The 72,089-nt window shown below is 38.8% G+C and overlaps 2 protein-coding genes across 3 annotated transcripts in view; one reads left to right on the top strand and one right to left on the bottom strand.

Annotated features, from left to right (window-relative positions):
* Window positions 1-33,390: 33,390 nt before the first annotated feature.
* On the bottom strand, window positions 33,391-69,544 carry mrps11 (mitochondrial ribosomal protein S11). Of its 2 annotated transcripts, XM_028823517.2 has the most exons (6): window positions 69,355-69,541; window positions 48,850-48,948; window positions 46,896-46,994; window positions 43,429-43,558; window positions 42,308-42,373; window positions 33,391-33,614 (listed from the first exon to the last, which is right to left on the bottom strand). In XM_028823517.2, the coding sequence occupies exons 1-6, from the start codon at window positions 69,429-69,431 to the stop codon at window positions 33,507-33,509; spliced, it is 579 nt and encodes a 192-aa protein (XP_028679350.1). In that variant the 5' UTR covers window positions 69,432-69,541; the 3' UTR covers window positions 33,391-33,506. The 2 variants fall into 2 exon arrangements, with proteins under 2 accessions (XP_028679350.1, XP_051776806.1); XM_051920846.1 differs by lacking the exon at window positions 48,850-48,948 and having other exon boundaries at window positions 69,355-69,544.
* Window positions 69,545-70,115: 571 nt separating this feature from the next.
* The window catches only part of mrpl46 (mitochondrial ribosomal protein L46), a 6,323-nt gene continuing 4,349 nt past the window's right edge, over window positions 70,116-72,089 (top strand). The window contains exon 1 of the mRNA XM_028823474.2: window positions 70,116-70,410. Coding sequence (XP_028679307.2) covers window positions 70,165-70,410 — 246 coding nt within the window. The 5' untranslated portion in view covers window positions 70,116-70,164. The remainder of the gene's footprint in view (window positions 70,411-72,089) is intronic.

The raw sequence follows: 72,089 nt of genomic DNA, 5'->3' as shown, positions 1-72,089 counted from the left end.
TTGCTAATTTATTGAAAACCAACCACCATAAATCAGCTTTCACAACCACACAAAAAAAAATCTGTTTCCTTACTGTCTTTTAAGTTTCCAAGGTGTGAGGATCCCCCCCGAGACCCTTTGCAGCAACATGCAAATCACATTTTTTATGCCGATATTCTGCCAAGAAAAAAATGCAGAAACCGCTCTGGAAAACTGCCTGAAATATGGCAGCCCATCTAAGCCTATTTGTCTCAAGTGGACAGAACCGAGTAACGGTTAACCTGTGGTGAATGTCAGTTCATTTTAAGTTAAATCACTTAATACGGAGATGTACTGGGAAAACAGCCTTCCCGTTCTTGGAGTATTAAAAAGTGATCATTTGGGATAAAGATAATTAACTTAAGATAGGTGGATAATGGCAACAGTCCTCAAGACTAATTATGCCTCAGTCTGAAGGAATGAAATCTTTTGGTTTTGTGTCAAATTAAATCAAATGTTTTAATGAGAGATCCAAGAGATTTATATCAATATTTTTAGAAATGATCATATCTGCTGGCTTTACATAGCCATTTTGAGTTAAATTCATTTTAAGGTAGTTATTAACTCCATTAGCTGATTTTTTTGAGCCTATTGTATAAAGTATTATTCTTTATTTTGTTAATCATAGTGTTTTAGTTTGAAATCCCAGTATACCAATACAACAATTATCTATAAACTATTTTTGCACATTGACACTATTTCTTTAAATGTAAATATACTTTTCAGGCATTTCTCTGTTTAAAAATGCATTTTAACCTTTAATTATATTAGTTTTTTATACTGTCTAAAGTAAGTATATGAATAATTTTATGTATTTTTTTGAGATTTTATGAGATTTTCTTGGACACTGGTACAAAGCTGGCCTTTTCGGAAGTGTGCAGGAGTGGGCTCTGTGATGGACTGGGGCCTGTCCATGTGTTTTACCCGTATCGTGCGTTAATGTTGCTCTGGTAGGCTTCAACCCACAGCCTTGACTGGATTAAACAGGCCGTCTTTTCCGGAGATGGTTTATTATAAGAGTAAAAGCAGATTTAATGGCTTACAGTGTAAAAAGACACGAGACTTGAACAGACAACACTGGAGCTTAGGGTTCAACACCTCTCTTGATGAAAGAACACTGCATACCCCTGAAAAGGTGCTTCAGTGACATGGCCGTAGCTTGCCAACGAATAATAACTTGTAAAAATGAACTTGGAAATTTTGTAACAAAGTATCGTTTTTCTTTTGAAATTTCTTATGGTGAAGGCAACTTAGTCCACACATTGCTTTTGTGAATGAAATCACCATATCTGAAGAACTTTATATGATACTAGCTGTCTCCCGCGGCTCCGCCTGTGTAGTAGTGAAACAGGACAAACTTTAAAAATCAATAAACAAACGGGTATCACCAGCTAAGTAGAGGCAAGGTACACTCCAAAACGTGACCAGAGGAAGGCTGACTTGAACGAAGGCTGGCGTGTGAGTGAGGAGGACCCTGCCCAGCTCCCCACTCCTGATGTCACACTTCCCCCTCCCCTTGGCCCACAGCATCTGATTTGGATTCGTGCAAATAAATCGCTCCTGCAAGCGAACTATGATACTTAGCACGACGAGAGAAGTCACAAAATCCATTGGAATGTTCAAGCAAATCATAGAAAAGAAAAGAAAAAAAAAAAAATCCCTTAAGTAGTTCTCTCATGAAAAGCGGACATACAGACAGACAGACGTTGGATTTTATATATATATATAGATATAGATATATATAGATAAATATATATATATAATAGATACTTTATTAATCCCAAGGGGAAATTCACAATATATAATATATAGATAATATATACAGTATATATATTACAGTAATCCCTCGCTACTTCGCGGTTCACTTTTCGCGGATTCACGACTTCGTGGTTTTTATATGTAAGCATATCTAAATATATAACGCGGATTTTTCACTGCTTCGCGGGTTTCTGCGGACAATGGGTCTTTTTACTTCTGGTATTTGCTTTCAGTTGGTTTGCCCAGTTGATTTCATACAAGAGATGCTATTGGCGGATGGCTGAGAAGCTACCCAATCAGAGCACGCAGTTAAGTTCCTGTGTGCTGCTGATTGGCACAGCGACGGAGTGCTGCATTAACCAGGAAGTCTCATCTCACTCATTCAGCATTAACGTGCTCTTGCTACTGCATTCAGGGGATTATCACCTTCATCATCATTTTTACTACGCAGCATATTCATCACCATCATCACGTCATATATAGCTACGTGTACTTCGCTATACAGTAAGTGTAAACTTATCTACCGATTTCATATTGCTTAGCAGTTGTCCCTGTTAATAATAGAGTAAAGGGTGGGTTGTAAACGATACAGGGAGGGTTTAAAAACGTCCAAATACACGTTAAATAATTAAGTAAATATGGTGTCCCTACTTCGCGGAAATTCAGTTATCGCGGTCGGCCTTGGAACCTATCGCCCGCGATAAGTGAGGGATTATTGTACAGTAATCCCTCGCTATATCGCGCTTCGCGTTTCGCGGCTTCACTCCATCGCGGATTTTATATGTAAGCATATTTAAATATATATCGCGGATTTTTCGCTGCTTCGCGGGTTTCTGCGGACAATGGGTCTTTTAATTTCTGGTACATGCTTCCTCAGTTGGTTTGCCCAGTTGATTTCATACAAGGGACGCTATTGGCAGAAGCTACCCAGCTTACATTTCTCTTTCTCTTGTGCTGACTTTCTCTGATCCTGACATAGGGGGATTGAGCAGGGGGGCTGTTCGCACACCTAGACGATACGGACGCTCGTCTAAAAATGCTGAAAGATTATCTTCACGTTGCTATCTTTTGTGCAGCTGCTTGCTGAAACGACATGCTGCACAGTGCTTCACATACTTAAAAGCTCGAAGGGCACATATTGATTTTTGTTTGTCTCTCTCTCCCTCTCTCTCTCCCTGCTCCTGACGGAGGGGGTGTGAGCTGCCGCCTTCAACAGCTTTGTGCCGCGGTGCTTTGCATACTTAAAAGCCAAACAGCCCTATTGATTTGTTTGGTTTTTTCTCTATCTCTCTGACAGCCTGTGCTCCTGACACGCACTCCTTTGAAGAGGAAGATATGTTTGCATTCTTTTAATTGTGAGACGGAACTGTCATCTCTGTCTTGTCATGGAGCACAGTTTAAACTTTTGAAAAAGAGACAAATGTTTGTTTGCAGTGTTTGAATAACGTTCCTGTCTCTCTACAACCTCCTGTGTTTCTGCGCAAATCTGTGACCCAAGCATGACAATATAAAAATAACCATATAAACATATGGTTTCTACTTCGCGGATTTTCTTATTTCGCGGGTGGCTCTGGAACGCAACCCCCGCGATGGAGGAGGGATTACTGTATATATATATATATATATAATATAAAATATAGATAGATAGATATAGAGAGAGACTGAGAAACTAGCTTTTCTCCACAGCTCCGCCAGTGTAATAGTGAAACAGGACAAACTTTGAAAGTCAATAAACAAAAAAGTATCACTGGCTAAGCGGAGGCAAGGTACACTCCAAAACGCAGAGGTAGATCGACTCCCCACTCTTGACTGACGCCATGCTTCCCCTCCTCTCGGCCTGCAGCCTCTTTCTCGGATTAGCGCAAATATATCACTCCTGCAAGTGAATTATGATTCTTGGCTTGATCAACCAGAATGTTTAAGCAAATTCTAGAAAGAAAACCCAATCGAAATCCGTTAAATAGTTCTCTTGTTTGCTAGCTAAGCGGAGGTAAGGTACTCCCCGAGGCTGGCGTGTGAGTGAGGAAGGCCCCACCCCCCTCCCCAAGGCCTGCCTGCTGCGTCTTTCTCGGATTCGTGCAAATAACTCGGTACCGCAAGCGAACTATGATACTTAGCGCAATGTGAGAAGTCGCAAAATCAACCAGAATGTTCAAGCAAATTATACAAAAAAAAACCCAGATCTAAATCCATTGAGTAGTTCTCTCGTGAAAAGCAGACAGACAGACTATGAATGCAATGAATATAGATATATATAGATATAAAATCCAACATCTGTCTGAGTCCTGACCCAATTGTATGGGTGGTTACCTACCAGGTAACGCTTGTGGTTGGTCTGCCATTCAGCAAACATCCACCACGGGGCCCTCTTCAGTTGCAAGAAGCAGATCATGGAATGTTGCATAGTTTACTGTCAAATAAGGCAAAGAGTATGCGACACGTGTTTCGCCTTATTTGGGATCAATTAGGCGTACACACTCTACTGCTCCCCATGCGGGGATCCAACTACATGCGTTACCTGGTAGGTAACCACCCATACAATCAGGTCAGAGACTCAGATTACAAATGCAATGAATGTAAATACTCCGATCTACAGGCTGTCAAATAAACGAACTATACGCCGTGGCGCAGCGTAAAGGGACTTCGTCTCTGATGCTGACGTCCGAGATTCGATCCCCGCAAGGGGAGCAGTGGAGTGTGTACGTCTGATGAGCCCAAATAAGGGCGAAACATGTGTCGCGTACTCTATGCATTATTTGACAGTAAAACTATGCAACATATATCTATCTATAGATACAGTAGATATCTATCTCTCTCTATATATATTATATATGTGAGGTAAACACGTAAAAAGTCAAAAATACTTGGAAAAAATATCTTTCTTCTCAATAAACTTCTTTACTTGCACATGCATTGTCTAAAAAAGTCATTCATCCCCTGGGCGTATTTACATTTCATTATTGTACAAAATTAATTCACTGATTACCAGAAACAGACTCTTTAATGTCAACATGAAAACCGATCTCTGCAAAGTGGTCTAAATGTATTAAACATATAATACCCAAAATAATGGATTGCATATTCATGAGTCCGTATTTATCAGTAGTGTTTCTTGACACACATCTGCTCAATAATTTGTTGGCTGAAAGTCTCTCCATGTGTCAGAGAGAGGATGTGCAGCATTGTTCATAATGGCCCTCGGTTTTGCCTTCATTTTCTCCTCTGCTACTACCTCCAGTGGCTCAAGAGTGCATTCCATAGCTGTGCTGGCCCTTTTAATTATTCTTGTTGATTTGGTGGGCCTCTTTTGAAGTGATGTTACTGGACCAGTGCACTACAGGGTAGAAAATTGTAGTGACCAACACAGAGTTGTAAAGGGTAGTCAGTAGCCGCGTTGAAAGAATGCAGTCCTCTCTGCCCCTTCTTATAGATTGTAGTTTCCTTTTGTTATGAGCCCACTCCAGTCTGTTGTTGATGTGGATTCCCAAGTACTTGTAGCTGTGCACCACCTCCACATCGACTCCCTGATTAGCGATCGGAGAAAGAAGCTGTTTGATGCAGCCAAAGTCCAATAATCAGTTTCTTAGTTTTACGGATGTTAAGTTGCACACAACTCTCTTTGCAGCAAGAAAGCCAGTTTTGGTACTTTTTAACCTAAAACACAGATGTGTCAAGTTGATTAGTGATTCCAAATGGCTCACGCTTTGGACATTTGCATGAGTGTGCCCTCCAAAGGACTTCTGACCTGTCTATGGTTGTTTTCTGCGTTGTGTCTAATGCTGCTGTGACCCTGAATTGGATTACTCAGGGTTGAGAATGTTTCCTTTACGTATGCACCACATCTAATCTATCTCATGTTTTCCATAGGATATTTATTCCAATGTTCAATATACATTTTCTGTTTCCCCTGTCTGTTTTCAAATGCTTTGAACTCTGTTGTAGGGTTGCAGGGGGTCAGTGCCCATCCCAGGCAAAAAGTGAGAACCATCTGGGTGGTTCGCCGCTAATCGACTTTTAATGTAATATTTATGTGTTACTAAGGTGTTTTGAAATGGTGGTCACTGCACTTGATAGCTTTTAAATAAGATGGATTAAGGGGTTGTGAGATGTTTAAAGGGGTTTGTATCCAAGAACATCAAATGACAAAACCACCAAAACGTGAAACGTTCTTAGAGCAGTTCAGGGCCACGGGTAGGCCGGAACCTATTCCTGCAGAATTTGGCACAAGACAGGGACCAATCCTGGGTAGGACGCTAGTTCATTCTAAGGTCCATTCTCGAGCAGACTGACACTCATATAGGGTCAGTTTTAGAACTGAAAACTAACCTGACACAAACCGGTTTTACAGATGGTTGATGCCTTACATTAATAGAGTTGCTTCCACGACATTTCTACAGGATGAGCCAAAATGAAGTACCACATGTCTCAAGGTCATTGCGTGAGGTAGAGGCAGCTGAGTGGGTTGGGGTGAGGTGTCCTTTGATAGGCGAACCCTTGTAGTTTTCAGTCAGCAACATGCCTTGGCCCGGTGTGCACCGTGCTTTCGCTTTCGAATCATTCTTCAAAAACAACGAATCCATCATCGCTATGCAACACACGTTCCGAACACACTCCAGCATTCCTCCTAATGGTGACGTCCCAAATCGGAAAACAATTCTTCAGTGGGTGGCTAAATTTAGGCAGATGGGTGCAACACTGACCAGAAAATCTCCAGGCCATCCTCGGACTGTACGAACGCCTGAAAACATCCAAGCTGTAAGGGCATCAATTTTGCAGTCTCCTAGATGTTCAGCGCACAAACAAGCTTCTGCCTTAGGCATTTCCACCACATCTTTGAGGAGGACCTTTATTTCCATCCGTACAAAGCGATTGTAGTGCAGGAACTCACTGAAGGAGGCTGGGAGAGCTGTGTGGGAACATTCTGCAAACTGTTCGAGATGCCATCGTCGTGTAGCAACAAGGCACATTTCCATTTGAATGGTTGCATAAATAAGCAAAACTTTTGCTACTGGGCTGAAACCAACCCTCGTGAACTTCATCGGAGACCTCTGCACAGTGAGCGTGTTACAGTTTGGTGTGCCGTTGCAGAATTTGGCATTGTAGACCCAATTTTGAGGACGTGGGAGCAACAGTCACCATCACTTCAGAATGTTACATTGAAATGCTAGAGAACTTTTTGCTGCCCCAACTGGAAGAAATGGTTGTGGTGGATATCTGGTTTCAACAGGATGGAGCGACAGCTCATATGGCGCAGAGATCCATGCAAGTTTTGCAGGAGATGTTTCCGGGGAAGCTGATCTCCTTGCGCGGCGATGTCGGGTGGCCTTCACGTTTGCCTGATCTTGCTCGTGCGATTTCTTCTTGTGGGGCTATCTCAAGTCAAAGGTATACAAACACCTACCTCAAAACCTCAAAGCCCTCAAGGACACTATTCGCCACAAAATCGCCGCTGTTAGCCTTGAAATGGCCGAACGAGTCATACGAGCGTTCAGAAATCGTCTTGAAGAGTTCATCGCTAATGATGGCCAACACCTTGAAGACATCATTCTTAAAACACTGAAAAAAATCTATTTTGTATCCCCTTTCTTCTGTCGTTATGAAATTTATTTTATCTTGTAGCGTTTTTGTAGGGTAAACGTTTGAAATGTGGTACGTCTTTTCGGCTCACCCTGTATAATAAATGTAGCTAATTTCATGTCACTATTTGTCTGATGTCTTTTTTTTCAAGGCAGCTCACATCATTTGAAATGCAATCGTTGACATTTCTTTTGTTTTTCCAGTCGGGGTGCAGGCAGGTGAAGCGACTTGCTCGTCGTCACGCAGCGTCAGTTCAAGCCTGATGTAAAGCAAATTGTAAGTTGTTATCATTAAATAACGTGTGTACTAGATTTCTTCACATGATTGACAATAAGTCTTATCGTAAATCATATTTTAGAATTAAATCATCATCCCCTGTCCCTGAATTGAATTGAGAATCTTGTTCTAATCTTGTGGTCATTTTCTCCTTCTTAAAGCACCCTGGTCTCTACTCGTAATGTATTTTTCTTTTCTTTTCTTTTCACTACAGGCTTTTCCAGCAAATAATAATTAGCTACCCGTTGCCGCCTTATCTCCGGGTTAATGCCATGTAAAACATATGCTCGTGTTTAATCAGTGGATCTGGTGACCAAAGCCCTTCCCCCCCACACTTTGTAATAAGGGCCCCTATAAAAGGCAGGTGTACAGCATGGCCTGACCTTGGTTACCGTGGATACAAGATCCACAGCTTGCATGGAAACTGTTCCTGCTAATTGCTGTTGTCGTGGTAACAAATCACATGATGCATTCCCAGGGAAAAAAAACAGCAATTGTAAATGTGTCCATTCATTTAATGCTTTTAATTCTGTATTTACCTTGTCTTATCATGGTGGCTAACAGGATGTTTTTGTGAATCCACAACCATGAGGGCTGAACAAAGACAAGCTGGTTCATTTCAATTACACCCCCCCCCCCCCCCCCCCCCTTCACACTACCTTCTTCTCCTGAACCCCCCTACATCACAGGATCCAGATAGCCTTACAGCCATCTGCCTAATTTTTATAACCCATCATTACCTCAGTCTGAATATCAGAGCCATTTGCATTAACTCCACGGCACAACTTTTAAAAACCCATTTCAGGAACATTTACATGGTCAGCGATGAATGGCAGGGAAAAAAGCAACACTTGAGAATATGGCTATATAACTTCCATTAGAAGTATGCAGCTCCTAATTATTTTTTTTCCCTGTATGGGAAAATTGGTGCTTCTGTATGAATGAGGAGCACAGAGGCCATTAGCCATCGGAGGGAAAATGCGGCTCATGTCACCCTTCAAGAACATTTACTTGGTAATCAGGGAAATATATGAGAATAGCTTCTATGGCATTTCAAATCTATTAGAAAGTGGCACTTCTTTGCGACATATCACCAGAACTAAAAGCTTATGAAGATCACAGAAATTTAGCAAAAAAAAAAAAAAGAAATCTCGATACATAAGGCGTCAGTGTCTGCCAGCATTCCAGAGACCCGGGAACAAGGGAGTAGCCAGGAATTCATTTCAAGGAGGCAGGGACTGAGAAAGTACATGAATCATAATTCTATCTAAAATGAATCCGTTGGAACAGTCGTAAATATATTTCGGGGGGGATATAAACCCCAAATCCACCCCCAGGCTACTCCCATGCAGTGGATCATTTCTGTTAATCCAATATCTCCACAGACATATTAGTTGCCTAATCAAAGAGCTTTTAAACTGGCAGGCCTGTTCACTGCTCAGGTGATACAAGCATTGCGCTCCTTTAGTGCCATAAAGGACAGCTGCTGACCAGCTTTTCATAAACCGTCACCACTAAGCATGTAATTTAACCAACTAGCCAATAATAAAACTGAGTCTCCTTACAGTGCTTGGTGAAAAACACATTTTCTTATTGATCCAGTCTTTTGTTTGTTTATATCTTAAGGCGGAGGTATTGGTTGCAGAAAGATTATTTGATATAGTTGTTGCTCCGGAGTAACAGGTATGTGTAAATTTGTATGTGTGTTTATGATAATATACTATAGTAGGAAACCCTCGGATCTCTAATCCTTGAAGACAAGATGGTTCATGAGATTCTTATGAAACAAAGCACCCCCAGGTCACTCTGGTGAGGGTGCTGCCAACTCTTTCGTGCATGATGGTGTGTATGGACTGTCTTTAGGCCTGTGTCATGTGCTTCACTGTCAGCAGATGTCTCTGCGGTTCTTTTACTGTCAGTGATGACGCATGGCTGTGCCACCACTTGCCACCAGAAGGACCCAAAGTCCAATTACATAACGGAGGTTGGCCCACACCTCCAATTCTTTAGTCATGTGTCACTTTTCTTTTGTTGCTGCTGCTCTTTTTCTGTCAGTCATTGAGCATAATAACATTGCCGCTTGCTGTGAGGAGGACCCAGAACCAAGTAACATTCACCCAGTTTGCACATGTATAACTCTTTGGCGGTCTAAATGTATGACTTGCATTTACAATGAAAGCAATCAGTTGGATTGTGCAATGTACTTCACTGTCAGCAGATGTTGCCTCACTTCATTTCCTGTCAGCCATGCTGCGTGCATGTACCGCTGTTCTTTTTCTGTCAGCCATTTGCCATGAGATGGACCCAAAACCCAACTTTATGGCCAAGGTTGCTAGCATCTATAATTTGTGGGTCATGTTACAATTATCATATCATAAGCTCTCAATTTAGAGTAATGTCAAGGTTCAAGGCCTAGGGGTTTTCAAGTTTTTGCCTGACACACAGACAACCCTAATAAACATTGTGGTGGATGGCCGGGATGCCCCTGTGATGGAAGGACTGGGGGGGGGGGGGGGGCATAGCTCCCCCTGAACACAAGAGGGCAACCCACCCTGGCTCACAACGGGGCCACGGGTTTGAAGCTTAGAAGTTCAACCCTGCTAGAACGTATGACCACCACCTGAGGGCACCTGGACAGTTTCGGAGCCCTGGGTCTCTGAAGTGCTGCCGGAAGATGATCTGGGAACACCTGGAGGACTTCCGGGTGCCCTATAAAAGGAGCCACCTCACTCCAGTCTAGGAGCCAGAGTCGGGAGGTGGTGGTCGAAGCTTGCTAGGAGAGGAGTGGAGGCGGCAGAAAAAGAGAAAGGAAGAAAGGACTGTGTTGTGCTACTGGTGTACTGTACTGTACTGTGCTGTGTAGTGGGGAGCAAAGGGAAAGGGCTTCCCCACGGGAATAAACGTGTGTGCTGGACTTGAACTTGTGTCTGCCTGTCTGTGTCAGGTAGGGTGGCTGGTACGCCCCCTCGGTGGTCCACAACATGTTAGTATGAAACTAAGAGATTCCCTTTACTTTTTAATTTTTTTTTGTCAAGACTACAGATATTATCACTTCATCTCTTTGCCATGTAATGTTGCTTCAAATCTAGTCAAGTCACCTGCCTTGTATTATTGAGCTTTACTGGTTCATACATCAACATTCGCTTTAGTCACTAGTTTGTGAGGAGTAATTGTGCAAAAAAAATTCAATTAAAAAAACCTAGTGTGTTCCCAGCGGTTTGATTTTTTTTATTTTTATTTTATCAAGTTATGGATCTGATGATTCACATTTATCAAAAAATTGAAATTGTCAAGGAAACAGGTGGTGTATACATAGCATAAAAGCTTTGAGGTGCTGTAGGACCAGACTCCTGCCTTGTGAGAATAAGTGTGTTGGTCAATTGAATCGATTTTAAAGTTTCTTACCAGGCAGCATTATTATAAATGTCTACAAGTGTGTGTGTCTGTCTGTCCAGCCCAGAAGTGAGAGGGTAAGGGCTCCACCTTCGAGAAAACAGAAACTTGTTTAGTCACTAATACATGAACGAGGCCAGCACAACGGCAAAATGAAACCTCCAAAGAAAGACAAAGTCGGTTGGCTGCTAATGCACAAGCGATGCTAACATGTCGGCAAAATGAAACCTCTGAAGAAAGAGTCACTTGCTTAGCCGCTAATACAAAAATGAGACCTCTGAAGAAAGACAAAGTCGCTTAGCCGCTAATGCAGAAACAACGTGAGCATGTCGGCAAAATGAAACCTCCAAAGAAAGACAAAGTCGCTTAGCCGCTAATACAGAAACGAGGCAAGCACATCGGTAAAACGAAACCTCTGAAGAAAGACAAAGTTGCTTAGCCACTAATACAGAAACGAGGCGAGCATGTTGGCAAAATGAGACCTCCAAAGAAAGACAAAGTCATTTAGCTGCTAATGCACAAGCGATGCAGGCATGTCGGCAAAACTAAACCTCTGAAGAAAGAGTCACTCCCTTAGGCGCGAATACAAAAACGAGACCTCTGAAGAAAGACAAAGTCGCTTAGCTGCTAATACAGAAATGATGTGAGCACATCGACAAAACGAAACCTCCTAGGAGAGAGATGCCCAGAGTAGTTCCTTTCAATTACCTGACATCTCTACATTTCAATTTTTTTTCTGATGATTTCAATAGTTTCTAGGACCCCAGCCTTTTTACAGCACGGGCTTATACAGCAAGTATTTAATATGAATCTGTCTTGGTTTTACAGCCATAGATATAATAATCTTAAAGAGCAAATGGATAGTGCAGTATACAATATATGACATCATCACATTGTTATTCTATAAAAGAAAATGACTAAACAAATTTTTACAGCCAGCTTGATTTGCACAAACAGTTTGGTCGCAAATACTCAAGTGCTAGAGTGCACGGCCTTTAACAATTAAAGCTTAAAACAGATCTAAAGCTTAAAGGTGCAGTTATATCCCTTGATTTAAATTGGAAAAATAATGAAAGCTGGATGCCGATGTAGAAATAACACTGAAAAACTCCCATGATCCACTGGTCTTCTGTTAAGTAGATTGGTTTCACTAAGTTGACTGTGTGTGTCCAGAGCTGGATCATCTTTTATTGTAACTGGGATGGGCTACAACTCTCCTCATCACAGAAATGGAAAAAGAAGATAACAGGAAATAAACACATTTTTCTTTTGGATTTGTCTTGATTATAGAGGCCAAACTTTCTTCAGCAGGGAGCACAGTGTTCCAATGGTTAGTGAAGCTGCTGCCCCATGGATCCAGAGTCTCAGTGTGGGCTTTCCTTCAGATACTGAGGATTCCCTTCCACCACCTAAAGATGTTCATACAGTATTAACTCATTCAACCATTTTAAACTGGCCTGTATGAACGTGTGCATTGATGGACTGCCACCCATGGATGTCATGGAGTTGAGCATGTCACGCTTTTGTTACCTTTCTTCAGTTTGCAGTTTATGTGTTTTACTTCGCACCTTTCATGAGAAGCTTCATCCATCCATTTTCTTCAACTTTTTCATGACCAGTTGAGTCCAATCCAATTAGCATTGGTGTGTAAAGGCCGAGGACCATCCACACGTTCACTCTGTGCCAGTATTCACATCAATGGTGTTTGGGCCACTCTGGACTTCCATCTAAGTGAACTCACCAGACGAGTGTGGAGAATTCATAATGACAGTGAATCGGCAGGGAATCCATCTGAATTTCATATGTTATTTTATGAGCTTATCAGAGTCGGAAGGACACCTGACAAGATAGGGGCCTGAACATTTATTTTATTAAAGAATTATTTTCTTGAATGGTCCTGAAGATTTAAGTGCAGTCATTTGATAATAGCACATACTGTGTTTTTAGTTAGCTTTTAGTTATGTTTCTACCGTACAGTTCCATTCTTAAGGATTCAGATCCCTTTTCAGTGTGCATTCTGGACAAAAATCATTGAATGTCTATCAGATGGCCTTGGTGTCACAATCACTCCTAACTTATTTTTTTTTTTTTTTAATATTTTTATTTTATTAATTTTCATTGTAATCATTCCATACAAACAGATCAATTTATAACCCAACAAATTTGAAAACAAATCAAACCCCACCCCTGAGAAGGAGAGCTTAGCTAAAGGAAAATTTCTTTAAGCTTTTTAATAAGACAACATTAGACAAAAGAAGGGGAGAAGTAAATATCTATATAAATAAGAGATGGAGAAGGGAGTTAAATGCAATAATAGTTAATTCTCTTATTCTAAAATAATATTGATTAAATCCTGCCAAGTTTTGAAAAAATGTTGTACAGATCCTCTAACTGAAAATTTGATTTTTTCCAATTTCAAATAATATAAAACATCAGTTTCCCACTGACTTATAAGAGGAGAATTAGGATTCTTCCAATTTAACAAAATAAGTCTGCGTGCCAAGAGTGTAGTGAATGCAATCACCGTTTGTTTGTCCTTCTCCAATTCAAGTCCATCTGGAAGGACACCAAACACAGCTGTTAGTGGGTTAGGAGGGATTGTGATACTAAGGCTGTCTGAGAGGCACTTAAAAATTTTTGTCCAAAATGATGTTAGTTTGGTGCAGGCCCAAAACATGTGACCCAGTGAGGCAGGAGCTTGGTTGCAGCGCTCGCAGGTTGGATCCTGGCCTGGAAACATTTTGGACAGTTTTAAGCGAGACAGATGAGCTCGATATATAATTTTTAGTTGAATAATTCTATGCTTTGCGCATATAGAACTCGAGTGAATTCTCTGCTTTGCTACCTTCCACTCCTTTTCTGATATATTGATTAAGAGATCTTCTTCCCAATGTCCTCTTGGATCTTTGAAAGGTAGGGACTCTAATAAGATTTTATATATTGCGGAAATAGTGTTTGTTTCCTCGGAATTGAGCAGTATTTTTTCCAGCATTGTGGAGGGTGCAAGGTGGGGGAAATCGGGCAATTTCTGTTTAACAAAATTTCTAATTTGAAGATAGTAAAAGAAATGTGTAGCTGGGAGGTTAAATTTTGAACGTAATTGTTCAAAAGATGTAAATATGTTGTCTATATAAAGATCTCTGAGCATTTTAATCCCAAAACTTTTCCAGGTATTAAAAACTGGATATACTTGCGAAGGTTGAAAGAGGTGGTTCCCTTGCAGAGGTGCCACTGATAAAAGATTTTCCATCTTAAAATGCTTCCTAATTTGGTTCCATATTCTGAGTGAGTAAAGCACAATTGGGTTATTAGTATATTTGCGATAACTCATTTATTGGAGAGCAGAGCAGGGAATATAAAGAAGTACTACAGGATTTTACTTCTATTGCAGACCAAGCCTGTGTATGTGCATTTATTTGTGTCCAGGTTTTTATGGCTTGTATGTAACTCCTAACTTATTAATAGCTGTGTTTGGTGGACTCCCAGAGGGGCTTAAAGTGGAGAAGGACAAATTGATAGCAACTGCTTACACCTCACTACTAGCACTTAGGCTTACTGTATGTTGCTCAACTGGACGAATCCCAGCCCACCTTTTATAAGTCAGTGGGTAACTGATGTTCTGTACTACTTGAAATTGGAAAAAAAAATCAAATTCTCAATTACAGGATCTGTTCAAAACTGTTTTAAAATATGGCAAGATCTAATTAATAACATTTTAGAATAAGCATTAATATTGGAGAAAGTGTTTTTAAAGATTTGCTCTTGTTATTGGCTCTCCTCTCTGTCTCTCAGACGGGAGTTGAATTCTGAATTGTTAAGTTTGAGTTGATTGTTTGTAATGTTATCTTCTTTGATGTAGAAGTTAGGCTTGATTGTATGGAATGTTTTTTTTTTCTAAGTAAATACATAAATCTACTCTTTACATATAAAATCTTAAGCCTAAGGCCGGAGTTATACTTCACGCGACGCGACGTATGCTACAGGGGATGCTCCTGCTTCACAAGCGTTGAAGTGTTTATACTTGTGCGCATACTTTACAAAAATCTGGAGGAATCTGCCAGGTGGCAGTGCGAGATATTATCACGGTGAGAATATGTTCGGCTTCTCTGTGTTGTGAATGGCCTAGAACACCCATTAAATTCCGATGACACCTTACCGCAATATCTCTGAAAAGGATGTTTATTGATTAAATCCAGGGATGTGTCCATTCCAGCAAGCATTGGGCACGAGTGAGAAACAATCCCTGGACGATGCCTCGGCTCATCACAAGGTGAATACAAGCACACACATACACTAGCGTCATTTTAGCGGCACCAAATCCCCAAATCTGCATATCTTTGGAAGGAAACTGGAGCACACTGAGGAAACCCAGCAGGAAAACATATAAACTCCAGGCAGGGAATATCAGCGATGTGACTCCCTGCAAGACAGCAGCACTAACGCTCCGCCACTGTGTCACCCCATGTGTGTAATTATTAACAGTATTCATTATTTAAACGAAATTACCGATTTATCTGTAAAATGTAATATACATACTTTAATGCTTTTCATCATGAAAGTGATATCAAGTATAAATCTAAGGATTGTAAATGTGCAGAGAGTTGGAATATCATACATTTAATGTGCTCAGTGTGGCGATCTATTGTTGGCGATTCGCCCTAGAAATAAAGATAGCACAGAAGACAGTATGTGAGAATTTTAAAACGTATCGTGTCATTACGATCGGGAATATGCGACACTTGAATATAAAAGCACCATGAATACATCTGTATGTCGGCATTTTGCTTCTCCACATCGAACCATTTATCAAATATCGAAGTGCGCACACCGATGTCGTAGGATCCACAAAGCGGCTTTCTGTCACATGTAGATACTAAACAGAGACTCTGACGTCACATTCCAACTTATAGCACACTGCGCCCCCCGACTTTTTGCTGTTACTGCAACTCGCGCACGCGTCGCGTTAATTTCTGAGGACCTGCTCAGAGGACGCATCAAATGAACGCTCAGAACGCGTGGCGGCCATGATACAGGCGCGTACGCGTTCTGAGCGTGAAATATAAATGAGCCCTAAAACTGCAACGATTTTATGTGACTTTTTCAGTCACGTCTTTATGTCACACTTTAAATCGACTTATTATAAAACTTACATATATATGTTTGGTATCATTCTTTTCAGAATTTATCAGACTTTAAGATGATGTTGTTAGATTTTCAGATTCTGATTCTGATTTTAAATTCTAAACTAAAAAAAAATATCAAGAACTAACGTCCCCGAGACAAGACTTTGTGCCAAAAGATTTAATCACACCCGGGGCCGAAAGTAAAAGACGAAGAGTAGGACCGCTGCTGTACAGGCTTTTAAATGTTTCAAGTGCAGCAGCAGCAGCAGCTCGAGCAAAGAGGAGGTTAAAAAAAAAAAAAACTATATTTGTTTCCCATTGTATCACCATTTAAGAGGGGGTTTCGGATGGGCAACCGTGTCTTCTTGGGGTGCGTCCAGCCAGTGCCAGAGATGCGAAGGGGCTGGCACGTATCGCAGGCAAAGGGGGTTGGCGAGCAAAGCGAGCAGGGGGTAAGCCCCCTAGTAAATAAATAAAATGATCAAAATCCTTTCCAGCCACTGAGCCTCTACCTTCTGCCAAATGTTCAGTTGGTCTCATAAATGACATGTAGTTCAGGTGAAAGGACAGGATGCAGTAATGAACTAGCAGTACATCTAGGCCTGCACACTGCACAAAAAGCTTAGATTAAAAAATAAGAGATAAAAGCTGAATTTCTGGAGAAAATGACGTATTATTATTGGTGGCTCTGAGGCTAGGGATATGTACTGGCAATCGGAAGGTTGCCGGTTCGAATCCCGTAAATGCCAAAAGGGACTCTGCTCTGTTGGGCCCTTCAGCAAGGCCCTTAATCTACAACTGCTGAGCGCTTTGAGTAGTGAGAAAAGTCCTATATAAATGCAAAGAATTATTATTATTATTAAATTGTCTGTCCATGCAGCAAGATAATTTTACTTGCCAAGACATCTTAAAATAAGTAAGCTCAAGTCTAGAATTACGAAAGCTCTGATAGGTGTTCAAAGGTTTGAAATCAGTAGAAAATGCTGTTTTTTACAATAAATTACTTGAGGTTAGACTTTGGACAGTGGAAATACACTGAATATTAGAACATAATTTTCATTCTTAATTTTAGCACACTGAAAAATGAAGGCCAAAGAACAAGAGAATAAATCACTAGTACAAGTGGTCAGTATACCTGGGTGATACATATAGACGTGTGGAGTGTGAGGGCTACATGTCACATCTGGCCAGCCAGAGACCTTGAATTGCGGATGTACTGTCTCTTGCAAGCCTTCAGGACTTGTTGTTGTTTTTTAAGTGGTTAGCCCAGGTGAATGGGCTAAACTATAATTACCGCTGTCTCAAAGCTTAAAATAAGTCTTGTATGGTACAGTGATTTAGGTGTTTGTATCTAGTAAAGGCATAAGAAATGATGGCTAAGCTGGCAGGACCCCACTCAGTACAAAGAGCCTTGGGTTGGTGTCTGGTTGCCGTAACAACTGGAGGAGGAAGTGAGCCTTCTAGCAGGAAAGACCGCCACTAACAGAGGAGAAGAAGAATCAGGAGAGGCAAAAAGAAAAATAAAGGTTAATTTCAGCCAAGGGTGTCTGTCTTTCTGAGGAGACCTCCTTGAAGACAATAGAAAAAACAGGGGACTCCAATTGACACAGAAGGGTCTGGGGCAGAATTCCATGTAAGGCTGAGTTTGTTCTCAGGATGACCCTGTAGGTGAGTCAAACTTGATTTCTTTTTGGGGATAGTGTTGCTGCTGGCCACACTATGTGCTTCTAAAGACAAGAAGTTAGAACTATTACCTCATAATAAAAAAAAAAACAATAGACATTCTCCATTGCACCATTGAACTGCATTTAGCCATCCATTTATTTTTCTTAAACTAGGGGGCTTCGCCCTCTGCTCACTTTGCTCACCAACTCCTTCCCCCACCAGCTGAACGCACCACAAGGAGATGCAGTTGCTCTGAAACCCCCTCTTAAACAGTGATACAATGGGAAACAAATAACAGTTGTTTTTTTTACCTCCTCTTTGCTCGATCAGCTGTTGGTTTGCTGCTGCTGCTGTGCCGTGTGATCTGTACTTCGTGTGGCACTTCAAACGTTTAAAAGCATGCACAGCAGCTGTCTTTTTGTCTCACTGCATTGTCTCTCTTCTCCCCCAGACATCCTCAAACACTATTCGATCTCTTTTCGCTGTTCCATTATTTCACCGAGTAATATTTTCCATTTGTTTGCGCTAATGCGATCTTTACTCTCATTTTTTTGAGACGTTCGAATTTTCCTACTTCCATTGACTCTAACCTGCTCTGCATGTATATCACGGGACTTGCTTCCAAAGGTTGTAAGTATGATGTGACTTGACCATATCGCGGGACGTGAGGGTGTCTCTCTTCAAAAGATCACATCTCATCACAGGAAAAAAAGTCTCATCTCGTCGCAAGTTTTTTTTTATAATAGAGAGATATTTTTATAAATGTCTGTGTTTGTTCATGCATCGTACAGGAGGGTGAGTGACTGTTGGAATGGTTCACCATTTTCTCACACTATTGTTGTTTTTGTTGTTTTATAAGTATTTACTGCTGTTTGCGTTAATAGATCGGATGACATAAAATACACCTTTTTGGTTATTTGACTTTTCTCGCCATCAGTGATTTCAGGATTTCCGGGATCGAGGACTGAGGGGATTTGATGGTGTCGTACAAAATCCATCTCCCCGGTGATTGGTGAAGTGTGACCATCATACCTTGTACAGACCAACTGCTACACCTCCACTTACAATAAAACAAGAAAATCCAGTGTTGAAGAAGGGATTGTAGTGGTTGCCACATTGGTTTTGTCTTTAGTCTTGTTGTCTCCCTCTACTGTTAAGAAGGCAAGAACTACACTTTCTATGGGAGGAGATAATAATAATAATAATAATTCTTTGATGTACTGTGGACTGGCCAAGTTGTACAAAAAAAACAGAAAGTTCAAAGCAGAGGAGGGATTTCCACATTCCGAGGACATCAGCAAATGCAAGGAGAGAGAAACTTGTATGTCTGAAGAAATTCGACCTACCAGGACAGAGGCCTGTTCTGTACCTGCACAACTGGGTTGTTTACTGGTTGCAGTGACACAAGCTAGGAAGGGTTATACTGGAGAACTGGACTGCTTGCAGGTGGTGGGAGGAATTCACTTTTTTTGTTGGGGAGGTTTTCTCCATCTTCACACTGCCTTTAAATGAGCTCTATCTGATAATGGACTGAAGTTTCATATCATTGGGATTAACTCTTTTAGGGCTAATTATTTTTTCTTTTGTCCCCGGGCCAAAGATTCAAAAAAGTTTTCCTAAAAATCTCACATAGCAATGGTTTAACACACAAATCAACATGAAATACTTATTTATGACCAACGTCACTCTATTTTATGTTCCATGAGCCCCTATAGTATGGAAATTCACATACTTGTTACATACTAGTTTGTCTCATCACTCACAAGCTGAAAGGCATTTTCTGGACAAAAAAAAGAAAATCTTGAAGTAGTCAGGTTGGCTGGTAATCCGTAGTGTTCACTGGCACACAGTCTCATTTGAAGTCCAGTAGCCAGCTTGCCTCCCATGGATCTGTCTATGTAGTCCTCCCAGGGCGAATGTTGCTATAGATCTCCCGGTCACTTGCATCAAAATTGGAGTTTGATAAGTCAGAGTCCGATTCAGCAATAAAACACAAAAAATAAATAAATAACACGCACGGAGTATTTTGCTTTACGCATTGGCATTGCGCTCTCGCCCGATGTCGATACTGTTCTAGACATTGTTTACTCTGTGCTACTCACGCACACACAGAGATTCTACGTCAAGTCAACGAGTCTAACGGTCCTCCGAGCAAAAAGGTTCTACCTATATCATAACGGTGAGTTTTATCATCGTTTACAGCTTTTATCACCCCCTACCCCGGATGTCGACCTTATTTGACATCTGCCCTCTTGAGTCGACAAAAGTCGACATCTGCCCTAAAAACGTTGATATTGTTTTGGACTGGTAACTGTTGTTTTTGTTGTTTACATTGTGTTGTGCTTGTCTTGTGTTTGTGTGTTGAGCATGTATGTGTGTAATTCTTACTGCATATTTTGTATCTTGGTTTGGGTTCAATATCACGTTTTAACTGCAGATCTGATTTGACTGATTTTGCAGGATAATGGGGGATCGGTACAGGATGACCTCCTCAACAAGCCAATAAGGCAGAGTAGAGGAACTCTACATTGTACAAGTCCATTTGAGATGAGATAAACCTAGAAATGGCACTTACAAATCAAAATTTAAAAACAAATATCTGGATCATTCCAGTAGGCCACTGAAGTAGCCTGTATGGTTCTCTGTTATAGCTGTTAGTGTACAGATCAATAACCTCTAACTATTACTATGTATGCCTCCTAAGAACATATTCACCTTTAGCTTAAAGTTTGGGACCATAGTCATAGACTCCATGGATGTGATTTGACAATTTAACAGTTTGCAATTTCTACAACTGAGAATGAGGTGCCTTGAACCCTCACTGGAGGCCCAAGTATCACATCCACAGTGAGCTGAGCATCCATTTCAGATATATCAAGGGTTGTGATAAAGTCGCTTCCAACATTGTCTCAAAGCATAATCAGATGCAGCAAAGCGTTGATGATGGTGATGTTCAGGTCTTCTTATAGCTGTGCTACATGTCTAAGATGGGTTGAAATCTAAATAATCAATGTTAACACTTGCAATGCATCATTTATTGTGATGTCTTTTGTAACACACCAGCTGTCCCCTGTGGCTCCGCCCACGTAGTAGTGAAACAGGACAAACATTAAAAATCAATAAACAAACAGGTATCACTAGCTAAGCGGAGGCAAGGTATGCTCCAAAACGCAGAGGAAGACCGATTCGAACGGAGGCTGGCACATGAGTGAGGAGGGCCCTGCCCGGCTCCCCACTCCTGACGTCACGCTTCCCCCACCCCTTGGCGTGCAGCCTAGCTCTCGAATTAGTGTGAATACAAGTTGTAGCAGTAGGGGGCGCTATTGCTCCCTTGAATCCTCAGGTACCACGCCAAACACCAGGTAAAAGTGCAATACTTCTTTTTATTATAATAATGTGCACTAAGCACCCTCCACTCCACACTACTCATACAATACTTTTCAACAATACTCAATAACACAATTCTCAATCCTCCACTCCCAGACACTTAGCCACCCTTCCTCCCAGCTCAGCTCAGCGTCTGGGCTTTCCCAAGGTCCTTTTATATCTCCTGATCCGGAAGTGGTTCCAACCCTGCAGTCCATGATTCCTCATCACTTCCGGGTCAGATTAAAAGTCCTTTTCTTCAACCCAGAAGCACGTCGTTCCTTCCGGTCCGGGTTATAGGGCATGTAGCACTCCGCAAACCTCCCTTCAGCGGCTCCTGGTGGTCCCCATGGTATCCAGCAGGGCTGTTTATAAAAACTACATGGTCCATGAGGCCCTGCTGGAATTCAGGGAGCCTCCATACTGCTGGGAGGGCTCCACCTGGTGGTTTGGAGGTGTGGGCCGGAATATACAGCCGGCCATCCATCACAGTTCCCTCCCCTTAGCGAAGTCCAATGGGGCGGAGCGTCCAGCCCCGTGAGGGACGTCTTCCTCCAGGAGGACCCGTCAGTCGGGCCTTGGCTGTGCTGTCTAGCCTCCCCAGAGAACCTAGGGGGAACGGTGTATCGGATGTCCCTCCGATCCCCTGTCCTCCGAGGACAACTTCGCCATACGTGGCCTGGCCGATGACAGTCATAGCAAATCCGTCACTCTCCCGGTTGTCTTCCTCCACGAGACTGGAAACACCTCGGAAAGACTGTTAATTCTATCTCCGCCCTTTACTCTGCCAAGGGAGGTGTTATGGCCGCCTAGGTGCTCTCAGCCCTTTTTCCTAATTTGTCAGGAAACCCGCGTTTTATTTTTGGGGTCTCCTGCTTATTCTGGGGCTTGTGCACAGTTTGGGTCTCTCTATTAGAAGAAGAGAGCCCTTTTGCTGTCTGCACGTCCGTCGATCTTAGTCTACTCAGAGGCGGCATCTTCAGCATCACATCGTTCCGGGAGACAGCACTTTTCAGCTGCTCCGGTTCGATTGGCGCTTCCTCCGCCCCTTCTGTCATCACACCCGACTTACTTATACTACGGGTCGGGGTCTTCAGGTCCGAATCGCTCCGAGAAGCCGCACCCTCCAGCTGCCCCGGCTCGATCGGTCCTTCCCCCGACCACTCAGTTAACGTTCCGCACTCTATTGTTGGGCACGCAGTGCTTTGGCACCCGCTACTTATTAACCGCGGGCCCGGATCACACTGTGTCCCTGTATGCTGTACGGTACCGGTCACACTCACCTGTACCACCACATCAATCATAACGGGATCCTCTTGACCAAATCGCTGTAGGTATTCCTCTAGTCTTTTCAGCAGTGCTTCGGCCGTAACTCCTCCACTTGTTTCTTCAGCTCCACCAAGCCCTGGAAGAAACTGTGTACGGGCTTGAGTAACTTCTCGAGATCCCGCAGTCCCACAAAGTCATTTAATTCGGCCTGAGGCAGGCTACAATCATCAATTGCCTTACCTTCTGGCCAGGAGCCAATGGGCACGTCCGCTCCTGGCACGTGCTCGGTTGGGTTACGCAAAGGCTCTTGGGAATTGGAGTCTTTAGAGGGTCGGGTGGCCGCTACCGACCGACTGCGATCTGCCTTTTTTAATTTAACGGCGGATTGTTCAGTCACAACCCGCTCCTCATTACCTGTACGTATGAGTGGCACTGCTTCGCTCGCCTCCTCCTTCCCCTTCAGGGGGCTTGGTTCCGTTGGGGAAACAATGATCTCAGCGGTGGACTGATGTAGACCTTCTCCTTCCCGAGATCCTTCGGGCGAGATCATGGGTCCCGTTTCTGCGAATAGGCAGGTCTCTTCCTGGTCAGGTGACACCGTGTTTTGCTTACAGTTTACCCAGCCTGCCCCAGGATAGTCCACGCGACTGCTGTCGACGAATAGGCGTCTCCCCTGCAGACTCCTAGATAGGCTCGACTCCTCGCTATCGCGGCCATCTTGCCCAGGTACGAGGTAGGTGCCCGGCTCACAGTCCAATTTGCGCTGATAGGCCTCTTCAAAATAGGAAAAGAAAGGTCCCAGCGCAACGGGCGCTTTCCAGGCACATACCTCTGACTTCAGATGGCGTGTTCCAAGCTCCTGTGAGTCTGTCCTCTGACAGCCCTCCTGTTGCCATAACGAATGAGCTTTCTCGACAACTATCAGGGCTTTGTCTTCCTCACTGCCCGTCAGGTATGTCCACATTTTCGCCGCCTCATTCAGGGTCTGCTTCTTTTGGGTACTCCCATTCTTTTTGACCGATTTCTTTCCCATCGCGAACCAATATGAAACAAGGCTCATCACCGCCGCGCTGCCTGTAGAGTGTGGCGTTTCTACCTCCGTGCTCATGACTGGTACCATCTTAGGGTTTTCTGCCCACAAAATTTTTATAACACAGGTCCTCTGCCAAATCGACAACCACAGAATCCTGCCGACTACACCAGTGTAGCAGTAGGGGGCGCTATTGCTCCCTTGAACCCTCAGGTACCACGCCAAACACCAGGTAAAAGTGTAATACTTCTTCTTTTTATTATAATAATGTGCACTAAGCACCCTCCACTCCACACTACTCATACAATACTTTTCAACAATACTCAATAATGCAATTCTCAATCCTCCACTCCCAGACACTTAGCCACCCTTCCTCCCAGCTCAACTCAGCGTCTGGGCTTTCCCAAGGTTCTTTTATATCTCCTGACCCGGAAGTGGTTCCAACCCTGCAGTCCATCATTCCTCATCACTTCCGGGTCAGATTAAAAGTCCTTTTCTTCAACCCGGAAGCACGTTGTTCCTTCTGGTCATGTGATACAGGACGTACTTCCGGGTTATAGGGCACGTAGCACTCCGCAAGCCTCCCTTTTATAAACAGCAGGGCTGTTTATAAAAACTACATGGTCCATGAGGCCCTGCTGGAATTTGAGGAGCCTCCATACTGCTGGGAGGGCTCCACCTGGCGGTTTGGAGGTGTGGACCGGAATATATGGCCGGCCATCCCTCACAAAGTGAACTATGATACCTAGCATCATGAAAGAAGTTGCAAAATTAACCGGAATGTTAAAGTAAATTCTAGAAAAAAACATGATCTAAATCTGTTAAGTAGTTCTCTCATTAAAAGCGGACAGACATACAGACATTATATATATACTAGACATATATTACAATAACGGGCGCTAGAATAGTAGTGCATAAACATTAGTAGGATCGGTCTATATTAAATGGCAAAGGACCATCTATTTTCTGTTACAGTAATACTGGCTTGTATGTGGCTGTAATATGCGTCACTGTATTGTGTGCTTTTAATTTTCTCTCACAGTAATACGTCTCTCCAGCAAGTATTTTAATCTGTGCTGGCGTGCAGCTGATTATTGTATGCATGGCGTCTCCACAGAAACGGATTTTATGTGTGCGAAAATAAATTTACTTTTAAAAGTCATCCTATTGTAATATCATGAAAATTCGTATACTTAGGAAAACACTTTACAACTTTACCGGGCCAAGTATGTTAATCGCAAATCTGACATCCTCAGAGTGAACACTTGCACAACAACAAACACTAATCCCACCTCTTTGGGGAAGCAGGTCTCCGCGTCTCAGTACCCAATTGGATTTTTCGTGTGTTATGTTTTAGGTCTTACCTCATTTACCGAAATCCGATTGGATCGGCCGCGCGATATTTTATAGGTCCCGCCCTCTCTGTCTTGTGTGACACGTCAGGTGGCCTTTGAAGCATCGCACCGTGCCCCGCGCATGCGCACTTCACCAGAAGACACACACACACGGACACATGGACACACACAGGGATTTTATTAAAGAGGATATATATAGAGATGTAGTAATAAACTGCATTACATTTGTCATCCCAACAGATGGTGCATCACAAACATTTGTAGTAATAAAATGCATTACTACAAATGTTTGGTGCACCATCTCTTGGAATGACAAATGCAATGCATTTGTTTTTATTATATGCCATTTGGTATGGTATTCGGGATGTTTGTGATGCGTCATCATCTTGGAATCACAGAAACATAGCTACTGGGTGGACACACAGACGCTTATCCTTTTATTAAGGTGGATGCCATTCAACTTAAGTTTTTAATCAGAGCTACATTTGATACTTGGAGAACGTCTGGAGGAAAACTAGTGTGAGCTGCAAGGTGTCATACATTATGTATCGGTGTGAAAACCTCTGATTTTTTAATAGTTTGTTAAGTAAGACTAGTAATATTTAATTTGTGTGAATATTAGATTGTAGGATTATTTCAATAAGATGCAGCTCTTAAGCAAATAAACTGGGAAAGCTAAAATTATTTTTGGTAGTGTGTACTTAGAAGTGTGGCAGGCAGATGGCCCTTTGGACTGAAGATAACACGTGACAATGTCTCACAGGGAAGAGAGAGGATACTGGGATGTATGCAAATAGGTTAGTAGGCTACTCCAATTGTAAAAGCAAATGCTAAGATAATGTATTAATTAGTAGATTGTATAAGACTGAAGCCCAGATAAACTAACTAGAGTATGTATGATTTTAAAAAGATGTGAAATAGGCGCTTTGTATCTTGCCATCAGCATGTTATCATTTACCTAATGTTATGATGCAGTCCCTGGCTTCTGGTTGTTTTTCTTTTTATTTATTTTTTGTAATCGCTGTTTAACTTAAATTATTATTTTCCAGGTGTTTCTTGTAATTATGTATTTTTGTTAATATTGTATTATTATTTAGTATTTATGTATTATGCTGTGTTCTCCTGTCATCCTTGTGTTTTGCAGGAGTAATACATAGAGGCGGGAACACCCTGATGTGACCACTGAAGGCTCACCCTCAGTCTTTATCTTTGGAGGCTGACAGCAGATCTTTCAGTGGTTATTCAATTTGTCACAAGAACAACACAAAGTCATCAAAAAGGTTTGGGGCAGCCACATGTATATTGTTCGTTGGCTGCAAAAATGTTTTAAATTGAACAGAGGTGTTCACATATATGAGTCCAAAACAGAACTGAGCTATGTAGTTAAGATGGCGGCTTTATATGCTGAGAAAAGGTAGTGACGTCATCTGTGGTGACCGGAACCGGAAGTGATGTCTTCTGTGGTGCCCGGAACCGGAAGTGACGTCATCTTTGGTGCCCGGAGCCAGAAGTGACGTTATCTGTGGTGCCCGGACCTGAAAGTGACGTCATCCGTGGTGCTGGAACCCTGCAGGATTTCCCATGGATGGTCTGCAAGGGATTGTTAGAGACAGTCAGTGCACCCCACCGCCCCCTGATCTGGAGTGGAATTGCTATCATTCAGTCTCCCAATAACATGTGTGTGACATGTTATTTACTCATTTGCTTGAGAGTAAGTTGCAACAAGTGGTAGATTTGCTAAACCAAAGTTATAATGCTGGCCACCTTCCTTCAGAATGGGTGTTAGCAGTGATTGTTCTAGTACTGAGCCCAGGTAACGAACAATCAGATCCAGCTAGTTATAGACCTATATCATTAACCTGACATGTGGATAAAATGATGAAACAAATGATGACTGACAGATTGACATATTATTTGGAAAAGGAAAAACTGTTGTCTCCACGAGTGTGGATTTAGGAAGGACAGAGTGACTTTAGATTTTGTATTGTGTAAAAGATCAGACGTCAGGAGGCCAATAAGGAGGTGCTGGAGGCAATTTTCTTTGATATAGAGAAAGCATATGGTGTGCTCTGGAAAGTGGGGCTGCTGATAAAATTACAAAAACTAGTTATAAGGTGATGAATGTATAATTAGATCAATTTCTTATTTCAAAGGACCATTCAAATCAGGGTGGGTAGGGAGTACTCAAAGGCATATAATTTACAAAATGGCACTCCCTAAGGTAGTGTCTGCAGCCTGATGTTGTTCAATATAATAGTAAATTATATTTTCAATATGCTTTATATTGGCATATGTAAGTTATTATATGCCGATGATGGGCTTCAGTTGGGATTTCGTTTTAGTAAAAGAAAATCTAAGTCGGCAGTGGATCTGTGATTACATGGACAATCTACTGAACAGGTGTCAGTGTCACATTCTGGGGAATGTGGATGGATGTGAGACTTGCCTGAAAACATCATACCAACAGAATAACAGGGAAGTGGAAAGTTTTTCTTGTCATTATATGTTTAGTGTTGTATGACTAGGGGGACGATAGAAAATCTCTCAATACATAATATTGGTCATTAATAAGATCAGTTATAGATTCTGGGTGTATTGCTTACAGGTCTGCTGCTCCATCTGTATTAGAAACGTTAGATGGACTACAACCACAAGCTTTACGTATGTGTCATGGTGTATTTAGATCTTCCCCCGTCTCGGTGGTACAGGTGAAAGTAGGCCAAATGCTATTACATTTATATAGGCTTCAGTTAGCTATGACATATTGGGTTCATCTTTATGGTCATGAAGAAGAATATATTTACAGATTTCAGGGAACATCTTAGCAGCAGGATTAATAGTTTTGGATTGGTTAGGAATAAACAAGCAGAAGACATGAATCTTAGTGATGTCATATACAGTATGTCCCTGGTGTGGTATTACTTATTCTCTTTCCATGGTTGGTTCCTCTATCTAAGGTACATATCACTCTGCAGAACATGGGAGATATGAATCAGGGAGATTGTCGATCAATGTGAACGATATTAATATTATGGCATTAGTAAAATATCTACAAATGGATCAAAAGACTCTAGTACTCTCTATGCAGAGACAGCATACTACATTCCAGAATTTCAAGTTTCGGGCAAGAAGTGAATATCTGACAAGTTATCAGTTTACACATCAAAAAGGGTGGCGATTTTACTAGCACTGTAGTGCATTGGTGGAGTGGTGGCTCTGAGGCTAGGAAAGGTTGCCGGTTCAAATCCCATAAACACAAAAAGAGACTCTACTCCGTTGGGCCCTTGAGCAAGGCCCTTAACCTGCAATTGCTCCATCCTGGGTATGATGTTAATCTGCATCCAGCCCTGCATGTAGGCCCTCCAACCTGTAGGGAAAAACCTGGGGGTTTGTGGCAAAAATGGCACTCCAGCCACCATAAAAAATCTCACACTGGTTCCATTCCATCTGAACTGGTGTAGTGCTGAGGTGCCACCCATTGCATGGCTGCACTCGGGTCCTAATCTGGGATCCTGAGTTGGTTTGTCATGTGGTGGGTCATGTGCGGCAATGCGCTGTATCAGCGAGCGCTCCTAACCTCTCCTCTCTGTGGTGCATGGAGGATGTACCGTGATCTAGATAGATAAATCTTTATTGTCATTGTCACTTTTACAAAAGAACAACAAAATTAAAGGAAATTCATTCATCTACTCGGATTCATTATCTGTATTGAAATGCCTAAAATTTGGAGTATCTGCCTGATGGCAAAATGCTATGATAGAAATCAGACTGAGTTTGTTTCAGCTGAGGAATATGGGAATTATGGTATGGTTCTTGTGGATTTCAGCACATATTGGAATAGAAGGAAATGAAACTGCCGTCAGATTGACCAATCATTAAAAAAGCAAAATATTGATCTAAATATTCCAGTAAGTAAGGGTGAGGCAAAGACTTTAATCAAACAGGCCACATTTGCAATCTGGAAAGATACTTGGGATAAATAAATAGAAGGGAGGCATATGAAAGGGAGAGAAAGGAGCTGATGGGACAGAATTTCACAATGGGTGCTTTAAAAGGCCTAGTCTGGTCGGGGAGCATGCACTGGTACAGCATGTTGCCGCACCCACCACACAACGAAACAGCTTGGGATCCTGCTTGGCAGGCCCCTGCAGGTAGACACGCAGTCCAGTCCCACTCTCCAGAAATGACCCCCTCTCTCCTGCAGCCAGGTGTTACGTGGGCGACCCCTTGGCCTTAGCAAAGCATAGCCAGTATTTACTGTTGGGATGGGGGAAACTTAAATTCAAACTTAAATTCATTTAAATCTTAAGTGTCTTTTTATTTCTTATGTTTGCACAAGTTGTAGTTTCCTAAAAAATGAATAGTTTTCATTTTAAGCACTTGCTGCAACTTGTCTTGAGTAAGTTTTCATCAACAGATTTTACAGACAAAAGTGAATACTGGCAGGAAATAGTTCACAACTGTAATCTGAAAGAGAAGACATAACAGGTACAGTGCCATCTACTGGTAAATAAAAGCAAAAATGGGCCGGGAAAAATGTCTATTATTTATCTTTTTGATCTTTATTCAAAATTTTAATAAAAAAGACTTAAACTGAAGTAAAATAATTGAAAGGGACAAAAATATAAAACATTTTTTTTTCAAATATATGTATGCCACAATTATTGGCATCCCTAGGAAAATATATGGATAAAATCTAACTGGTTTATTCCCATTCATTTTTTATATTTCTAAGTTCATGTAAGTGTTGATGCAGTTGCAAGTGGTCAGCCGTGACTTGCCGTTTCACTGGGGTATACATCTTCGGCAACACATTGGCTAAATTCTGCATTATGGGAAAGACCCAAGAACACAATAACAATGTGCGGCAAAAGGCTGCTGAACTGCATAAATCATGAAATGGCTATAAGAAAATAGCTGAACAGATGAAGTGGTCAATTCATTAATTTTAAAGTAACTGGAGATGTTAAGAATTGGCCTGGATGGGCACAGGTGTCTGCACTGACCCCATGCACATCGAGGAAAACGGTTTAGGAGGCCCAAGAATCTCCAAGGATCAAAGAGGGAGAATTGTAGTCATTAGTTGGGTCTTGGTGTCAGAAATTCTCCAAAACTACAATCAAATGTCACCTATAGTACATAACCTTAAGTTGTTTGGGAAGGTTGCCAGAAGAAAGTGTCTGCAGTCCCCAAACTAAATACTCACTAATTTTTTGATAGGACCCAATTATGGTGTCAGGTGAGCCAAAAAGAGAGCTTTTCAGCATTAACCACCAGAGGTGGTTTAGATAGATAGATAGATACTTTATTAATAAGAGTAGAGGTAACAAAAGGCAGGCACTCTGAACTATAGTGGTGGACAGACTGTTATTCTCTCAAAGGCCCTTGACAACTTGAAAGGGCTCGTCTATATTTCACGCTCAGAACGTGTATGCGCCCACATCATGGCTGCCATGTGTTCCCAGCGTTCATTTCACGTGTCCTCTGAGCAGGTCCTCAGAAATTAACACGACGCATGTGCGAGTTGCAGTACCAGCAAAAAGTAGGGGGGCGCAGTGTGCTAAAAGTCGAAATGTGAAGTCAGAGTCTCTGTTTACTATCTACATGTGACTGAAAGCCTCTATGCGGATCCTACGGGATCGATGTGCGCGTTTCGATGTTTGATGAATGGTTTGATGTAGTGAAGCAAAATGCCGACATACAGATGCATTTGTGGTGCTTTTATATTCGAGTGTCACATATTCCCGATCGTAATGACGCGATACATTTTAAAAGTCTCACATGCCATCTTTTTTTTTTTTTTTGCAACTTCACAACAGCAACATAATTTACAGCGCTGCATTTGAACCACTGAGAAAAAAAATTAAGGATATGGTGAAAACGTGTATTTTACGATTAAAGTGGAAATTTTGGCTTTAATCTTGCAATGTCCACTTTAACCTCGTAGTTTACTATATCATTAAAGCAGACCGTTGTAAATGTCATCCCAGTTTTTAATCGCTACGGCAAGCAGCAATAGATCACCACACAGAACACATTAAATGTATGATATTCCAACTCTCTGCAAATTTAGAATCTTTAGATTTATACTTGATATCACTTTCATGATGAAATGCATTAAAGTATGTATGTTACATTTTACAGATAAATCGTTACATTTTGTTTAAATAATGAATACTGTTAATAATTACACACATGGGGGTGACACGGTGGCAGAGTGTTAGCACTGCTGTCTCGCATGGAGTTACGTCGCTGGTATTCCATGCTTGGATTCCACACTGTGCTCCAGTTTCCTTCCAAAAATATGCAGATTTAGTGGCACTAAAATGACCAGTGTATGTGTGTGCTTGTATTCACCTTGCGATGAGCTGAGGCCCTGTCCAGGTATTGTTTCTGCCTCGTGCCCAATGCTTGTTGGAATGGACACATCCCTGGATTTATGGATTTAATCATTAAACATCCTTTTCAGAGATATTGCAGTAAGGTGTCATCGGAATTTAATGGGTGTTCCAGGCAATTCACAACACAGAGAAGCCGAACCTGTACTCACCGTGAGAGTATCTTGCACTGCCACCTGCTGGATTCCTCCAGATTTACGTAAAGTACGCCATATAAACAGTAAAACGCTTGTGTAGAAGGAGTGTCCGCTGGAGCATGCGTCGCGTGAAGTATAAACCCAGCCTTAGGATACATGGTATCATGGACTCTTATAAACATTCAGCAGATATTATGATTTTCCAGCTGACTGTTGGATTTTGAAAAAATATGGAAGGGCTGAACAGAAGAATCCACATGTTTGGACTTTAAAATCTGAAGGATTCTGTATGGAGAAATGGCGTTAGATCCCTTGACATGCACTCACCATCCTCATTAGGCATTACTGGAGATGAAGGCAAAGGGGGCTGCGCAAAGTCAGTAAGTCATTCTCCAACCCACTATATCCTAACAGGCTGCACAAAATATTAAATGAAAAGTTGCTAATAATTATGGTACGTATTTACTTGAGAAAAATATTTGTTTTATGATTAGATTTTTTTTAAATTCAATTATTGTGCTTTAGTTGGATATGTTTTTGTTAATATTTTGATGATAAACAGTAGACTTTTTCACAGCCCATTTTCCTTTTATGGACTAAGGGTGCCAATATGGCAGCACAGTGGTAGTGCTGCTACCTTACATTAAGTTGTCCAGAGTTCATATCATGCGTTCTCCTTGCATGAACTTTGCATGTTCTCATTGTGTTCACTTGGGTGCTCCAGTTTCCTCCCACATTTCAAAGACATGCAGGTTAGGTGGACTGATAATGCTAAATTGGCCCTAGGTTTGAATTTATGTTCACCCTGAAATTAACTGGTGTCTTGTTCAGGGATTGTTCTCGCCTTTATTGAGCGGGACTGGCTGCTCCATCACCCTGTTCAGGAGAAGTGAGTTTTGGAAGATGGAGGCCAATATTAGATGCCAATCACACGGGAAAAAAATAAATAAATAAATAAAAAATGCTGTGCCTAATGTAACTATTCCTGTGCTCGGTTTGGACAAATCAATCAGAGCTCTTTGTTTCAATAGACCACATCTTTTGCCTTCCTATATCATAGGTTTCAACATCTTGGCATGCTACCTTGCATTTAATGTGTGCCCAGTCTCCTACAGGTGTTAAATGTGTTATGTACTGCAAAGCCATCATCCTCAGCCACTGAATACTGCAGTTTGGATAGCAAGTTTTTGAGAGGCACGCATATTTTTGGGTTCTCGTCTTTCTTACACAGAAGCTTAACATGAGAGCTCACAAATTGTTCGTCTCCAAATAATGGAATTTCACTTTGCATGTACCAATTCTATACACTCTAGGAAATACCTTACACTGTTTTCCAAATAATATTTTACAAATCAAAAAGGTGTAGCTCTGAAATCTTTTTCTTCAACGTAGAATACCCCCAGTCTGTATTACCCTCCACGCTATTAGATCTTATAGGGTGAGGAGTACTTTTTTTTTTTCTAACATTATGTCAATAATTTGAAATGCTGACACAGCATGTAGTTTCTGACAGAAAGTAAACCTACACATCAATAAATAGGTTCTGCTAATAAAATAATCATGTTTAGGTTTCCATGAATAAATAGCTTATATTCATCTGCTTTAAAATAAATGCAATCAATTAATGAAGCTTTTGCCTATTTTGAAAGGTAACAAAAGATTCATTATTTTATGCAGATTTACTTCAATGTTATTCTGTTGCAGAAAATACACCTCCAGTTTATCACACAAATGCAAATTTTCTCAACTGATTTTATATGCTCAGTATTTTATAAATCCAAACTGTATAACCTTGATTTTAAATAATATTTAAATGATTATTTTGTCCTGTCTAAATGTACGGTGGATTTATAGGTTTTCGCTTCACTTTGTCTTTTATTAAAAATCATTAATTTCCCCTAGAGTTATCATTCTTGGAAAAGAAGGTTATGTGATCCACCCACATAGCCAGAACCACAAACAAAGCAAATAGCTGTAAATCACAACATCCTGCCTCGAATAAAAAATAAACACAGAACATAAATATTTATTGTAACAGAACATAAATATTTATTGTATAAATGAAGAGGTTCAATGACCTGAGTTTAGTAAAATCCAGACGATGGTCACAAGGATGAAGTTTTGCTCTTACATACAACAGCCTAAATCCTGCGTGCTTTCCTTGGTCGACAGCCATTGTGAGGGATGGGAGTGTTGTCTGTGATGGAAACTACCTCTAATCCACCCATTGTTAATCCTTTAATGGCAGACTGCAAGAAAACACATACAACATTTTACTATACAGTAAAAAAAGGTCCAACAGCAATGATATAAAAACACATTATGTTATTAATTCTGAGAAATTAATTAATTACCAATTTGGAAAAAAGAGCAAAGGTGATTTTTTTTTGTTTTTTTTTTTTTAAACGTTTTAAATTATCTTTACCAGGGGTGCCATTAGTTTTTAAAGGGACTGTAAAGTAACACACATCAAACACAAGCTCCAAAAGTGTGCAACTGCAGCTCTTACTACTCAGGCTCCAAGATTAGAATCAGAATTAAGTCAGACATCACTCAGGTTGTGGTAGCATAGAGGCAAGCACTGCGGTCTGTCATCTTGTAGACATTCTGTTCAAATCCCACCTTGATCACAGTTTGGAGTTTGCATGTTCCTTCGGTGTATGAGTTTTCTGCAGTTACTCTGGTTTCCCCTCTATCTCAAAGATATGTGTTAACTGGTGACTCTAAATGGTTCTGGAGTCACAGAGCATGAGTGTTGAAGCACTCATATGATGTACTGGTGTGCTGCTGTCTACAGTTAGTTCATGCCTTGCAAACAATACTGAATGATAACCCCTAGGTTCTTGTAAATATGAAAATAGATGGAAACTATTATATATATATATATATATATATATATAATTATAAAAAAAAATCTTGGGGAGGCAGACTAGGGAGACAAGACGTGATCTTCTTGGAAAACAATTTGAAGTCCCGTGAGAGACACTTTAACTTGTTCCCATCTCTAAAAAAAAAAAAAAAACAACAAGCAAAACATGCAGCTCTAGAGCAGCAGATAATCTGACTGCTACTCCCTGCATGTGTTCAGTTCAGCCTTTCCAGTTACTGGATCTAAATCTAATAGTATGCCTTTGGGATGTGGCAGAACAGGAGATTTGCAGCATGAATGTGCAGTTGACAAATCTGCAGAGATTACATGAAGCAAGTATGTCAACATGGACCAAGGTCTCAAAGGAATATTTCTCTTGTGGAATTAATGCTATGAAGAAGTGAGGCGCTTTTGAGAGCAAAAGTAGGCCCTACTCAGTATTAGTATAGTGTTCCTAAAAATTTGAATGTACTGGAACAGCAAGGCAAATGAATTTGTTTTTGCTGAGCACTGAAGTAACTTGTGTGTGAAATCAAAAAATGAATATGAGAAAAGGGATCAGAGTTTTACTTCCTGGTATTTACATCCAGAAATGTTAAACAACACAGGACACAGCACGATTTGTATCAAACCACTCAGTTTTTCCAAGTGAGCAAAAGTATTTGAACATAACCACTGACAGGCGTTTCTTGTTACCCAGCTGTGTCATATAGGATTCATTGTTTAATCATTTACAATCCCTGGATATCTATTCTAAGTTTAAACTTTAGCTTTCACTTGTGGAAACTCCATTTGTGGTTAAGAAGGGTAGACCAACATGAAGATCAGAAAACTGTCTATGGAAGAAAAGCATGCCATTCTGACGCTGAGAAAAGGGAGAAAATCCATTAGAGGTATTTCAGAAATATTGGGCATAGCATGTACTACAATTTGGAATGCCCCAATAAAGAAGGAAACCATTGGTATACTGAGCATCCATCCATCATACTGAGCAACAGGTATCAAAATGGTCGTCCAAGGAAAACATCAACAACTGATGACAGGCACATGGTGAGAGAAGTATAGAAAAACCCCAAAACAACAGTCTATAACATCATGCACAACCTCCAAAGAGGAGGGGTGCTAATATCACAGTCTACTACTCAAAGGAGACTTGCATAGAGGCCATACTGCAAGATGCAAACCACTCATCAGCAGTCAACATCGGAAAGGCAGATCGGAATAAGCAAAAAAGTAGAGAGATGAGCCACAACAGTTGTGCAACAAAGTTTTATGGACTGATGAGACAAAGGTGAACCTCTACCAAAGTGATGGAAAGGCCAATGTATGTTGAAAGAAGGGATCTGCTCATGATACTAAACATACAAGCTCATTTGTGAAGTATGATGGATGTTGTGTTATGGCTTGGGCTTGTACGGCTGCTTCTCGAAGAGGTTCAATCATTTCTATTGATGATGTAACTCATGATGGTAGTAGCAGATTGAACTAGAAGTCTACAGAAACACATTGTCTCCCAATTTACTGAGAAATTCATCCCAACTAATTAGGGGAATTTTATTATGCAGAAACACAATAATTCAAAGCACATTGCCACCTCAAAAAAGGACTTCATCAGGGGAAAAAACGGAAGGTTTTGGCCTGGCCAAGTCAATTACCTGATCTTAACCCAATTGAACATGCATTTCAATTCATGAAGAGAAGACTGGAGAAAGAACCCTCACAAAACAGACAACAACTAAAAGATACTGTGGTAAAAGCAACCAAGGCATAATCAATAAAGAAACAAGAAATCTGGTGGAGTCCATGGGTTACAGCTTGATGCAGTTACTGTAAGCAAGGGATATGCAACCAAATATTAAGAAATTTTGAGTTTAATTTAGTTGAAAACATTCTGTTCTGATACTTTTGCTCACTTGAAAAACTGGGTGGTTTGATACAAATTGTGCTATGTTCTATGTTGTTTAACATATCTAGATGAAAGTACTAGGGAATAAAAGCTGAAACTCTGATCTCTTTCCTCATATTCATCTTTTCATCTCAAATACAAATGTCTTCAGTGCACAGCAAAACCAAATTAGTTGGCCTTGCTGTTCCAATACTTTTGGAGGGGACTGTATATCAATACATAAGTTTCCTCATTTTGTTTATTATTTTTTAATTTTTTTTTACTTGTAGTATTTTAGTTTGTTAGAGCACTCCAAAAGGAGCCAAAGTATGTGTCACTATTATTCACATTTGTAATATTTACTAGACTCTTTTTTTCTTTATTCTTGAATCTTCACATTGATACAATGCTTAAATTACAAATTTATTTGTATAAGACCTGACATTCTTTGGTCGACATTTTTCATTATTTCTTTTTATGATTAACCTCTATTGTCGGCTTGTTCTACCAGGACATTCTTTGATTAAATTTGTAACTGCTGGAATTTCAGTTTCACCTGAGACTATGCATTTTTAGGTGTGCCATATTCCTTGACATGTTGGAGAACTGGGTCTCATGAATTTGTGATCTTAGCTTCTTAGCTTCATTTTTCTCAAAGCAAGATGTGGGAGGATTTGGTGAGGTGTGGATAGAGAAGGAAATGAGAACAAGTTTTTTTTGTGTGTGTTTTCCCCACGTGGTCTCATTCTGTAATTTATTAGTCAGTTTATTGGCTGCAAGACCCAGCAATAAGGATGTGAAATTGGTGGCAACACTAATAAAGATGGAAGGCAAAACAGTACAATTCAGATTAATCAAATCATATGTATAAGCTGGAATCTTAAAAGTCTCAAGAACTACAATACGAGAAAAAGTACTGACAAATCTCACATCCTTAAAGGTCAAGATAGTATTTTTACGGGAGATCCACTTAATGAGCAAGGATCAGTTTTGGTTAAAAACACTGGGTTGTACAAATTCTTCATTCTAACTATAAGGACAATCAGAGTTGTGAGAATTTTAATTCACAAAACAATTTCATTTTTAGCCACTGAAGTAGTATCCAATTCTGAAGGACAATATATTATGGGTGATAGTGAAATCTATACAAATCTAAATTAGTTCTGGCTAATGTATACACACTGAGCATGGAGAATACAGAAATCATGCTTAAGGTTTTTCCATTAGTTTCCAGCATGAACACTCAAACTTACAATGGCTGGAGACTTTAATTGCGTATTGAATCTAGACTTACAAAGATCCTCAGCATTTATACCTGTAGCATCTAAAATCGTGACACCCATGGGGACTTGATTTTACTATACAATATTAAATCTTGTAAACACTAATCAATAGTTATCCCCTACAACAGTCCTGTTATTTTTGTAGCTCAAATCCTTATGCTCTATCTAATATCCTTACAACTGGTAACTTATCCCATTGATCCTACCCGATGAAGACTTTATAAAACTCATCCATACAATTAAATATTCTTCTAAAGACCAATGGCTTCCCCAGAGATTTCTGAAAGAGCAATCTGAAAATACTGTAAGACATTTTAATAGGACACATTACTTTTTATGTGAAACATACAAGATAAATTGCATATTAAAAAGGCATCAGAACCGACTACAGATATTTCTAGAACTGACTAGGAATATACTAGATCACCAAATGAGGCACCTTGAAAGGAAAAGGTTGGCTCAACAACTGGAATATTATATTATGACTACAAAAAAAAACAAACAATCACACCACCATCATTATGGAAATGAAAAAGTGTAAAAGGTATTAGTATTTCATTATCCAATTTTCATTTCTATTACTGGGCTGAAAATAATCACACAATGAAATACTGGAAATTAGAAGACATCCACGTATCTACAACAATTCAGTTGGCAATGGATAGGAAATCCGATTCTAAATCTTTTTTGTATAGTTTGTCCTGTGCTCTAGTCATCAATAATTACCTTCAATTTAGAAAAAAGCTACTGGTTTTCAAGCTGAGAAGCTCCCATCTGTTGGTCCTATACATGAAAATCGACTATTTCAGCCTTTGAAGGCCTAGTTTTGTATTTTTAAGTCAAAGTTATTTCTTCACAATTATGGTATATATTATTTTTCCACATAAAACTGTACTCTAAAGTGTACCTTTTTTTAATTTTTTCTTTTTAAAATAATTTTAAAAAACACATTGTCTGTTTGTGCCCATTACAATAGGGCTTACGGAATCTGGGTCCAAAAAAAAAAACAACTTAACAAGTAAGTCCACTTTGAAGAGGCAAAGGTTTGAGTTTAAGAAAACATGCTTGCTGCGTTTATGGGGCATCCTTGCGATATTGAAAGGAAACTAGAAACAATTATTTATTAATGCTTCTTGTAACTACTTTCCTTGAAGTAAGAATACATTTCCTGTTTGTGCGTCTGCTCACAGCTGCCATCGTGGGTGGAGTTTAGTTTCTGTCTGTCAAGAAAATGGTTGAAAATGTGCCTATCATTGTCTTAAATGTAAATTTAGAAAAGAATGTGTTTACAGGCTTCATTGACTTCCTTATAATTGTAGCATGAGGTGTCAAAACAGATTTGCGTAGTGAATGTACTTATACACTTCAAAAATGAGGGATGGATAGAATCAGGCCAACACCTAACTACTACTAATATATTAGACATCAAATATATACACAACTACTTACAAACCTAGCAATAAAAATTATTAATAAGTACATAAAACATACATCACAAACAACTCTCCCCAGACAATTTACACATTCCTGAAAGTCTTTACGGTTAAATGGTGGGGAATGGATTCAGAAGTGCAAATGACAGTTTCTGGCTGCTGCATGTGAAATGTCCCACTACATCCTTCACATCCGGTTTAACACGCATAATGTCTACAACTACACACTACAATTTCCACAATCCTCTCTGGTCCTATACATGAAAATCTGCTATTTCAACCTTTAAAGGGTATGTTTGGTATTTTCAATTCAAAGTTATTTCTGCAGAATTATTGAATATATCAATCTGCCACATACATTTGTGCTCTAAAGTGAATCTGCACCTGCAAGTCTGTTTAAAGACACGGACCCCATATGTACAAACCAGGAATCTATGCCAAAGGTACTGTTACTAACATAACAATTGGGACATACTATATAAAAATTAAAACCCCTCATGTGGTAACACTACATGGTAACCACGGTACCTTAAAGTTATGGCTTGTATCTCTTAAATTGCATGTTATAACTTGATTGGAAGATCTTCTGAAAGCAGACCTGTGAGTTTGTAGTCCTAATTTCTCTGAACAAGTACTTGCAACCAAAGAGGTGGAAAAGCAAAAAAAACAGCAACTGCAGTTCCAAACATACTGTATCTCTCATGAGTCACTTCGCTGCAACTGAAACAGGCTGAAATGTAGAGCTATAAAGTAATAGCAACAGCAAAGTCTTTCTCTTAACTGAATACTGTTAAGATGAGTAGCTCTTATATAGAGCGGCAAGGTAGAACAAAAGTTACTAGTACTGTTTCATGGTCCTAGAATCATGGGTTTGAATCATGTGGTCCATGGAAATAATGACAACAATATTCATAAGCAAACTTACTCTAATGAAAGCTGCCCATTTGGTCCTTCAGATTTTGACTGTTTCTTCTAGGTTTATTTTTGGAAGGTGGACAAATGTCTGCAGAACTTGATAATTGAAAATTACACTCTTTTCTGTTGTGCCATACTACAGCCTCATGTACCAAAGTGGGCTCATCCCCTGAAATATCTATGTTTTTCAGTGGTGGAAGTAGCACATCTCACTCCCTGTAACAGAGGCACTCTCCCTAAGTAGCCATAACATTGCATTTTCTACATGTGCACCACCTTGTCAGTTGCATCACTGTACCTTCGAGTTGCATATTTTGCTTTTTTCGTCTCTGACTCTTCCCTCACTCTGTTGTTTTTCTTTCCCATTGATCTATTGGATTTACTCTTAAGTATATTCTGGCTTCTATACATACAGTTCAGCGATAATGCTAAATGTATCCTAATCATTATAGTCGGACATTTTGCGGATTTAAAACAATAGCTTATTTGTCTAAATCCTCAAATAAAACATACCAGAAAGTAGTAGATTCTGAATATAAAAGTTCATAAAACGAGCTAGAGGAAACCAAAACCCCTGAGGGTAAAAGGTTATTGTGGAGGGACAGTTGGCAAGTTGCAGAGCTTCCTTCTTTTAAAATGGCCAAATCTCACAGTTTGCTTACTTTTTAAATTTCATACTAAAATAACGCACTGTTTTACAATACTTGTGCAGACTCAAGACACAGTTTAATACCCGATAACATTCTTTCTTACCTTAAAAAATTGACATATTTAGGAAGTTTATGCCTTTTTTCATGTTTGGATTCAGGTCACCTTATGCCATATTGTAAGGTGCAGTCTTTTTAAAATTTATAAAAACATTTCACTTTAGAACACAGTTTAATGTCACAAGTTAGTATATATACCATGATTAAAGGAAGAAATAAATTTTATTTGACAAAGACCTAACTTATCCTTTAACCTATGGACTATTCTCTCTATAAGAAGAAACAAGCACTTGTAACATATAAAGATCTCTACATTGATAATAGTAATGCAAAAGATGCAAAATTTAGTTCCACAGTTAATCTTCCAGAGAAACTTTGTTTTCTATATTTAAACCTGCAAATTTAAACTCAACCTGACCAACTTTCCTCATCTTTCACATATGTCTATCCCAGAGATAAAAGTCGATAGGGTAGATGAAGATTTAGACAGAATCCACAAAGTACAGCAAAACATGTTTTAAGGAACATGCTCATTAAAGATCATTGGGAACAACAGGAAAGAGATCATTCAATTATAATTTCAGAAAAGGAATGAAATTCAACCATTCATAAGTTACACTATAGTTTGCAATGCATCAAACATACCATGATTCAATTAAAAGCTGCCCATTGATCACACATATCTCATCTAAAATTATTTAAAAAGTGTCCAGGGCAAGGTCCAACCTGTAAGCGTCATCATCAAGCACCTGTATCACTAGGTCACATGTTTTGACAAATGCCCTACACTTAAACCCATTTTGGGCAAAGATTTTTGTATATCTCTAAGATTGTCTTTAATTTAAAATTACTCCTAATGCCTTAACAGCTACATCTGGAGTAATACTAGATGGAATAAGCTATGGAAAATAAACTGTAATATCCTACACCACACTAATTGCAGTGAGATTTATTTTGCTCAATAGGAAGAATCCTAATCCATTCTCTCTAACTCAGTGGTAAAATGATGGTCTGTATTATTTCAAATCAGGAAAAAAAAAAACAAATACTCTTTATGATGGTCTCTGCATAGCTTCTTAAAAACTTCAGCAAAGATTCATTAACATAATAATAAAATAAAGATGCCTGGGTTGTGTTTGACCTTTTTATTTTACTTGCTGTTTTAACCTATAAATCAAAGAACCATTCTAAATTGCCATAATACTCCATTCAGAAATAGCACATTGCAACTGAAAGGTTTATAGATGAAGTACTGCATAGAAACCACAGAAAAGAACAATGATTTTGAATAATAACTTAATGTTTAGTACCAGAACAAGAAAAATATTAATAAAGTCCAAACCCAGTACAAACTGAACCCTTGCCTGTTACCACTTGTTTTTTCTTTACTTGCTGTCTCTTAAACTTTCATTTGAGAAAGTACTGGCTCTAACACACTGTTACATACAACATAGTAATTACTGGAGTTGGAAAGGTAAAAAATTTGTCAGGTACACATCCAGGCTCCACCAGATATCCAGATATGTCAGTGTTAACATCTTTTGGCTGTATTTATATTTTGGGTGTTGATTTTTAAAAAATTATTTTGACTCAAAAACATAACTGAATATATGATGTACTGTTTGCTACCTTAATTTTTGTATTTTTCACAGTGTCTGAAGGAGTGCTATAATGAAAAAAAAACAAGCAACCATAAAAATCTTACTCTAAATACCGAGGCCTGTCATTCTAAACTGTTGGCACACAAACAATGTGGACAGCAGCACTTAAAGCAGAATCTACTTTTAATTAACAGCCTGGCATAGAAATTGAGCTTTGGTGCTATAATCACGTAAAACTGAAAGTATTACCATGCGTCCTGGTCCCAGACCCTTCACTACAACTCGCACATGTAACACTCCTTTGCTATGTGCTTTCTGAAAAGAAAAAAACAAGCAATCCATGAATAGCAATAATATACAGCAAAATTACATGAGAATCCCAAAAACAAAAAGGAAAAGGACAGTTAATGGAAAGTATGGAATTATTTCTCATTGCAGAGAATAATAAAAAATACTCAAAAGAAAAGAAAAAAATGGAACGGCAAAATATCAAGGGGACAGCCACAATTAAGTTTTTTGGCACAATCTTAAAAAAAAAAAAAAAAAATTATTTTATTGCTTTAAACAAATAAAGCTAAGTACATGCCGTTTACAGATTAGGTGGACAAAATGTTATGATTTAAACATGAATAATTTGTGAAAAGCAATAAGATATTACAGCAGTAGTTTAAACAATGAAAATTAATTCTAATGGAGAAAAATGCACAATTTCTCAAACTTAGATGCCAGCATGACTAATGCTGCCCATTCTTTCCACAATCTATTGTCCGGGAGAAGCTTTAGCCACTAGTATATTCCACCATGGTGTGCTAAGAAATGCCACTGAGGTTCTTCTTGCTCTCAGCTATCATGGTGCGTAATGCCTCACAATATTAAAACAGTCATCACCCTGTACATAGATACTTTGTTCTGACATAGTGCCAATATTCTTCTAGGGACACATCAAATGTATCTTTGGTATATTGTGTGTATAGTTCTAGGTGGTGCACTTAAGTAGTGGTTAGCACTTTTACTTGTTTTTTTACATTTTATGCTGTTGCTGAATTTCCATTACATCTTGCCTTAAGAAGGGGCCTGAATTGCCTCGAAAGCTTGCATATTATAATCTTTTCAGTTAGCCAATAAAAGGTGTCATTTTGCTTGACCTCTCATTACATCCATAATGGCTAACATGGTACAACACTCCAGTATTACATTCTGGAACTGGTAAACTATTTACTAACTCTCTACCTAAAGAATAAAAAAAAATTAATAGATTTATTGTTTAATGTTTATATGCTGAAATGACAGATACTTACAGGATTAAACTAGTGTTATTTTTAAAAGAGTTGGGAAAGGAAAAAATATTAAAAAATATGTAATTTTCTTACCGCTCCTGCTGAAATTCCAGCTGTCTGAGCAGCTACTGGTGTGGCCTTCTTTATATTTTTGAATCCTTCTGTGCCACATGATGTTCGAGTTATGTATTTCCCTGCGTGGTCAGTTACTTGGATGTGTGTACTGACAGAGGAAACAGCAAGAAATTTGAAATAATAAGAAACTGCATATATAGTACTGTGCAAAAGTTTTAGGCAGGTGTAAAAAAATGCTGTAAACAAAGAATGCTTTCAAATATTGAAGTGCTAATTATTTGCTGTATAACAATTGATGCTGGTTTGAAGGAAAAAGGTAGTAACACCAAATATTGATTTGATTTAGATTTTTCTTTTGTTCGCTCACTTTGATTTTGGAAATTGATAACAATAAACAATCACTTATATTTCTGAAAGCATTCTTTGTTTACAGCATTTTTTCACACCTGCCTAAAACTTTTGCACAGTACTGTACTCTTATATTTTCTCACAGAAATACATTTATTAGAGGTAGTCACAACAAATGAAAAAGCTGCATGTATGCTCTTCTTCAAAGTGGACATTCATTATTAATTACGACAATACAATGCATATTAGTTTGTTACTAAGACTATTGTAGCTTCAAATCAAGACATGTTACAAACTCTTATTATATATTATGATCAGACAACAAATATTGTTAATCAACAACTGTGGAGATCCTCATGTTTTCACAATATGAGACTCAGATAGTTGTTTCTAAATATTTCATAACCAATAATGCTTATGCACTGGATATGCTAGGACAATGTTTACTTGTTTTTATTTATTTATTTTTGGTTTCTACAGAATCACTGTTAACCAATTTATTTACAATAGCTTTATATCAGTAATGATTTCATAAGATTTCCCATTAAGTAAATTGCAATTGGGGACTTAATTAACAGTAGTCATATAATTATTGTTAGACTTCACATTTTATCAGCTAGTAATTTTTATTGCATGATCATCTGATGATTTGTACAGGTAAATTGCTAGAGACTACATCTTTCTTTTTAGCTTTTCCTTTGTAAATGTTTCAGATGTTACACTGCCACAGAGTTATTCCTTGATTAAATTGTGATAGTAACCACAGACTTTTTTTTAACCTTTTCAGGATAAAAATTAAAACCCAGATCAAAAGCATAAACAGTATTTACTATTGAAAACAAAAATGGCTGGGGAGTGCTTCTTTATCATATTTAGAATAGGTATGATACCCCTCTAGTAGATTGCCAGAAATGGTCAGGAAACAGGATGACTATCCTTCATGATGTAGAGTGTTACGGTATTTTAATACAGACTTCTGATTCCACAATATGTAATTTTTAATGGAAAGAGCATTTGGGATTTAGTTAAGCTAAAACTCTAAACTGAAGTAAAGGACAATCAGTGTTTGTATTATACAGGTATATTTAGACACTGAATGATGTAGACATCTATCTTATATATAGATCTCTAAAGGGGATTGTCAAAAAAGAACTTTAACAGAAAATATCACTATATGTGGATATGAAATGTAACTGTATATATCTGACCCACAAAATTCTGTACCTGCAGGCCTAAAAGCATTAGCAGATTTTCAAAACATATCTGGACTCAAAAAAAGTGAATTGTCTAGCACACAACATCAGACTGGACACCTTACCATTTTTCTTAGGAGATCAGTTTAAATATCTAGGGGTAAATATTACAAGCAAATATAAAGCATTTTTCAACAAAATGCTGCTGTCTGCATGGAAAAAATTAAACAAGACATGAACAGATGGTGTACCCTCCATCATTATGTGTGTGTGTGTGTGTTTTTGGATTTTTCCCCAGGAGATACTGTATATATCAAATTCTCTTTGTCCTACTGACTGATCTTGGGTTTACAGATCAATGATCAATGGCCATCAATGTAATCTTGTACAAATATGAAGTTATGGAGGGTCTAGATCAAAAGCAATATACACTGAATCATGCTTATTACATACAGCAATTTCATTTACAAGCTGCACATTTACGTGGCCGAAGTACTGAACTGAATGATTTAAGTACTGTACAGATAAGAACAGGTGAAAATAAATAATTTTGCAAAGTATGCACAATGTCTACCTCCTCTATGTTCTGTCTGTGCAGGATCCCTTTACTGAGCTGTACAAACATCCAAACTGACCAAAGCATACCATCTTTCCTGGCTGTTTTTGCTTGGTGAACCGGAGTGTAGCAGAATATCGTGGTGTGACCTCCAACAGGACATTTTTCTGTGAGTGTCGCCTATCTTTAATTTGTCCACCTCACGCCTATTTTCCGTGGATTGTGCCATCTTGTCTTCTGATGATCCCTTTTACCTCACTGCAAGCCCCATTACTCTGTACAATTAGTGTCTCAGCTTACACAGTGGCACTGTTGTGTTTGCAGCGTTCATTTGCATGAACTGCATGCCCCATTGCTCGATGAAATCACAGCTTCAGTGAAAAATGACTGACCTGCCTAAGATCAACCTACTCGGTACAGTTTTATTACTTATAAATAAAAAACAATGGATCAACTAAGTTTTTTTTCTATAATGTCACTAAATGTCAAAAAGAATCAGTCAAAGTGTTTTTGAGATTTTAAGGTATTTTGTTTTTCTACTGTGGGATATTTATTCCTAAATAAAGAAATATCAAAATGTCTTTTCTTAGCAGAAAGCTAAAGGCCTAGATGTAACATCCCACCATATTTAAGCTTTTTAACTATACGAGAAATACTGTTTTTGTTGATGAGTGAGTCAGTTAGTCAACTTTACAGTTTTAATATATATATTGTCTTGCCTTCATGTCTGAGGATGACCTTCCAGGCTCATCCTTGATAAGCAATACCACCCCAGGGCTGTTGCTAACAGTACCATCTCTTTCAGTTCCTAAGGCACAGAGAACATGGCCGATGAGGACAACTGATTCTGCCCATTCCAGCCAGAGTACTACACAGTATATACAAGGCACTCCGAGAAGGTGGCGTCTTATTGTGGACTAACTCTTGGCAGAGACTGATCCCTACTTGAGACACGAGAACTCCAAGCAGCAATTACAATTTGTGTTGGTTTATTTTATTAATTAAACAAGGCAACGTGGCTTCTGCCACAACATTTATTTTGGATTCATAAGTCCATGGGCTTTAAAAGAAAAATCAAATATTGCATTTACGTCTGTGGGCTGCAATTTTATTTTTAATTTCTGCATATATTGAATAAAATTAAATGTGGATGAATTTTGGCTTTTCTAGTTCACCATTAAGATTTCACTAAATCCCAAAGTAGCTAAATATCTTTTTTTTTTTTTTAATAACAAATGAGTTCTCTGCTACTCAAGTTATTCTAGCCCATTCCTAGTAACTATACCAAAAATGAAGATTAATTGATAAGTCTCTCAAAATACAGCAACAATTTTAATACTCCATATAAAAATTATTCATTTTAACTTGTATTTAATATATGGTCTTACTTGTTGTATGTTGCTTTAACATGTGCTATTGGGAGTTCTTCATACTTTTTGCCTTGCCAACGCAATCTGGATTCCTGGCCAGGAACAGGAGGGTAAATACTGAAAGAAATTAAAATAAAAAAGATAAAAAAAGTTTGGAAATATGAAATAAGTTTTAAATGTATACAAAAATACTGTATTTTAAAATGAGTAAATACTCTTATTTCAGGTCCTTTAGAATATCAAATACATATTAGGTTATATAATTAAAAAGTTTTATAGTAATATAAATATTTTAATGAAGAAATCTTATTTCCTTTTACTACATTTTTTGTGGATTTTGACAAACGATCCACCAAAAGATGGCAGCAGAGCTTCATGCAATTTCTGCCTTTAGGCATTACTGTCAGATTATTGAATTTCACAACTGTTACATTTTAACATGATTTTATTTTGTTGATAAATGTGATCAGTCTATAATAAAAGTAAATATTGCAGAAGACTGCTTTATTAAAAAATATAACTTATTTGTCAAAGAACAAAAAATAAACAAAGAAAATGTAAAAAATATATACAGCAATCACAAAAATTACAAAATGTTAATTTACTTAATTTATTTAAGCTTTTGAAGTTGATATATATATAATATATAAAGTTGATATATATATATATATATATATAAATAATATTTTTCTTCAGCTGGAGGGCACGTCTTCCTCGTAATCCCTCCAGCCACAACACAGTCCCAAGCACAGTATACAAATCACCAAGCACTCTGTTTCTCTCTTCCACCACCACCACCACTCCTCCTCAGCAAATTTTGTCCTCCTTCCACCCAACTCTGGCCGCTGAATGGTGGTCGCTGGCTCCCTTTTATTTGGTACCCAGAAGTGCTCCAGGTGCTTGATTGCCGGCATCCGGCTGCACTTCTGGGTAAGTCAAAACCAGCGCCCAAAAGGGGCCAGCAGCTTCTGCTACAGCACCCCCTGGTGGTGCCTGAAACCCCACAGAGCTGCACAGAACTCCAAACCCCATGAAGCCCTGGGGGAGTCCAAAGCACCGCTGCAACCCAGGGAGGATTCCCACCCTTGTCCCCCTGGCAGATCTGGTGAAGGGACGTCCCGGCCAGGCACAAACACACAGTATATAATAACATACACAATCCTTCTATAAATTACCTGCTAAATTGTTAAATCTATTATCTTTTTTTATGTGTAAGGTAGGCCCGATACAGTATGTTTAAGAATAACATAATATATGGTCCAGCACTAAAACCAAAAAAAAAAAAATGGATGAACATCCATTTACTGTATGCTTATTAAATATCGTTAGTAAACTGGCATTCTGTTACACTCTTCTAATTATCAAAATGTGTATTATTTGCCATAACAGCATATCTAATGCCTTGTGCTTGTGTAAAGTTAATAGTTTCACATTGAACTCAATATTTTCAATTAATGATTAAGCTAGTTAAGCATAGTTGTTGATTTCTAATTCAACTGACAGTCGTGGCTATGTGTGTTGATAAGAGAAGGCTGGAGTATGATTAATAGGAACGTATTAACATTTTAAAGACAATAGGTTTGGCCAAAAATCAAATACTATTTAAAGCATAAGGAGTTAGCTAGAAAAGGAGCCTGAATTTGAGTGCTTTAAAGCTAGTATCCATCATCTACTTAAGGCATGAGACAAACTTTAAGCTTCTGCAGTTATGGATCTTTCTATTATACACCATTCAGTATTACAAGTTAACAGTTCACTTAAGATCAACTGGTACATTCTACAGTCATTAAAGTGTAACTGAGAAAATGAAAGATACTTGGGTGAATCTAGGTTAATTTATCACCACCTGTCATGAGATGGACTTAATATGTTAACCTATGCTGAACAAAGAAAAGCGTATGCTTTATGACTAAAGAAAAATATAATGTTTCCCATAACAATGTGACCAAAATAGCTGTTGACCTTTACCAACCTGTATTCCTCCAAGTTGTTGTTGGAAGGAGAACTTGTGAAACTTTCTGCAGGCACTTGAAATCTCTCTGCACTGGACCACAAACATCGGGGTCCATTCCTGAATGACGAGAAAGAACATAAAATTAACTCTTAACTGAAAGTAATATAATGGCAGAAGGCAATTTAAAAAATGCATTAAAAAGTGCTTTTACAACATTGTATGAAGCTCCAGAAGTTCACTTGAAAAACGAAAAATATTCTAAATAAAAAATTAATCAAAAATGGTCAGGTTTCTGCTTGCATTGTGTTACAATATGATGGATGGACCATTGGTAACATTTATGCTTGTGGGTCAATAGCTCATCATTCTTCATCATATGGCTAATAACAGTCTAACAAGTTTATTAGCATATTACAAGGAAATCCTATCTTCAAGCAATGATTATAATTTTTCCCCAGATTTAACAATATTTGGTATATGGCTAATAGTAGTTTATTAATGTCATTAAGAACAGATTATGATAAAGGCATTTTTTATTTAGTAAATGCCTTTACCAACAGAACCTTAAAAAAAAAAAAAAACACAAAATCAATAAACATGCCAAATACTTAAAATATAGTGTAAAATCTTCCAAAGCAATAGTGATTGTAGCTTTGTTGTATTTTTGTCTTCTGAATTTTGCCATAGTGGAAAATTAACTGAAGTTTCAGCACTCCACCCCATTGTCTTTACAGTGTACTTGGGTCAACTTCCTGCAATATTCCCTGTTGCTCTAATTCTCAAATTTCTGGTGATGAAATGCAACCATACAACAAAAGATTACTATTATAAGTTATTTTTTGGAATAAAATTACATGACTTACTAAAATATATAAATACATACACACACACACTAGGGGGCTCTGACCCCTGCTCGCTTCGCTCGCCTACCCCCAGGTTTGGTTTACCGGATATACAATTTAAAGAGATTGCTATTTTCATGGGAATTGTTACATATGCATTATTTTCACTTACACTTTTGTAAAAACAATACTGTACTTGTCCTTTATTTCTGGCCCCGGGCGTGGTTAAATTTCTTTCTCGCAGGACGTATAATGGGGGGGGGCTGGGGGGCTGAATGCACGCTAAGGAGAAACGGTTGGATCATCTGCTGGCTTGCTGCTGCTGGCAAGCTTAGTGTTCTGCTTGTCGCTCTGCGCGTCGATCATTTAAAAGCATATACAGCAGCTGTCCTTTTGCCGCCTCACGTCTCTGCTGCTTGCATTGTGAATGAAATGGGGGGCTGAACGCACGCTAAGAAGAAGCAGTCGGATCATCTGCTGGCTTGCTACTGCTGGCGAGCTGCGTGTTCTGCTTGTTGCTTGTCGTTGTTTTAAGAGATGGGAGCACTTGAAGCGTGTCTGCCTAAAGTATTGCAACAACTGCGAGGTTAGATCTCAGTGAACTTGTTTTAATGTTGTCTCACTGCCTTTTCTCGCGGGACGTCATATTGTCTTCCGAGAAGATTACGTTTCGTCTCCCTAGTCTCCCTTCCAAGATTTTTTTTTTTATATACACACACACATACATACATACACACCTTGGTTCTCTGTACTTGGCTTTCTTATTTAATGAAGAGATTTCAGTATCAGTACAATAGTATTTTTGTACTAAAAGCAATGTTCCTAAATGCTTAAAAATTAGTGTTGACACCATGGAGGATGAAATGTTTAGCAGTACAAACTTCAAGCTGTTATCAATTTTAAAGAAAGATTGCAACAAGAGGGAAATGCAGTAAAGAGTTGTGAACTGCAAATACTAATCCTATACATTTATCCAAAAAACGTACTTTGCACCTTGACTTTGATAGTAACATCTGCACGTTAAGTCCTATACTTATTCTATCAAAATGGACAAGAAAGTAAACCTTGTTTTATAACAGAGGTGAGTCTTGCCATAAATATATCAAATGTTGTCAATATATTCACTAGTCTGTATTCCCTGGTTTCTTGGAGGAGCTGTACTTTCAGCTTATCTGGCTGCACTTGGTAGATTTTATCTCTGTATGCAGTAGTTAATTTAGGAAGTTTAATTTACACGTGTGTGCTCAAATTATTCCATTAGAGGATATACCATGTATGGTTTAATAATTGCTGTCATTGTATTATACCTGGAAACTTGCATAAGTGCTCTGAGTCTGCACTCATTAAGAAAGCTATACAAAAATGAATTAGAAATTAATTAAATAAATAAAGCATGAACACCACCTCATTTCACTTACAAAGACTGAATGTGTTGTTGTGCATGTGAAGGCTGAAAGGGCTATCGGAGACAAGTCGTAATTGTTCTCAAAACTCTCATCAACTAAGCCAATGTCTACTGAAGACTCTGTAATTAATTATTTAATGAATGAACCTATTATACCTTTACAGAATATATACTGTATATATTTAAATATGTACCACGATCTTATGAATAGCAAAATGGCTTGTTACCAAGTGGTTTTTAGTGCAGCTACTTAGTTGCCCCATCCTGCTGTTATAAACTGCTGCTTAATAAAATGAGTAGTAAATGTTCAAAGGAATAACACATTTTGCATATTATGAAGGAGGGAAAGAAACAGATTGAGCTCACATCCATCTGTTCTTGATTTCAAACTAAGAGAACTGCAAGGTAATGTAGGTAGTTCGTTGTGTTTTTAACCCATGTGATTTCATGAGTCTTACACTAATTACTCAGTGAGCCATGCAAATAGAAATAAGAAGAGTTTATTAATTTCACAGAGCATGTAAACTTCTTATTTAGAGAAGGGCCTAAACCAGAATTAAAAAATGCTCATAGACCAACAAGTTTATTAATTTAATCTTATAGACAGGACTACAATGGGGTTTTTAGATACAAACAGCGACTGTTAAACATGTAAATTACATGAACATTATGTTGAGTTTTTTAAGCCTTTTATGCCCTCTCTATAAACTTATAGAAAATGACAGTGCCTCTGCAATCCAACCAAACTCCAGCCCTGTTTATACCTTTCATTAACCTGCATTACTGGTGACTGCATTAAAAAATTAAAAAAATCACAGCACATTTCCTTTGTCTTAATGCATGCTCCATGACAAACAGCCGTGCCAGTTGATAATGTGCACGTATAGTTGCTTCCTATGCATTTACTCCCAAACAATGTCATCATCGAGTCTGAATTCTAGGTTTACAGGTGTACTGCATTTTATTTTCACCTTAACAGAGTGTTCTTTCTTTGAAAGTTGACAACGACTCTCATTAAAGGAAAAGTCAGACAAAGCGACTTCACAGAAACCATTGTTTTATCATCAACCAGTTTAACATGAATACTATGTTGTTTTAGATTAACCAAATTCTTTAACATTAGAATCCCTGAAGTCTACAAAAATATTCACAATGCTGAGCCACCTTAAATTCCCTCCCACCTCCTCATAGGTGCCTTTGTTTTACAAATGTGTCAATCAGCACAAGCACCAAGCAGCCTGCTATCCCATCCCCCACTAAGGCAGCTGAAGCCAGATGCAAAATGCTCACAGCTGAAGTCTATTTATCTGGGAATTGGGTGTCTGGAATTGTAAAGGGTAAATAATATATTGTTATTTGGAATACACACATTTCATGTGTGTTCCATGTCCGTAAGGATCTTTTTAAATGTAGGATGACAGGAAATGCGAGGCAAGAAATGTTGAACACATAACTAAAAACGAAATTTTTTTCATGCTATAGTAATAAAGACAAAATGTTGACATGAAATGTGTAATGTGCGAAGACTGAAGTCCAAATATCAAATAAACATTTTCACAAAAGTATAACAAATCAAGTGCGCTTTTATTCAAGAATTTAACTGAACAAAAAGAAATTGTTCAATTTATATGTTGCTGTACAATGTGTAAAAACTGAAGCCCAAATATCATTCGATACGAAGTAGACATGTCTGCTTGGCTGGTGCAGACGTAAGAGCTGCTATCTTGTAATTAAGAGGTTGTGGGTTTGATCCTGAGTCCTTCTTGCATTTACTGTTTTCAGTAGTGAGCTCTTATTATTATTACAATTATATAATAAAAAAAATTATTATGATTTGAGTCTGTAACAGCTGGTGTAAATTTATGGTACTTGTAAAAGATATCACCGAAAGAATAAAAGCAGATACAGAAATGTTGGTGAATCGTCTTCTTGGTATCACATGAATTTTTTTTATTCAGTTTTATTTTTGAATAAAAGCACACTTGTTTCTTTATACCTTTGCAAAATTGTTTATTTTATATTCCAGTAACCACTTGAATGACATCAAATCAGAGTTTCTTTCCATGGCACTGGTATGTTTTCAGTTGTTTTATTATAGATGAATATGCTTTTGTAAACAATGAAAATGCTAGTGTGGATGGAAATTGTTTTTTGTTTAATGAAAATGCAGTAGTGAGGATGCAAACCCAGCCACAGGGGATGCACAAACCAGTGTGTTTCTTTGTGCCAGTCCCAAGCCCAGATAAATGGGGAGGGTTACGTCAGAAAGGGCATCCGGTGTAAAATTTTGCCAAATCAATATGTGGACAACAATACAAATTTCCATACCGGATCGGTCGAGCCCCGGGTTAACAACGACTGCCACCAGTACTGTTAGCAAACAGGGTGCTGGTGGAAATTGGGCTACTGTTGGCCGAAGAAGAAGTAGGAGGAGGAGAAGAAGAGGGGGGGAGACGTGTCCGGAGACAGGAGCAGAGGAGGAAGGTAAAGAGAGTGGAACTGAGGGTAGGAACTTTGAATGTTGGCATTATGACTGGTAAAGGGAGAGAGTTAGCAGATATGATGGAGAGAAGGAAGGTTGATATATTGTGCATGAAAGAGACTAAATTGAAGGGGAGTAAGGCCAGGTGGATCGGAGGTGGATTCAAATTGTTCTATTGTGGTGTGGATAGGAGGAGAAATGGAGTAGGGGTTATTCTGAAGGAACAGTATGTCAAGAGTGTTTTGGAGGTGAAAAGAGTGTCAGACAGAGTAATGATTATGAAGCTGGAAATTGGAGGTGTAATAATGAATGTTGTTAGTGCATATGCCCCACAAGCTGGGTGTGTAATGGATGAGAAAGAAGATTTTTGGAGTGAGTTGGAAAAAGTGATGAACAGTATACCCAAGGGACAGAAAGTGGTGATTGGAGCGGATTTCAATGGACATGTTGGTGAAGGGAACAGAGGAGATGAGGAGGTGATGGGTAAGTATAGTGTCAAGGAAAGGAATGAAGAAGGTCAGAGGATAGTGGATTTTGCCAAAAGGATGGACATGGCTGTGGTGAATATATATTTTAAGAAGAGGGAGGAACATAGGGTTACTTACAAGAGTAGAAGAAGATGCACACAGGTAGATTACATCCTATAAGAGACTGAGGGCAGAGCCAAGGATCATATGGTGGAAGTTGAAAAAGGAAGACTGCAAGGTTGAGTTTAAGGAGAAGGTGAGACAGGCACTGGGTGGTAGTGGAGAGTTACCAGACAGTTGGGCAGCTACAGCAGATGTTGTAAGGGTGACAGCAAGAAGGGTGCTTAGCGTGACATCTGGACAGAGGAAGGAGGAAAAGGAAACCTGGTGGTGGAATAGGGAAGTACAGGAGAGTATACAGAGGAAGAGGATGGCAAAGAAGAAGTGGGATAGTCGGAGAGATGCAGAAAGTAGTCAAGAGTACAAGGAGATAAGGTGCAAGGTGAAAAGAGAGGTGGTGAAGGCTAAAGAAAAGGTGTATGATGAGTTGCATGAGTGGTTGGACACTAAGGAGGGAGAAAGGGACCTGTACCGATTGGCTAGACAGAGGGACTGAGCTGGGAAAGATGTGCAGCAGGTTAGGATGATAAAGGATAAAGATGGAAACATACTCACAAGCGAGGAGTGTGTTGAGCAGATGGAAAGAGTACTTTGAGAGGCTGATGTATGAAAAGAACAAGAGAGAGAAAAGGTTGGATGATGTGGAGATAGTGAATCAGGAAGTGCAATGGATTAGCAAGGAGGAAGTAAGGACAGCTATGAAGAGGATGAAGAATGGAAAAGCTGTTGGTCCGGATGGCATACCTGTGGAAGCATGGAGGTGTTTAGGAGAGATGGCAATGGAGTTTTTAACCAGATTGTTTAATGGAATCTTGGAAAGTGAGTGGATGCCTGAAGAGTGCAGAAGAAGTGTACTGGTGCCAATATTTAAGAATAAGGGGGATGTGCAGAACTGTACTAACTACAGGGGGATACAATTGGTGAGCCACAGCATGAAGTTATGGGAAACAGTAGTGGAAACTAGGTTAAAAAGTGAGGTGATGATTAGTGAGCAGCAGTATGGTTTCATGCCAAGAAAGAGCACCACAGATGCGATGTTTGCTCTGAGGGTGTTGATGGAGAAGTATAGAGAAGGCCAGAAGGAGTTGCATTGCGTCTTTGTGGACCTGGAGAAAGCGTATGACAGGGTGCCTGGAGAGGAGCTGTGGTATTGTGTGAGGAAGCCGGGAGTGGCAAAGAAGTATGTAAGAGTTGTACAGGATATGTATGAGGGAAGTGTGACTGTGGTGAGGTCTGCGGTAGGAGTGACAGATGCATTCAAGGTGGAGGTGAGATTAGATCAGGGATCGGCTCTGAGCCCTTTCTTATTTGCAATGGTGATGGACAGGTTGACAGACGAGATTAGACAGGAGTCCCTGTGGACTATGATGTTTGCTGATGACATTGTGATCTGTAGCGATAGTAGGGAGCAAGTTGAGAAGACCCTGGAGAGGTGGAGATATGCTCTAGAGAGGAGAGGAATGAAGGTCAGTAGGAACATGATAGAATACATGTGTGTAAATGAGAGGGAGATCAGTGGAATGGCGAGGATGTAAGGAGTAGACTTGGTGAAGGTGGAGGAGTTTAAATACTTGGGATCAACAGTACAGAAAGCAGGAGACAGAGCTGGAGGTAGCAGAGTTAAAGATGCTAAGATTTGCACTGGGTGTGAGAAGGATGGATAGGGTTGGAAATGAGTACATTAGAGGGTCAGCTCAAGTTGGACAGTTGGGAGACAAAGTCAGAGAGGCAAGATTGCGTTGGTTTGGACATGTGCAGAGGAGAGATCCTGAGTATATTGGGAGAAGGATGCTAAGGATAGAGCTGCCAGGCAAGAGAAAAAGAGGAAGGCCTAAGAGAAGGTTTATGGATGTGGTGAGAGAGGACATGCTGCTGATGGGTGTAACAGAACAAGATGCAGAGGACAGAAAGACATGGAAGAAGATGATCCACTGTGGCATCCCCTAACAGGAGCAGCCGAAAGAAGAAGTAAGTAGTGAGGATGCAGCCTTACATTTTTGTCACAAACGTAGGATTTATACCCAGCTCCATTTATTATTCTATAGAAAGTAGAGAATCTTGCATGGGGATGACGATACATTTTCAGTAGCTGGTGTGCCTTTTTAAGCGGGTGAATCAGTTTTTAACATAATGCAATCACTGCACCATCCTAAAATCTGAATTTTGAACTTAAAAGGTTTCATATGTGTGAATTTCTTTTTTCACTTTCTTCAAACGCTGATTTTTCTTTGAGCTGAGCCAACACATTACACATTGCTTCTTTTTTTTATAAAATCATTCCAATTTTCAGGGGATACTAAAGCCATTGTACCGAATATTTACAGCACCATAAAGGCACATTACAAACTCTGAATGTTTCACTGTCTTATATAATGAAGATATAAAACAACATGACAAATGTTTTCAAAACTTGCCTCAAGTGAATGACTTGAGGGATTCAATAATGGTAAATTAAAAGAAATAACTAACATCAAGTTATTTAATGCTAATAATACAATCCAACTGAGAGAAGGACACTTAAAAACACACAGACCTTTTTAACTTTCACATACAAAATAACATCACACTCCTTTTTTAACAGAATTGTTTACTTGCTTAACAAATTTAAAAATGACAGGAAAAGAGTGACTCTTTCTTTGAAGCATTTTCTTTATCTGATCATGCACTTGTTTTAAATGACACCTCAAGTTTACCATGCTTATACTTCCCTGTGACTGCAAGGGCCTCTGGAACCATCAATATTTACAGATGTGACCCTTCCAAATAAATTAAAAAATCACAAATTTGTAACACTATCTTTCCACTCTTGTGCAAAAGGAACCGACAGGGGCATTAAAGCCACGTTTACCTATTTCTGAAGGCCAAATAACTATCCGTGTTTTTGTAAAGATGAAAAATTGATACCTAAGTCTGAAACAATGCAACCTGTCAATTTGCAGTGCCTATAAAACGTATTCACCCCCTTGGTTTTCACATTGTATATTGTTATACAACATTTTATCACAATGTTGGAGAAAAAAAACTCATTTTTGTCAATGTAAAAACAGACCTCTGCAGAGTGGTCTAATTTAATATAAAACACAAAATATATCCTTCTCCAAGCAGTATTTAGTTGATGAACCTTTGGCAGCAATTGTAGCTTTAGAGTCTGTGTGGACAGGTCTCTATAAGTGTTGCACATGTGAACACTGCAATTTTCCCCCATATTTCTTTGCAAAACTGCTCATTGGAATTGTTAGTGAATGGGCTTTTTCAAGCATCTAAATATCCAATGAGCATTATTGTGCATTTGTTGTTAACACACAGTCTGCACCATAGGGCGGTCTGTGGGGGCCACGCATAACTTAACAGCATAGAGCAAACTGCATCACAGCTATGCGTGGAGGGAAAAAGGCTCATGTTAAAGGCATTGCATTGCATTGCCTTTTCCATCACTTGTTTACAATTCATGTTTAACAAAATGCCTGCTAAACTAGCTCTGGGCAATATACGGAGTGTCATGATATGAACAATATTTTTTTAAAACATAGTTTGAAAATAAAATTATTGCGATATATTTATAGGCTATATGAACACGGTAGTGCTGAAGTACTTCTGCCAGCTCAGTCACTTCTGTTGTGATTTTTGTTTACTGGCAAGAATGTCAGAGTACAAGAAGTTTAAGTTTCATCATACAGATACCTCTACAACTGAACATTGTTGTGTACCTTTATGTTGAGCTTACAGTAAGTGCAACAAGGTCCTTAGTTTTCATATCATTTCCATCTGATGCAGAAACCCGAACTAGATGGATTGTTGCTTTCCAGAGAGAGTGTTTTGACCAACGGAGGATGACCCACTGGGTGAGGAGGAGGATAATAAAATCTTCAAGGACAACAACTACGCTTCAGCTCTGGATCTAGTAGTTGTCGACCTAGCACTTAATGAAAACATGTCAGTTAGAGAGGAGATCCTCCAGCTAAGGAAACAAATTGAGACCCTTACATACAATGAAGCAGCGGTTTGGCATTCATCATTTTACTGGCTCAGACACAGACATTTGCTTTTTTACAAGGTAAGATGTCCAGATAACTCATGTTATTATGTATTAACCTTACATAAATATACACATGGCCCTGAGGTGGGATGGCGCCCTGCACGGGATTTGTTCCTGCCTTGTGCCCTGTGTTGGCTGGGATTGGCTCCAGCAGACCCCCGTGACCCTGTGTTAGGATATAGCGGGTTGGATGATGGATGGATGGAAATATACACATGGCCCTGGATAAAGTTTAATGACTAATAAAAACCTGGTGTCAATGCCACGCCGATTTTGATGTAATGATCTGGCAACAGGAACCAGTGATGTCAGCAGCAGTGGGTAGAGATAGCGAGGCAACTTCAGACACAGAAACAAGACTGAAAATACCGCTGTAGATCTGTGGTGTTTGAGGAAATTAGTTTTGACTTTACTTAGTGTTAACATGTCATTTTATATAGTGCTTTAAAACAAGTATCATCATAAAGCAGATTTAAAAATACAATGTTACGTAAAAAAGAATAAATGCTATATATAGCATACAGTGCGCTGCAGTCAGAAGAGTAAACAGCACGCTTTATAACTAGGCAGAAGCAATAGCTTTTTAGCTAGCTGTAGCTGTCTGTGCACTTCTGAAGTGTTTGTGCAATATGTCTGAGCAGTTTAATTCCCTGTCAATAACGTGTATATTGTTTGCAAATACTTTGTTGTGGTATTTTGAAAAGCAAGTTATTTCTTCTGTCATTGTGATGTAAAATATTAAACCCTACAAAATGGAAAGAAAACAAAACATTTTAACCTTCTTTAAAAGCAAAAAAAATAGAAGTAGTGATGATACTGAAAGTGAGTCAAGTACAAGTGCTTCAAGATTTAAAAGAAACTGAAAAATAAATGTGTTGATACTTCAGAATGTGTGACAGAAACCAAAAAAAAGGAAAGGAAACTTTGTTAGGCATAAAGAGTACTTAAAGCTTGGTTTCACTCTAGCCCCTGGCAGAGAACTATTGTCACTGCTATTAAATTGTTAGTTATACTGTCTACTGGCTATTTGTGTGAGAAGAGTTTTTCAGCCATATCACTGATAAAAACTAAACAGAGAAACCAAATGAATGTCAACAAGGTAAACAACATTCAATGTGGCGTTTATATAAGTAACATATATATGTTTTTCATATAAAGACCATCAAGAAACATAATCGCAAATGGAACTTTGCTCGATACCTTGGTGAGCTCTGTAAGCCCTGCTGTTTCGTTGAAGGACATGTGTGTGGCAGAATCACTGGCAAGATGACACCCAACCTGTTGCTGCATCCAAATGGTGACATCTTTCACTTTTACGCTTGGTGCAGCTGCATTGTTCTTATGTGTGACTGGATGTTTCTGGCAATTAGGGTTCTGTTCTCTTTCTCCGATGTAGAACCCTCTTCCTCATCTGAGTTCACCTCTGTTATAACACGTCTATATCTGAAACCAGCAGTGTCAGATTGGGGTTGGGGGGGACGGCTTAGTGAATGTGACTGAGCGAATAAAACTGAATAAAAAAAAGAAAACGCTAACCTTTACAAGTACCATAAATTTACATCGGCTGTTACAGACTCAAATATATGTTTTTATTCTATAATAGTAACAACAAGAACCACTCACTACTCAAAATGGTATATGTAGGAAATGCCCAGAATCAAACCCGCAACCTCTTTATTATGAGTCAACAGTTCTTACCACTGCATCACCCATGCGATAGTGTCAGCGTCGTACCCTAACCCGATTTCTTTTTATTCGGTTATATTCTTGAATAAATGTGCACTTATTTTGTTATACTTGTACCTTTTGTGAAAGTGTTTATATGATATTTGGACTTCAGTCTTTACACATTATACACTTCATGTCAAAATTTTGTCATTAGTACTATAACAAGTTTCCTTTTTAGGCATGTGTTTAACATTTCTTTCCTCACATTTCCTATCATCCTACATTTACCCAAATTTTTGTCGACCTGAAATGCATATGTTCCAAATAACAATATATTTACCCTGTTCAACTCCAGGCACCTCATAGACAGATAAACAGACTTGAGCTGGGAGAACTTTTTCTCCGACTTGACAGTCTGCTTGCTACTTGTGCTGATCGACAAATATGCAGAACAAAAAATGCTAACGGAGAGGTGAGAAGGAATTTAATGTAGCCTGGGATTACAAGTTTGTTTGTAGGCTTCAGGGATTCTAGTGTTAAAAAACCAAATCAGTGCATCCCTACTACTAGTGCTGGGCGGTATACCGGTTCATACCAAAAACCGTCTTTTATTTTTGTTATGATATGGATTTTTCTCATACTGCAACACCGGTTCAAATAGGCTAAGCAATGTTCGGAACCTGGTGCAGCGTGAAACTGTTTAAGGGGGGACCTTTTTCACTGCTACACCGCTAAACGTGCATGCGTTAGTGGAGGTATTGCGCAGTGAAAATGGATGGTGAACACTGTAAAACTGAAGCTGTAGCAGATGATAAAGTTAAATATGATGACACAGAAGAACTTTTGCCGAAGAAAGGAGCCGTGTCTGTTGTCTGGAGATACTTTGGCTTTAAAAAGTCGGATGTGGACCAAACAACTATTTATTGTAAATGCTGTAGAGCTAAAGTTGTTGCCGGAGGCAGCAACACGAGAAATTTGCTGCACCACCTTAGCCGCAAACATGCGTTGGAGTACCATGAATGCATGGAACTAAGATTGGCACCCTCCACGTCCTCAGGTAAAACTGAAAAACCTAGGGGACATTCAAGTCAGATGTCACTTGTAGATGCGTTTGCTAGAAGTACTGCCTACGACAAAAAAAGCAAGCGGTGGATCGAGATAACCAACGCCATTATAGTCCATATAGCCAAAGATATGGTTCCGTTAAGTACTGTGGAGAAAGGCGGATTCAGGGCTATGATCAAGATACTGGATCCCAGATATGTGATCCCGAGTCGCAAGTACTTTAGCCAAACGGCAATCCCCGACTTGTACCGAGAACACAGAGGGAAATTACAAGCAGAGGTGGCTACAGTCACCGACTATTCAACTACAGCAGATGTGTGGTCAAGTCGCACTATGGAGCCATATCTGAGCCTGACGATTCATTTTATAAATGATGACTGGCTATTGAAAAGTTATTGCCTCCAAACAAGCTATTTTCCAAATGACCACACTGGTGAATTACTTGCTGCAGGCTTGCTGGAGGCGCTCAATTCCTGGGGGCTTGCGGAGCAGAGGCAAGTGGCCATCACAACGGACAGTGGGGCCAACATCAAGAAGGCTGTCAAAATTAACTATTGGACAAGACTCCAGTGCTTTGGACACAGGCTTCATACAGCCATAGGTATGTAATAGTTATTAAAATAAACTATTTTAAGTAATGAAAGTAAAAACATACTATAGTAATAATGTAGCAACCTCCACGTCAGGTTCGAGAAGAAAAAAATACAGACAGACGTAGTAAAGTCTCACAAAAGTTTATTTGAACAGTCAAGAAATAAGAACGCCGACTTTGTAACCCCACCACACAACCTTCCAGTTCCTTCTCCAACTCACCACTCTCCCCCCTTCTCCCGTCCTGGGTGTCGCCCCCCCCCCCTTACCGCGTGTATCATGCCCCCACGGTCATACCTCTGCGCTGTACTCTGCCTTCCCTCAGTCGGATTCAACAGTCACTTCAAAAAAAAAAAAAAAAAAAGGCTTCAACCTGGCTGAGACGCTACAATAAGAAATGTATAATGAAAGTGTGTATAATCAATTTTCTGTTATCTCTATTATCAGTCAATACAGGTAGTCAGTCCCCTACTTTTGATGGTTCAACTTGGATTTTTCGAAGTTATGATGTTGAAAGCGAGACGATAATTTATATAAAATTGTGTAAAATATACATTTTCAAGTTGGCGCGGCAAACAAACTTTTCTGTGGGCCGATCGATGCATTACGATACGTTGTCGGAAACTCCCACGTTGTGAGATGCCTCAGTCTAGCTAGCTATCGTTTGAGACTCCGATTTTGATGCAAGTGATCATATAGAATCAGGGGTTCTCAACGTCGGTCCTGGGGACCCCCTGTCGCTGCAGGTTTTTGTTCCAACCAGCTTCTGTTTTTAATTGAACTCCTGGGCTAATTAAGTGAACTGATATTTCCCAAGTTCTGTGTTTAGGGAACAATATACTAATTAGAAAACTAAGTTTGCTAAAAAAAAAATATTAAAATGTACCAAGCAGTTATATAGGAATAATGTATTTTTTTTTCTTTATAACAGTATTTTCATCTTGATTTTCATTCTACTTTTCAAGGTGTTCTAATTGTTTAATTAATCCATTATTTACTAATTAGTGGGTGTGACGCTAAAGTAGTTGCAGCCTTTGATTATTCAGTGTGTTGTTTGCCAGCGTGTCTGATCTGCTCGTTTTAAGTTGTCATTGTTAAGATACAACGAAGGGGGAAAAAACTGCACAGAGAAAGGGCAAAGTATAATGAAATCAACAAAAGAAAGTTAAGCATTTAAATCTATAGCAAAAGCAGAAATTTTATAAATGTCTTATAAATGTAAAAAAACATGCTTTTCTGAATGTCGAATAAAAGAAAAAAAAATACCAGCTAATTAAATGAGCTCAGTTTTATCAGGTGTTGTCACTGATTAGGAATCTGGTTGGAACAAAAACCTGCAGCCAGGGGGTCCCCAGGACCGAGTTTGAGAAACACTGATATAGATGGAGATCAAAAATGAAAGTGAGGTACCGGGATCAGCTGATCTGACCCCAGCTGATTGTGGTGCTGAACACGTACTGAAAGAGCTTTCAGTACTGGTGGGAACATTGTCACGTGCCACAGGGCAGTACTTAAACCAGATGCTGTTGACCGTCTGGTTTTCCTTGCCCAGAATTTGTAATGGCTAAGATTTACATAAGTGTCTTGTTCATTATGTTCAAATGTGTGAATACACATTCACTTTTTTTTTCTCAACACTTGAATACTGTATAATGTATCTGGGCTTGAAGCTTTGAAGCAATAGTATTATTACTGGAATTTGCACTATTTATTTTATTGTTATTATTACTGGAAGTTGAACTATTATTTATTTTATTGTTATTATTTATTAGTTTAAATATTATGCAGTTTAATGATGGGATGGTTGAAAATATGTTGTCAAAATAGTTGTTTGCAAAATTTGTTCAATAAAAAGGTTCTATATTTTGACTGCATCTGTCATGCAATGTGATTCCTTCTCTTCATTAGTGCCACCCCCTTGAAAACCATCACTTTATGGGGCCATTCAAACCTGTTTTAACACTTTTGTGCACATTAAAATGTTTTATTTGTACAATGTACAATGCTCATGACAGTGGAATAGGTTATTCTTAGCCAGTCTACTGCAGTAACTGCAGTGGAAAATGTGGTTAACATCCATTCATGCATGGGAAAAAAATACCGTCAAATACCGTGAAACTGGGATAATTTAGAAAAATACCTTGATACAAAATTTTGTTCATACCGCCCACCCCTACCTACTACATACATAATCAAATGTTGAGGCCAAATATCCAGGGTCTCAAATTTGAACTATGTAAGTTCAATGCAAAGAGTAGAATCTTTTACAAGTCTTTGTTTTCAAATTTGCACATTAAAGTAATGTTCTGGCAAGTTATCACAGGTAAACACAGGGTGGAGTGCAGGCAGGATAATATTTGAAATATCTCAAGGTAATGACTAAAATAATTTAATATGCACTTAACACAATGGGTCTTACACCCTTTGGTATCTTTAATATTGCAGAAACGGAATGCAACACTTACTTGAGGCCCATACAGCATTTCAAGTAAGGTAACTGTCATCAATAGTACAGTCTGAACAATGCAATATTTTACCAGACAAAGTTTAAATGATTTTCAGTAATTAACAGTTTTATGCATTCAGTCTGTCAATGATATTCCTCCGCCTTATCTCCTTTTCCTCAGCAACTGCCACACTATTTCTCTTTTGGAAGATAAGAAGATAGTCTTCATGCACTGCCACCAGTATCTCTTGCTCTGCTGAAATTGATGTCATTCTATGTCCTATGATTCTCAGACCTGTAGTTCATGGTTGATTGGCTGTTCAGTGCTCAACACATAAAGGCTGGTAAATGTTGCCATGAACCAACATTATTACAGATCAACCTACCCTTGCAAAATTTGACATAGACAAACAGAGAGGGCAAGTTGAATAAAACTGTGTAAACAACCAAACACGTTAAGCATTTGACCAATGCTGCTTAATTTACATATTGAAATAATATTACATGACAAAACTTCAATATTATTATTAATTTGTCTACATTGGTCTTGAACCTTTGACCTTTTGAGCGAAAGTACAACATGCTAACAACATGACCAACACTGCTTATTCATATATATATGCATGTTGGCTAAAATCACTCTATATACGTGTATTTCCTAAAAGTATAAGGAAATGAGAAATTTAAATTTGACGTAATTAACGTACAGATGCTGGGTCAAACTTGTCAATAGTGATCAGCATGCATGCAAAGTCTGAATGAAATCGGTTCAATAAAAGTGTGTAAAAATTGCTTGTAAAATTTGACCTAGACAAACAGAGGGCAAGCTGAAAAAATTGTGCAATTATACAAACGAAACAGATGAAATTCTATTACTTTTACTGAAAAAAAATTAAATGGATTATTGATAAACTTTTATTAAGCATATTTCAACAGTTACTTCAGCTGGCATTGTATCAGATGACTGAAATTTGCAGATGATACAACTTACAGCAAGAAACTTATGAAAAGGATTTAAGGGTTTATGTTATGTTAACACAACAATCTCATCATCTAACAAATATGTACAGGTAATTAGAAAGACACTAGGATAAAATATAAAGGCTGTTAAATGTAAATCAAGGGACATAATACTGATTCTATATAATGTACTAGTGAGGTGCAGCTCCATTCAGTGCACTACAAAAAAAAAAAAAAAAAGGTACAGTGGCACCTGAAACTGTGCAGAGAAAAGCAACCAAGTGTCTCCCAGGACTACTGTGATGGGGTCAAGTAATAAAACTTATTTAGTCTCAAGAAGAGGAGGCTGCATGGGGACCTAATCCATGCCTTTCAAATTCTCAAAGACACTGATAAAGTTGATCCGGCAGAATCACATACTCTAGACCATCAATTGAAATTATGGTGAAGTATATTTTGGACGAAAGCCAGAAAGCACTTCTTTACACAAACATGTATGGAAATCTGCAATCAAATTGCCAAATCATGTAATTGAAGCAGAAGCCTTGACAACATTTAAAAAGTACCTGAACGATATATACTGACAACTTAGCTAATACCTAAATTAATTAAGCTTCAATACTTTCCTCTCATGTGTCAAAATTCTTATGGCCTTAAGAAATTTTCTTCACTGAGATATTTATTCTGAAATCAAATGTAACATTGTTTTATGCTAGAAAAAATTAAGAAAATAAAAGAGGAAAATCGGCCATACAAGTATTCTGTCCTTATATTGTGAGAGCCCAGAGTTTAGCACAACTGAAAAACCTTGGCCTAACAGATGTCTTGGATTCACATCCAGCAGTGGATCATTAAAATAACTTCCATATTTTCTGAATAAAACCCCCACAGGTGACGGATCATTACTCAGGTTGTAAAATCTAAAGAGCGCACCATTGCAAATACTGACAAAAATAATACAAATGCATACATTACGAAAAGGGTACAAAACCATATCCACGTGTTTGGCTGTTGTTCCATAGTCTACTGCTGGTTCAGTTATCAGGATGTAGAATTTAGGGATGCTCTGATCGATTGGCTGACAATCAAAATCAGCTGATTTTACAAGACCCATTCAGTAAAAAGGCAGATCACAAAAAACAATATTTTCAGCTTTTCTAATTTGTACAGTAATTTACTTGCATTGCTCTTTTACACAAGAGATTACAATAATTGGACGCTTGTCCTTTTTTTTTTCTTTTCTGCCGCCTAAATCAGTATTGGAATCGACCAATAAAGTAACATGAAATCTGTGATCAGTATCGGCCTTAACAAAAAATGATCGGAATATCAAACCCTCCCAGGCAGTGCCTAGAAATGGTCACCACATCAAACTGTAAACAAGAAAGAGATCAGCTACAGAGAGGTAAACAATTAAAGAATTGCCTTGAAGAAGCTATATAGTTCAGAAACTGATGTACAGTGCATCCGGAAAGTATTCACAGCGCATCACTTTTTCCACATTTTGTTATGTTACAGCCTTATTCCAAAATGGATTAAATTCATTTTTTTCCTCAGAATTCTACACACAACACCCCATAATGACAACGTGAAAAAAGTTTACTTGAGATTTTTGCAAATTTATTAAAAAAAAAAAATTGAGAAAGCACTGTACATGTAGCTTTTACAGATACATATTTAGACTCAGAACTCACTTTATTCGCCATGTACACTAATGTGTACTAAGAATTTGTTATGATGTATGCCACTGAGTGTCGTACTAACTGCGTGTTTTGGCAATAATTATATGCCTCTGTTACCACAGTACCACAGTGTTAATTAGGAGATATGCCTTGCCCTATGAGGCATTGAAATACTAAATAAGTTTTATTTTGGTATTAACAAATAACAAATTAACTCAGGCCATCACCATGTAGACAAGCCAAATAGTCACTTTGTTTGAATCTTGCATCAGTGTTTACTTTCTAGAACTGTTGCTTGCACTGGCAGTTCTCCGACATCCCACAGTTCTATATGTGTAACGGTCGATGCATTTAAGTCGGACCCTAGCGCGACCCTAAACAGTATACATCAGTTTTAAAATGGACATCTATAGAAGTGCTCATTACAATCAGAGAATGTATGCAACGCTTCCGTTCACTATTTGAAAGTGATTAATCTTGTCATGTTTTCATCTCATATTACAATGTTAAACAATTACACCTCAAGTTATTTTGTATTATATATTTTTTGAACTAATTCCATAATGAGATAAAAGTGACAATAACACGAGCCTGTGTGTGTGTGTGTGTGTGTGTGCTTTGTTCTAAAATCTAACATCCCACCAAAGCATACATACTCTCATCAAGAGATCTTGCAGTTTATTTTCTTCTCCATTTACAATAAACAGTAATTTTAACTTGCTTTACTTATTCACTTAGACGTGCAGTCTTTGATTCTGTTGGGACTGGCATCAGTGTCATTAGCCTGGGTCTTTGTTATCAGCGGTAAAAAGATCTTATTTAACTGACGTTCTTTTAAAGTCTATTTTAATTAGGTGTGATGGCACACTGTTTTGGAAGTTGACATACTATAGTTAGTTTTATCGTAAATACAACTGGCCAATTCCTTTAGCCTCATATTTACTCCAACTGTATCATCTTACTCTTTAGTGATGCTTTGACCAACCAGTTGCCACTCTAAATCAGCTATCAGCTCTAAACTGTGATCTGTAAATTGCCCAATACCAAAACATCTTTTTTACTATCTGCTTTTTTACAGTAATTTAGTTGCAGTGCTTCTTTTATGCAAAGTATTACAGTAGCTGAGGAAGTATGTGTGTTGTTTGCAGTTGGAACTTCATGTAAACAGAGAACAGCCAGGAAAACATTAGGAAGCCTCAAATATTGGCTTTTACATTAAAAAAGTAGAGTAATAAACTGAAAAACAGGAATCTAAGCCGTTCTCCTGTGCAACGAGAGCAACAATAGACATACATTTTGTACAGCTGAACTTTGAGTGGATAAACTGAGAACTAGTCTATGACAAAACTTAAAAGAGAAGCTGGCCTACACTTTTAAGGCTTACAATGTTCTGTCAGTCCTCCTTTGTTAAATGCCCTTTTCCAGCCATTATGATAAGCAATATACAGTGCAATATTGTCCAAATAATGCTTCAGAGAGTGCTGCAATGCAGTTTGTTCTAACACTGCATTTACACCCACAAAGTGGGATTCTAAGTAATCAACAGAAGTAGGGAAATCTGCAGGAATTTGTTTGCATCGGCTTTGAAGGCTTAATTAACTTCATTGCTGTGGAAATGCTGTAAGTTGTTAACCTATTACTTGTTCTGTGAAGAATGACTTTTTGTATAATTCTGAAAATTATGTTTTTTAACAGTTTTTAGTAACCTAAACTTCTTTTTTAACCTCTGGACGTTTACCATATACCTTTGTACCATTTCAAGTTATTCATTGGACAAAAACTTTTTAAATTTCAATATAAACTAGAAAAATAGGAGTGTTAGAAAACTTTTGACCAGTACTGTACATCTGGTAGCCCAGTAGGAGTACAAAGCGGGTATATAAGCACACTAAAGACTGAAAGCTAGTGTTGCAGAAAAAGGTGGCTCTACAAAAAATTACAAGTGTAGACACTGAATGCTGTTTTTTTTTTTTCTTTTTAGATTAGATCAGATAAAACTTTATTAATCACAAGAGAAATTTTTTTTGCAATTTAAAACATATCTCAGATTTAAAAAAAACATGGAGCATTTGGAGCTTAAAATAAAAATATCATTGAGAAAACAATTTCACCGAGTAATTTGGTATTCAGTAAAACTAGAACAATAAGGATGTGTGAATACTTCTACAAGACGCCAAACGTAAATACTAACGTATCAACATACAAGGTTTTATAACGACACACATAGTGAATATAATCAAATGAAGCTCAAGATTAGAAGCAGGCAGTACTTGCTGATTAAGCAGTTAGTTCAAAAGAAAAAGTAACTTGACAGCCATCAAAACAAAGTCACCAAAAGCTTCCTTAACAGCTCCAATGAAAGAGGAGCAAACACTGGGAACACACTAAGAAAGCTACATTTTGAAAGAGCGAGTCACCAAAGCGACTTCTAAATCATGTCTAACATTAGATGGCTAGGTTTAAGTATATTTTTCGAAAAGTTTTAACAAATTTGAATGTTTCAGTTTATTAAAGTAATCACACACACGCACATGTATCTTTAACGTCGTCCTGCTGGAACATTCACTCCATATAAATGATGATGGTGAATTCATGGATGAAATATGTTTCTGGTAATAAAACTAACTCATCAATGGTTCTGAAGGTCTACGGCTATCTCTAAACGTAGCTTAATTAGAATGACTTTACATGTGAAACATTCTGAGATTTCTTTCCTGTGCATCACTCTAAACATAAGCATAATACTGAAGATTACTCACACGGACAACGTTTGCGTAAACATCTGCTCACATGCCGTTCTAACAACGGAACAGGCGCTGGTACAAACTTTGTACATCCTCTTCTTGAAGAAAACTCCTCAGTCTATAGTTAACCCTGTAAAGTAAATCTTACTCACTGTCACCACGCTACACGGAAGTCTGGCGTGCATCTGTGAAGGTTACTCCTCCCCCTGGAATGTTCTATTGCTTTATCAACAGTGAGGGGAATATGTGAATTATCGAATAATTTATGTACGTATTACTCTGCGCAAATCGCTGCTTCATATATCATTTAAAAATTAAAACTACATAAAAACAATATAGTATGCAAAAAGAAAAATTTATATTTTTTACCTTTTACATCAAATGTCATTTTTTTCCTAACGACTCTATTCTAATAGTATAATCAGTAATTAAGGGTTAGTCAGTCAGCAGTCACTCAGCAAAAATCGTCAGAATAAGATATTTATTTTACAATGTTTGTGTTTTAATAGGGAAGTTAGCAGAATAAAATCACAGAGCAATTCCAAAACACAATTCCGCTTACAAATTTACTGAATCCCCCTGCCCTTAAAGTTTGGTTGGTCTCGGCTGCTGCTGCGCAGTACCGTTGAATTTGATAAGTATCGTACACATACAGTTTTTAAAGATATTACTATAGTAGTTAGTTTTGTATTAAACAACTTATAAAAAGAACGTAAGAATAGAAATGCTAATTTATTAAATGTTATTTATTTAATCTACAGGGACACAGCCCACTCCCCTGTAACCTTTTGCAAGATTCCCACTTCCTGTGGTGGGTATGTCAATATGGCGGTGCCCATGTCGCCGGCACTGTGTCGTCTTGTAATGAGACCTGTTTGGTTGGCTAGCTTGGGCTTTTCAAGCGGTAGTAATAGACTGCTCTTAGCTGGCCCAAATCTGCTTAATCATCGCAGATCTACGAGAAATGTGTCTCAATGGAAGTTACACGGAGCAGTTTGTCTGCAGAGACCCGCTGTAATTTCCCAGGAACGGAGTCCAATGGAGCAGCAGGTAGCAGAACTACTAGGCCAGGTGAGGTCACTTTGTGATTAGAGGTTTGCCTTCTGTTGTTTTCTGATCGGAACTGAGTCCCACCAGCTAAAATGACAAAAAAGAATATTGAATAGTTGGGTATTTGTATATTCATGTTAATATCTACGTGGAATGGTTAAAGTGTGTTGCAGTTGGAGTAGCCAGGAGATAGTTAAAATCCCTCCATCAGAAACTAACATTCCATCCATCCATTTTCTAACCCGCTGAATCCGAACACAGGGTCACGGGGGTCTGCTGGAGCCAATCCCAGCCAACACAGGGCACAAGGCAGGAATCAATCCCGGGCAGGGTGCCAACCCACCGCAGGACACACACAAACACACCTACACACCAAGCACACACTAGGGCCAATTTAGAATCGCCAATCCACCTAACCTGCATGTCTTTGGACTGTGGGAGGAAACCAGAGCGCCCAGAGGAAACCCACTCTGACACGGGGAGAACATGCAAACTCCACGCCACCGTGCTGCCCAACTAACATTCCCGTTTTGAAAAACTAAGTCGTTTAAGTATTCTTTAGTAATTTGCACGGTGGTGAAACGCTATTTTTTTTTAAATGGAAAACTGTCCTTTTGTAAAGAAAGGTGTTGTCAATTCTACAAACAAATTATGGTGCCTAAGGTAGTTAACTTTTGGATCAGCTCAAGCTGCAGCGGTAGTCAGTCAGTCAATCAGTCATCATCCAACCCGCTATATCCTAACACAGGGTCGAGGGGGGGTTGGGGGGTCTGCTGGAGCCAATCCCAGCCAGCACAGGACACAAAGCATGAACAAACCCCGGGCAGGGCTCCAGCCCACCGAAGGACACACACACACACATGCACACACTAGGGACAATTTAGAATTGCCAATGCACCTAACCTGCATGTCTTTGGACTGTGGGAGGAAACCCACTTGGACACGGGGAGAACATGCAAACTCCACGCAGGGAGGACCCGGGAAGCGAACCCAGGTCTCTTTACTGCGAGACAGCGGTAGTCGAGTATTTTAAATTATTTGGATGAAAAGTCCCTTCCGTCTTTCAATGTGCGTTCCGTTTGCACCATCTGCAAAAGAGTGCCATGTTTTCCCCTACATGAAGGATATTAACAAATGATGGGCAACTTTTGTTATCCAAAATAGGTGAATATAGGCAGGCAGTTTGTTGTAGTGGTTAAGGCTCTGGACTTCAAACCGTGAGGTTCTGGGTTCAAATTATGCTACTGACACTGTGTGACCATGTGCCTTTTCCCCAATTGGGAAACAAAAGGAAATGTAACTAATTGTACCATAAATGTGGTAAGATGCCTTGGATAAAAGTGTTAGCCAGGTAAGTAAATGTAAATATTTAAGTTAAACAATCATGCTAATGAATTTATTATTCAGTGATAGTAAAGTTTAATGATGCATGTAAAACTCCTCTCTAAACATGTAAATGCAGTGTTCTGTGCTCTGATATGAACAGTTTCATTTCAAAATAATTGCAGTGTTCATTCCAAAGTATACAGTTTTACAAGTCAATATTTTTTAGAAAAGCAAAGGTAGTTATTTGAATATTAAAGACAATATCAATAAGCACCTGTTCTGTACTTAATTCAGCAATAAATGTTCTGCTTGTAGCATGATGCTTTTGGAGTTGTCATTACAAATGGTAATTGTTATACCTAAATATATTAAAA

Source organism: Erpetoichthys calabaricus, chromosome 17 (genome assembly GCF_900747795.2).
Source record: "Erpetoichthys calabaricus chromosome 17, fErpCal1.3, whole genome shotgun sequence".
Taxonomy (NCBI): domain Eukaryota; kingdom Metazoa; phylum Chordata; class Cladistia; order Polypteriformes; family Polypteridae; genus Erpetoichthys; species Erpetoichthys calabaricus.
Note: the sequence above shows the minus strand (reverse complement) of the source record. Positions and strands in the feature narration are given on the sequence as shown.

What these genes read in the sequence shown, in the direction of transcription:
- mrps11 (XM_028823517.2), bottom strand. Translation starts at nt 69,431, where the DNA reads ATGTACAAAGTTTGTACCAGCGCCTGTTCCGTTGTTAGAACGGCATGT. An exon ending in TTTACGCAAACGTTGTCCGT is followed by an intron (nt 48,949 to 69,354) that starts GTGAGTAATCTT and finishes CTCGTCATTCAG; the next exon opens with GAATGGACCCCGATGTTTGT. An exon ending in AACAACTTGGAGGAATACAG is followed by an intron (nt 46,995 to 48,849) that starts GTTGGTAAAGGT and finishes AATTTCTTTCAG; the next exon opens with TATTTACCCTCCTGTTCCTG.